This window comes from Pipra filicauda, unplaced genomic scaffold, assembly GCF_003945595.2.
Source record: "Pipra filicauda isolate LSUMZ 115617 unplaced genomic scaffold, ASM394559v2 scaffold428_size586839_pilon, whole genome shotgun sequence".
NCBI classification, from domain to species: domain Eukaryota; kingdom Metazoa; phylum Chordata; class Aves; order Passeriformes; family Pipridae; genus Pipra; species Pipra filicauda.
The window spans coordinates 140,113-208,934 of record NW_024104563.1 but is presented as its reverse complement, the minus strand read 5'-3'; the positions used below and the strand labels follow the sequence as shown (position 1 = coordinate 208,934).

Genomic DNA, 68,822 nt, shown 5'->3' with positions numbered 1-68,822 from the left:
TGGCTGTACTTCAGTGAGCCCCTACAGAAATACAGTTTCTGCAAGAACAATGCCATGCAAAGGGGAGCTAAAGAATTAGAAATTTCTCCTGCAGTGACTGATGAGATATTGAAAGAACAGCTTTCAACACAAGTCTATACTCTTTTGCCTTTACATGAGTTCAGCATATCCAATGGAATTGATTTGGTGATGATTTGGTTTCTTTTATCAAGGATCTGATGTTCTTCCTAGAGTGTAATTCCATTTTGTTGATCCACTGGGGAGAGCTGTTCGTGCAAGGAGCCAGTCTGTAAACATGTTTCATTAGAAGGTCTTGGCTGACTGTCAGTGGCGTTTGTGAGATAAAATATATAGATTTATGTCTGTAAGAAGGATTAGTCTATAAGTGGACTTAATATATGCAACCATGGAGTTACAGAACACTCAGTCGCACACACTCAAAATGCTGAGTATGCTGTCAAAATATTCCTTAGTTAGATTCATAATCACAAGTTAAATTGTTTCGTATATTAATCTGCTACGAAACAAGAAGGTGTATAAAAATAGCTCCTGCAGCATTGTAACTACCTGTTGCCCACTATGACCATGCAAACTCAGCTAAGCCTAGTTAGGGTCCTACCTTCTCGGACGATACTCATCTTTGTCCCTGGTCTTTTGGGGGTTGGTAAAATGGGGTTACTAATCCGTTTTACTTAGAGGCTATTGACATCACAGTCATGATTAGACCTGTTCATTTGTTCTCTCTTTCTCTTCTTGGGCACCTGGTATTTATTAGCAGTCTTTAAAGAGTCTAGACTATACAGTGGAGTAAACATCACAGACAGGAAGGAAGTATGTAGGGTTCTATAGGGAAGAGCAAGATGGCTAATTTTAGATATTTCTATCATTAAACATGTAAATACTATATGCAGGCAACTTGTCTGGCACTTCTTCCATAACCTACAAATCAAAAGAAGATTCTGACCTTTATTTATTTCTGTAGAAAAGTGCATAAAGGCGTGTATATGGGGCACTTTCTTTTTTTAATCTATGTTGAAATCTATTTAGTGTTGAGAATAATAGCATATGGAAAGACAAAGAGACTTGAGGTTGTTATGGTCTTAACATACCGCAGTATTCACTTCTAAAATTGTTTTTTCTTTTGCTTTTCTTTCTGATATCAACGAGAAAATTAGATGCTATGGAGTGAGCAAGATAAACAGCAAGAATTCTGATCTTCTTCCTCATTTAGAAAACTGAGATTACTTTTCTATTGGGTTGCATTTGCTGGTTTTCAAGTGTTTCTTAGAGCAAAGAAAAAGCCCTAAAAAGTAAGTATCTCTCCAAAGCACTTTCTAGCAAATTGGATGGCAGTACAAGATTTCTGCATTAAATTTAGACATAAGTATCAGAAAGAAAATGTAGCATAAAAAGATTTCTCTTTTAAGTATGTTTATATTTAGATACTGCTGGGAACTTCAGTCCAGTTAAAAAAAATTTGACACTAGGTTCTCAACTGACTTAGGCTAATGTTGATATATTGCCCTTTGTTTAAAGAAAAAATAACTGAATTGCTGGAAAGATGAATGGTGTATCTTTGCCTTGTTGTACTACAGTATAGGGGACTAAGCATTTACAGAGTACGTTTAGAGTTTAATTTTTGGAAGGATTATCTAGAACATAGCCTTTCCTGGTTTGCACCTGATTAATTCCAAGGCTGAATACTGAAATGCTTTCTTAGGCAACATTAGCACTAAATTCTGAGATAGCATCTAAGAGTTTGAAAACAGATTTGCAAAGGTATTTAGATACTTAAAGATGCAGATAGGTATCGAATAGGATTTGCGAAAAAGCTTATACGGGATCTGGGACTAGTTCCCTTTGAGAAGTAATGTATATTAGACGTCAAACAGACCTGGTGTTTTGGAAATACCATTGGGCATTTCCATGCAAAATTAGATGCCTAGGGATCTTCAGAGTTTTTATCGTTTACCTTCCATCTGAAATTATTTTAAAATCTATCTTGGATTAAGAGAGATGAAACAAATATAAGAAATTAATACGTCAAATTAAAAAAAAAAAGATGTGACAACCTGTAAACATCTGACACGTAAGTTCTGGATGTTCACATTTTAAACTACTATCTACACATATCTCATGAATTATGAGACCAGGAGGGTGTAATATATACAGAGAGTAGATTACCTGACTTTACAAGGCTGTTTATAAGAACACGTCTGATTTGACTCGGCATTTGAAATATATTTATGGCACACAAGCTCCTTTTCAATTGCAAGTCAAGTACAGCTCTGTGAACTATTACATTTTTCTCCTGCTGAAATCCAGAGAAATTAAATTGTTGCCTTGAGCCATGTTTTGAACTACTAACTATTGCCACTTGAACCAAGAAAAGCTTTAAAACTTACACTGCAAGACTTCTCCAGAAGCTACAATATCCACCTCCAAGCCACCAAGTCAGCTGCTGATGGGAACATTTTTTTTTCGGGTTGCCCCACAGGTATTTACCTTTCAAGTCAGTCACTGCTGAATTCATTGTGCGTTGATCCTACATGAGTACAACTGTAGGTCCCTAGCAAGGATTTACAAGAAATGCTAGTGTGCCTAAAATGTTAGTGTGCCATGACCATGCACATGAAACAGCCCTGAGCATAAAGACCTGACAGATGAATCTTGCTGTGTCCCTGTGCAATGAGATAAAAAAATCTTTGCCTTTCAGCTTTTTTTAATCAAGCAAAGAAAACCAAGGGACATTTCTTTTGTTCTGTAGTTGTATGTGTGTCAGTGCCATGCCTTTCCCAGTTTATTTGTTGTGATTTATATTTTCAGAAAGCGTATATTGTGCTGCATGAGGAATGTCTGTTGAATTGAATTCTCTGACTGCGGCTACTTTAGATGAGCTCAGTATCTTAATCTGATGGTGATTTCTTGTTTTTATAGAACCAATGTGTACAGTGGCTGCACTACTTAAAGTAATTAATTTTGGTCTCATCCTGCAAATTCTTCACTCTGCAGGAATTGCCAGGAAAAAAACAACTGTTGCATATAATAAACAAAAATAATACCCTACAGCAAGTTTCTATTTAAATATTGTGCCACAGGTCAAAGTCTCCTTTAGCTGTATGAGTTCAGATAAAGCACCTAGAAGTTCAAAAGAAACAGGAAGATTTTTCTAAAACTTCAGCAAGGCTTCTGTAAGCACTGGCATTAATATACCAAAAGATAACTGAATATCCAAGGTGGCTGGAAAACCACTGGTTCTATCTGCAGATCTCTCTGCTGAACCTGAAGGAAGGACATCCATAGAGGATGTGAGAAAAGGAGAATACAAGGATTAAAAGACCGGAAGTGGCCTGAGTTCCTGTGACTGGCAATCTAGCAGAGCTAGGCTCTGGCAAAATATTCTCTAACTGCAGTGTTAATACTAAATGCCAGCAGAAATTGGCCAGCAGGCAGTACTTGTGTAGCAGACAGGGGAAAAATACCTGAAACTTGTATGGCCAGATCATAACTGTAATTGTCAGCAGCATTTTGCCTTTTCTACTAGGGGACTCGTCACCTCCTGAAATTAGAAGCCTTCTCCTAAGTAACTAAACTGGATTAAGGCAATCGTAGGCAATGCGTTAGAAGCAAAATATATGCCAATAAATGCACATTATACTTTAATTTTTCTCATGGACTTCAGGAAACAGGAGATGCAGAAGAACCAACAGATCAGAGAGTCTGCTTCCCTCTGATGACATGGACTGCTCTTCACCCATCCTTCCCAGTGTTTGGTACTGGGCAGTCAGCCTTATTTTAAGCACATCAAGCAATGACACACTTAGCCTATCCCTTGCAGGTCTCCATTCCTAAACTTCCGGCTCATATGTATGCTGAAGTAATGCAGCACAGGATTTTGGGAGTATGCAATTTTTTTTCTCAAATTGGCAAAAACTACTTTTAAATTCAAAATAAATTAAAGAGAGAAGAGAAGATTTGAGAAGATTTGAGAAGATTTGAGAAGATTTGAGAAGAGAAGATTTGAGAAGATTTGAGAAGATTAGAGAAGAGAAGAGAAGAGAAGAGAAGAGAAGAGAAGAGAAGAGAAGAGAAGAGAAGAGAAGAGAAAGAGAATAGAGAAGAGAAGAGAAGTAGACGAGAAGATCCGAATAAGATAAAGAAACGACTCCAGGCAAGCAGCAAAGAATCTCCCGCCCGCCCCGGCCAAGACAAACCCGCACTCCCCAATAAAACATTACTACGGTCACCTACCCGACAAGAACCCCCCCCCCCTACCCTACTGACACCTCCCCACCCCCCGCCACCCCCGACCACTCACAGCCCTCCTACAGCCTTCCCCTTTCCAGTTTTTCCCCAGAAACCTCTTTATATGACCCAGTATGACAAGAATATCTTCTGCCTGCCCCAGGTAGAGTGTTGGAACTGGAAGCACTGCCTACCCGCACCTTTGAATGTTAAAAGGTGATGGTAATGAAGTGATCCAGTTTATGCCCTTAGCTTTTGGATCCTCATGTTGCTGAAAGTAAAGAAACTATGAACTTGGAGGTTGGAGGCACAGCCCATTCAGTTAGGTAAACTGTGTCAGATTTTTGGCTTAGTTGATGGTATCTTACTTTCATCTGAATGGCCTTCCTCAGATTGGTTGTGTGAGTGGCGTGTTGGGATTTCCTAAGTCAAAGGAGTAGAAAATGGGGCACAAAGGGATCTCCTGAGAGAAGTCTGGGAGACCATTGTCCAGACATCATGAAAGGGAGGACGAAACAGCATGTTCATAACCCTTGTCATGGAGAAGAACGGCTGATCCCGACCCAGCAAATCAGAATGCTATTGTGCTGTTGTGGCAAGTGCTGAAAATGGGGACAGAGAAGCACAGCACTGCAGCTCTGGGGGGTGAGAGGGGAGTTTCCAGTGCTGCGGGGGCCACAAGGTCCTCTCAGATATGCTTTGTGTGAAATGCTTTCTTGTTTCCCAGCAATTCACTTCTGGTTTTGTACAGTTCACCCTTCACAATCTGCACAGTCATCGATGGTCACATCAGCCAGGGAGACACGTGCTGCCTACAGATGCTCCCTCAGCACAAACACAAGGCAGTGCAAGCTAGACAGTCTTGCCATTTTCCATACAGCTACTGTTACAGGCTCACAAAACATGTGAGTTATTTACTCATTATTGGCTGCCCAGTTCCAGGCATGGTGCTTCCCAAATAACATGAAGACACTAATCTCTCCCTACAGAACACAATCCAAAATAGGAAAGATCTTGTTGGAACAGGGGTAAGGGACACCAGATACAAGCAAAGGGCTCAAGGCAATTAGCAGCAACTTTTGTTGCTGCTGTCACGACACAGCAACTTTCCATTCTCCCATTACCTTCATATAATATCACCCTTCAGTTCAGCTATTCACCCCTTCTATCTGCTGGAAATCATGACCGCAGTTTTTCCAAAGAGCTCAAACAATATTTTTATTTCTCATCCAGCTAAACACAAAAATCCTGCAGTAATAACATGTCTTTTCCAGGAAAGCTCATGTCTAATATCAACTGGATGAGAACTTCGGAACTCCTGAACAAGGAGGTAATTTTAACTGTTTATGTGCTAATAAGCTATCTAAAGGACTGAAGAGATTTCTTATTTGATTATATCTCTTACGAATAAGAAGAAAGCTTCACCTTTCTACCCATCACAGGTTACTACACAGCTATGGCATGAGCAGGTGCCATCCTACAGTAGCTGATGAGTGAACCACCGTCCATGGCTGATGTGTCAGTTCTCAGCATATTCTGAAATATTCTGGAATTTCGCTGTTTGAAATATGGCCATTTTCTCAGTAGTAGTAGAAAAATGTGCTGAAAAATATCTCAGTGAACAAATTGACCTATTCTCCTGGGCAAGATGCTGTGAAAGTGGGTTAAACACTGTGGTTTGTCAGATGTGCTAGTAGATGAGCTGTATTCTCAGCACTGATCCTAAGAAGAATACACAGAGCAAATTTCACTTTTACAGTCGCTAATTGAACACGACTGTGGCTGATAGCACTTTCCTACATCCTCTGCCTACCCTCAAAGACTATGTCCCATTTGTTTATTGGAAATATTCATGTTTCCTCAGAGATTCAGCAGCGACTGCATCTCTCTGCCAATAGGATCTTGCATGTTGAGTAATTATTCTGCATTTGTTTCTCACTCTTGCCTGATCTAGCCAGTTTAAATCATCATGTTCATGCAACCCTTTTGCCAGCAGATAAGGGAGTGCAAATCATGCCTAACTTTGCATTTGGTTATGCCACCCCTCATAGTCATCAAAGAAATATCAGGGTCATCTAGACTCAAACTGAGCAATGTCAGATAACTTTTAGCTTTACATATACTTTCAAAGTAACAAACAACCCCGGGTAAACTGTTGAGCAAGTAGCATTCACAAGGAGGCAGACAGAAAGAAGGAGACAACAAAGAAAAACAACATTGGTTGAAGTGAAACATGTTGGGAAACCATGCTTTCAGAAGGCCTGATAATATGAGATGAGGATCTCCAGCGCATTGGGTTATGACTTCCACATATTTTTGTACATGGGCTTGCCCAGACCCAAGCTCACACATCAAAACACCACTCAGCTCTCAGCACATCAGCAGCAGGCATCAGAACCACCGAAGTTAGCTCCAACAGAAGACAGGCTCAAATGTAACACTCTAATTTAAGGGCATCTCTAGAAGCAAAATGTAAAATTGTCTTCTACCTGCAGATAGCTTTTTTCCTAGACTTGTTGGAAAATGGCTGACACTGTGAGGTTTTTGTACTGCAAGTAGCCCCAGAAACACTGTATTTCAGTGAGATGTCTGCCACCAGCAATGGGTCTGTAATGCCAATGGCAATTAAAACTTTGAAAAGTAGCATGCAGTATCTCCCAGTTAATGAATAGTGATGAGTATGGTTCATGAGTATGGTTCATGAGATTGTTCATAGACCTTTGAGCTTGGCTCAAACCTCAGGTAATTTTTCATTATCTTGCAATCCTCTGCACCTTCAAAACAATCAAAGTTCTTCCATGAACTTCTAAAAAACAGGGTAAAATATCTCAGGACATGCAAAAACTCACCTGCTCCGAATACACAATAGGGAAAGCACAGCTCATGGTGTAGTACTAGCATAAAGCAACATAACCTGTATCAACCCAGATAAAATACTATTGCATGATTTATGACAAAACATTCTCAGTGCAGTTGGAAGAAGTGAATTCTGGAGGGTGAGACACAGATTAAAAGAAGCTGATTTTCTGTTAAAAAAAAAAATTAAAAATCTGTAATTCCTTTTTTTTTCCCCTTAAAAAAAAAAAGAATAAAAGTCAGCTGGGAAGGGCATCCAAAGTTTTCCTTATGCACAGGCAAAGCCAGCCATGGCCTTGCACATCATCAGGCCATATAAAGCAAACAGAGGAGTGGTAGTAGCAATGCTCTGATCCTTTTCCCCAACTGGTAGCTGAAACCTGTCTCACGAAAGAGATCAAGGTCCCTGTTACTTCTATATAGGAGTTACGTATATCCATATAGAGAGACTAACTCAATCTATATATTATTTACAGTATGTTTTGAACAGGTTGTTTTTCTGTAAATACCTATACTCAGAGGGATGGCTTCAGTCTCTGTTAAGGCTATGCTGTAGCATCAAGGGTTTAATAGCTGTGTGGTGAGACCAAGGTAGCCCAGGGCACCCAGACAGAGAGTTGTGCATCTTCTACCCCTCTTTTAGAGGATTCCTATAAGCACACCCACATCATTCTAGAAGAAATGCCACAGGGCTGCCAGAAGCAGGGAGTGTGATATCCTGGTAGCAATGAAAGAAATTCTGACTTTCCCTCATGATATTGCGTTCCTTAGTTTTCCTGCAGTCAGAGTTTTGATGGATGACTCTGATAGGTCACGACAAGGATGAAATGCCACCTGTTTCTAAAACAGCCTCCGCAGGCAGTTCAGGTAAAAGCAATAGAACAATGTAACCCCCTCAGTCCGCTGTTTGGCCTGTGGCTTGTAAATATGGTTGGCAGACTACCAGGCTGTGTGTACAGGCAGTCCTCGAGCCTCCAGACCCAGCTCGAGGTGACCATAGTGCCCGTCTCCCTCTGTGACTGTCTCTTGGCTGCCACCTCCACCTCTCTGTCCTCACTGGAACACAGCTATTTCTGCTTGCATGCCTCAGGCAATGGTTCCTTTTGTTTCTTCTGCTCCAAGGATTAGCAAATCAAGCTGGATATTAACCCAGGAGGCAACATAGTGCCCCATAAAGAGCTAACAGCGTGTGACAGTCTGCTGTGCTGTGTCCCAGCTGTGTACTCAGTGACCCCAGGTCTGGAACAACACAGAAGGCACTGAGCCCAGTGCCCCTGGCATCTGACTTGGATTCGTGTAAATGAATGATTAACAACTACTAAAAAAACCACCTGAACCATACAAACAGTTTTAGCTCCGTATTTCCGTAAAAAAAAGTTTAAAGGCTCACTTTTGTACCCTTTATTGCCAAGTCTCAGTACAGCACTTCAAGTCAGTTACGGGCAGAGATACGCTATGTAGGATCACAAAACACAGATATTTTGGGATTCAGTTTCCTTAGGTGCTATGAAATGGACGTTCTAGTGAATGTTGTGCATAGCAAGTTTTTCTTTCCTTCCACAATGTGTTTAGCTCCAGCAGCAGCAATACATACTTCAGGCTGCTGGCCAGCTGTAATAAGATGGATCCGTATCTCAGGAAGAACAACTGGTCTGTGAAAACCTCCTGTTTCTGAGACTGCCTCTGGACCTGGTAACTATTACAGCCAGTAGAACTGAAATACGGAAGACATTTGTGGTTTTCCCAGTAGGCTGTTAGATTAAGGGCTTCAGAGGAATGGTTTAACAGAGAGGAACATTTAAGTCATTGTTTGGATTTATTAAAAGAGGGAAGGTCTTGGACCAGTTCCCTTAAAAATTAACATCCCTCAGGGCCTGAGATGCTTCTCCTGCTGCTTGCAGGGACCCATTTGAGGCTGAAGCATGGATGAGAGCTACAAACGTTGCTCTGGGTCTCTGGGTAGAGGAGAAAGAAAAAGGCCATGGAGCAGTGGAAGAGAGCAAATGAGGATGACAGCTTTTTCTGCGTCTGAATTACCAGGAATTTGAGGTATTGTCAAACTCTGTCTGTCCCCTCATTCAACATCAGCCTATTACAGGCTGGACTGAGGACACCAACTTATTTCATATGACCAATACAATATAGACATCACATCTGGTTACATGAGTAATATGATGGCTATGAGTAGCCTAAAGGTAAAAGGTTTGGTGAGGTTTTATTTTCTCTCTGAGTTCCTGGAAACATAAAAAATGAAACAAGGAGGTAAATGTCTGAATGAAAGAAATCCAAGTAGTATTCACGAATTTTTTTTGCTAGGCAAATGCCATTACTAAAACAGACTCTTAAACACATGAAATACTCTTAGGGTCCTCCCTATTCCCCCAAGACTGTCCATTCCTTGGTGTAGGTCTGTGTGTGCTTTTAGTTTAATAAAACCATCCCAGCAGTGTGTTGTTGAGCTATGGAAAATGTAAATCTATGGGAAGCATTCAGCTCTGACTCATTACCTGTATCTAACCACAGGATCATGAGCTCAGAAATAGAGAGCAACTTTCACATCAACACAATTAGCCTACAGCATTCTTTTCGCCTGTAGTTTTGTCATGCAGCATACAGTTTTGTTTGATTTTTCATCCCAAACACGGTTACTGTAACACTATAAAGTAATGAATGAGTGAGAAAGCATGGACGACAGAGGCAGGTTCTTTGGCAATGTCCTTGTTAAGCTGCTGGCAAGTTGCCTTACTCAGGATGTGGAACAGCAGCTGAAAGCAACCAAACACCAAGTCTATATCACGAAGCCACAGGACTGCAGTACTGTTGCTAGGGATCCTGCTTGCAAAGTGCCATGGTTGAATAAAGTAGGTCAAGAAAATTACCATTATAATGAGATTCTCCTTGCTGTTCTCTAGCCTGTCCCCTACCTGGCCCTGCGTCACTGCAGGACCTTCCTCATTGCTTCATTTTTTCCTTTCTGCACAGTGGCCTATCTGCACAGAAATGGCAAGAAATTCCATTACAGCCTAGTGGGAAAGACTCACAGCTTTTAAAACAAAGGGAGCTGTTGTGTGGAAGCCCTCAGTCTGAGGAGAACCCGTAGTTCCCAAGTGAACTCTGCAAGCTATTGCTGTCTTCTCCCCTTTTATCAGATAGCCACTCTCTGGTACAGACTAAGTACTGAAAGGATGGATTTAAGGATGGATGTATTCAATGAGGAGACATAATTTAGATGCCCATTAAGACATACAGCTGTCTTGCCGTTTCTCCTTGGTAGACCGAGCATCTCCTTCTTCACTCCCTGGGAACAGTGGGAGTATTTTCTGAGGAGGTGCCTAGTCTTATTACACCATCCAAGAGAAAGATAGGCACATACTTCTGTGAGAATACGCTAATTTAATGAGTTAACACTAAGCATCCAGCCTAGGAGGTCCCAGATGCCTCACATCTGCCCTATTACAGCCCTACCAGTACAAGCTTGCTTTTTGAATTAGGTCAATTTGCTTAGGGGTTACATTGTGAATCAGTTCAGGGTCCAGGACAAAGATAATGTACCCAAAAAGTACCAACCAAGAAGAGATTCTGAAAGACCCTGTTAGCCTGGAATAGGGCAGTTTCTCCTCTGTTTGCCTGTGGGAGTAGTCTTGTTAGCTGGCCTGTATCATCACTGTGGTCTTATCTCAATAGCCCAGATGGTAACCAGTATTTTGGAGAGTGGTGGCCAGGTCTGATTCATTTCTGTTCTTCACATTTTGAGAACAAATATAAGTTCTCTCTGTTCCTGTACCACTGCTCAGGAAGAGTAAGATCAGGTTAGTCCATGTCACAACCCAGCACTTAACTCCACCTTTCCAGCCAGCCATGCCTGAGCACTCCTAAGAAAATGACCAAATACATGCCTTTAAGAAAGAAATTGCTCATGTCTCCATTTTGCCATCAAAATGAAAATATTAATAACTACTTACTTAATAACTATGAATTGTTTGTACAGTACTTACCCACCAAGAAGAGCTAGGAAGTGTTAAGTGTTTAAAAAAAATGCTAAATTTGAAAAATTGCATGACAATGAACTCCTATAAAAACAATAAGCTTTTTATGCTTGTACAATGACTTTTTATTCTTCAGCAGTGTTGCTGTTGTTGAGCTTCTCCATTTCCTTCATAAATGCCAACTGTCTGATGAGAAGGTTATTTACTAGGAGTGCTGGTGATACACAATCTCTATCTTCCTCTCAGAAAGAGCCTGGGGGGAGGGAGAGGCAGTTGTATGCCCTCTGATAATAGCACAGCCCAAAGTGAGGAATATAATTACACATGTATTTTTGTCATCCTTTCACCTGAGGCCATAGATAATATTTTTGAATCTAGCTCTCTTGTTTTCATGTCAAAGACAGATGATGCTAGTCAAGTACTTCCTTTGGTGCCCTCCCCTATCTACAAAGACTACAGAGGGAGTGCTATTTCCATGAAAACAGCAGGAGCAAAACAGAATCAATCACCATTTTTAGAGATCCCTAATTCTGACTTACCAAAGGGGTTTGTGCTAAATATTGCTGCTTTAATTTTCTCTGATGGAGATTCTTTCTGTTTTGTTTTTTTTTGTATCTGTTCTTTTTCTTCTCCTCACACAACCATCTTGGAGAGCAATTCCCAAAACTTTGCCTTTGCCACCTGCCTCAGGGAACACTTCTCAGACCCACAGCTCCATTGCCGCCAGGATGCCTGGTGAGCAGTTATTTCCAGGACAACTTATCATGTCATAAAGGTCTAGTTAAATGCTCCATCTGATTAGCTCAAAACCCAACTATATGGTACAGCTGTTCCCTATAAGCAGGCATATAAGTGTAACAAAAGACCTAGTTCACAGCAACTCAAAATAAACTTTCAATGTAAAAGGAGATCTCCAGGAAAGAAGAAAAAGGCTACAAGTTTCAAAGTACCAAGTTTACATCTAGAACAAGAGTCATATGGCATCTGTTGTGCTCTGAGGCTTTGTCATCTTGTTTTATTTTATTTCACAGCAGTTGCAATTGTCCTTTGATTCTGATGGGCTATTGTACTATTTCCCCATGAGTTCTCTTCGATTTATGTAAAGGATTTGATTGGACCAGATTTCTTATGTGTGTTGAAGTGTTCCTTGGTCCTGCTGTTATTTATGTATTTGTTCTCTAGTTTTTTTTTTAAGTACTCGACAAGAGGACTCCAGGTGCTGTTAACTGTCCTTTAAGATACTTTGACAAAAATGCCAGTTCCAATTAGATCAAACAACCCAACAGTGAAGTCAACATCGTACATATTCCCCATTTCGACCCTGTCCAGTGCAGCTCTCTTCGAGCACTGTGCCCTCTGCTCATCCCTTGAGGATGAGAACAATTTCTCTAAGACCTGCAGGAAAACAGCACCAGATGCCCAAACTTTCACATTTCAAACTGCTCCAGCACAGGTACTCCTGGTGGCTACCGCTGTGGCAATGGCAAGGACAACAGGAGAATACAGAGAGAGGGTGCATCTGTAATGCATGATTTCCTTTGGCACCCTGCACTTTCATGCTATTCTTTCCAAAGAATACAACACAGTCACTTTGTACAATACTGTCAAGAAATCTCTGTATTCAACAGGTGTTACCGGTCATCCATTCTGATGCAGCTGATAGCAGAAGATTTTGCGGACAGAAGAGGGTGGTCCTTTATTAATAAGGGATTTCAGTAAATATTCAATTACCAAAAGTTCAGCACTTCCTAATGCTCCGCAGCCATTGTGCTTCATCACTGCTGCCAGTGCAAAATAATCTTCAGAAATACTGGTGAAAGCAGGGAATTAAGGAGTCATATATAGTGCTTATAGCCACAGACTCTCCACAGGAGTGAAACCAGGCCATGAATGCAAGAAGAAAAAATTTTTGGGTGAATGGCTCATAAATGCAGCTCATTTTCAGTGAGACAAGACAGAGAAGGAGGAAGATGTGAAATATTTAAGAGAAGCTTCTGAACATCATCCATAAAGCTCTACCTGTGCTTTACTTATGTTACTTTTTCAGCAGACTCACATTCATTAGTCTACAGCAAGAAGACAAAATTGACATAAAGACCTGTGATCTAAACAGGTGTGAAGAAAGGTAAACAAGCCTGAGAGCTTACCCAGAAATGCTTGTGGCTTCTAATTATTCGGCCTTTTTTCCTTTCCAGGCTTTATCTGGGAGAGGAATTAAACAACAAAGAGAGAGAGAGGAGGGAGAGAAAGATGGCAAAGAGGCAAGAAAAAGGGAGAAGAGTACTACAGTTAACTTTAGCTGGTGCAGCATATGATCCATGTCCTGTGGCAGGAATAGGGTTGAATTGCTCTCCCCCAGCAGCTACGTAGTTGCTAAATATGACTCTACCAGGACTACAAGTACAAAGAATGGAGGGGTCTTTTGGGGAAAATTAAAAATACCATGGAATCAGTGAAATTTCTCCAGGAATATTGTAAGGATGAGGATGCCCTAGCTAAGTGGAAAATGTTCCGCGTTGATCGTCAAGGCCATAAACTGAAGGTATGTACACACAGCAAGTCACACTGTGGCTCAGACCTGGCACAAGCTCAAATCTTCATGGAAGCTTTCAGTGTCCTGCACCTGCCCTCCAGCACAAAGTCTTGGAAGCTCCATGTTGCCTTAGCCTTGAAGCATGAGTGGCAGCACCTTGAGAACATCTTATCCATGTCTCCTTACCACTGCTACCCTTCTCACCCACCACTGGTCTGGAGATGTCCATTCTGAGTTATACATTGGGGCAGTTCTGCTGGCAGCAGAAGCTTATGTAGCCCCACCTTTAGGTCTAGGGGTCAAAGCAGGGTGACTTTAGGAAATGCTTTCTGACTTTCCTTCTTCCCAAGGGATGGTACCAAGAATGAAATTGAGAAAAATCTCCAAACTGAGAGCAATCAGGATATATAATTATGCTACTTCATACATCCTATATTCTGATGATTTAATTTTGTAGATCCTTTTTAATATTTAATGCATAGATATTTTTAAACAGGTATTTAAGTTGTTATGGTGATCCTAAGTCAGGTTGTAAATTTTTGGCAAGTTTTTGATGGCTGAATGGGATTAGGATAGAGAATGTTCTTGATAGATTGGAGAAGCTTTCTGGAAAAACATCAAGATGGTTCTCAGCAGGGGTGAGCGCAGTGTACTGCACCCAGACAGACACAGTCAACTAAGCAAATGAGTACACACTGAGCCACACACTTACTGGACAGCAAGTTCTAGAATAATGTCTAACAATTAGAATGAATGATAATGTTTGCATGAGTCAATGCTATTGGGAAGAGAAAACATAACCCTGGATTATAAAAAGAGGAGTAAAACCTGAGAGATGCTCTACTGGTAAGATCTGAGCTGGAGTTGTATGTCCAGTTTCAGACCAAACATTTCAAGAATTATCTGGAGCAGCTGGAGAGCATGAGAAAGAACAACGTAATATTAGAAATCTAAGAAGCATCACCAATGAATAGTGATTGAAATAATTTGTGTTTATCTCAAAAGAAGCCCTAAAATGTAGACAATTGCAAAGTGGAAGGGAACAATTTGTTATTGCTTGTTTAGATATGGCATAATGGGTCCCAGTTGCAACAAAGAAGATTCTGAGGCAAAATTAGGAGCTATTCTATGTCACTAAGATAATGGGGCACAGAAATAAATATGGTGGATCATCATTGCTGGCGCCTTTGACTAGGAATTATGTAGTCTTTTGAAGTGTGGGATAAGAAGGGAAGACAAGTAAATAGGTCTGATACGCTTTTTAAGTCTCATCGGTGTATTTTATTGGGCAATAATTCTCTCTAAAAGGTTATTCATTTTGTTTCTGCACAGAAATGTGACATAGAAAAATGAAGAAACCAGAGATTCAAGAGGTTTCTCAGCTCAAGTGTAGGTTGGCGCCTCTAGGTATTATAAAAAGACAAAAGAGCAGCAATTACTACTAGCTTGGTCTTGCCACTCTAGGGAAACAGTGCAATTAGGGCAAGGAGTAAAATACCAGCATGACCCGAACAGGCTCATTATCAATGAAATCTCAAAATGGCAACATCAATTAATAAAATGCACCGTACAGCATGAAATTCTGGCATGAATTTAAGCTAGCTAGAGGGGGCAGAAATAGAAAATATGCAGGGTTTTTTTATTCACTTTATCTGAGGAGCCAATATAATCTTTTGACACGTGATGCAAAGACTACCATTTGAAAATTTTTTTACTGTCTTATGTCTGTAATACGTTTCTCAAGACAAAGGGTTGGTTCAGATAATGAAGTATTTCAACAGATGAAGTTACATTAAAGCAACTCCCTTATCAATCAGAATTAATACTTCATATCTGACATTTGCAGCTATGGTGTACAAGGGGATCAGGTGATATGGCGATGAGTAAACACACTGGCTGGAGCTAAAAATACCATAACTCACATTTGAAAGTTAGCTCTAAGATGAATAAATTACCTTTTTAATGAAGTGAGAGGCATATATTTGACTATCAAACAATACTGAGTATTTGGTACTAAAGAAAATCCAGATGTTACTAATAATATATATCTTTTTCTTTACAAACTCTAGTATCACATAGTTAGAAAGGACAAAAGTGAGTATAGTGAAAAGATTCCTACTAGCTCCAGTGCCTAAAAGTATCAAAGGCCAGATCAGTGAAACAGCACTAATTCATTCTAGATACAGCACCTGGGATCAGGACTTCAGCATGCCAAACTGAGTTTCTGGTTTAGATATCATGAATCAAGGAATGACAGTACAAGCAGTGTCTGTAACGCCTCACTGAGCTTTCCAGGGTTTACAAGTCAGCTTGATCTAGTAGAGAAAATACATCATGGCTTTATCCGCAAAAGCAAAACCATCAGTGTACGGTTCGCTGCCTTCCCAGCTACCTTAGCAAGGGAAATGAGTTGCATACATGTGCAAGGGCACATAGTGTTTCCCAACAGCATATTGTGCTAGAGCACATAGACACTGAACAACCTATTTGCTCAACATCAATTGCTCAAGACTAAACCACTGTGCTGATGGTAGAAGGGCTCAGCTGCCGTGAACAGCACCAGTGGATGGTGCACAGCACCAGAAGCCTACACAGGGCAGCATGCCCTGATTGAGGACTGAGAGCACCACGGACCAAATATTCCTGTTTCTTCAGTGACTCACTCTGTGCAGCAGCTTTAGCAAGGGAAGTCCAGGCAGCTGCAGTTCTGCCAGCTCTCATGATACATCGCACTTCTGTAATCACCGAGCTGGTGTAAATTGATTCTTGTTCCCTCTTTTTAACATAAAATGCAATTTATCTCTCAGAGGAGAAGATTTTTGGAAAAGAAGAAACAGTTCAAAAATTAACTTTGGTCACAGAAGGCAAAATTTTAATTTGCAGTTCAAAGCTACGTATTAGTGAATGGTACCCAGAGGAGGAAAAGCATGCAGCTGTCTGAAAGGAATCCAAAATTCAAATAAAATGTTTCCAGGTAATCTAGCCAAATTTATCATAATTACTCTTGGGTGAGCAGACTAAAGCCTATAATTTGTGGACAGCATCCTACAACGATTATGTGTGTAATCAGATAAATACTGTAGGCCTGGACTGAGATTCACTTCTTAATAAGTGCCGTAAATAAATACATAAATAAGGCAAAACATTACAGGGTTTTTTTCCTTTCTTTTTCTTTTTTTCTTTTTTTTTTTTTTTAGAAAACGCTTTTTTTCCCATCAGATAGATAATTTCATTGAAACTTAGACATGCAGAAGCTCTGTTATCCACAGTAGCCTTTTAGAAAACACTTGTGTGCCCTAGACACATAAAATATCCTTTCAAAAGCAATTTATGCCACTGAGAATTGGCTGTCTAAAGACTTGAGGATTTGGTGTTTAAGGCTGGATTTTTGAAGCCTTGGGTCTTTGGTCACATTTTTAAAACTCCAATACCAATCATTGAAACCATTTTAAAGTTTAAATTTCCTAAATCACTGCTGTCTCCCTAAAGAGTTGTGTAATATTGATGCTCAGATTATGGCTAGACATCCTACTTCCAGGGAAGAATTAGCTGACGTTTCCCATGCAGGGAGTGAGCCCCCAGCTCTCCTTGCAGGGGAGCTGGGAGGGGCTGTTTCACACTACAGGCAGTTGCCAAGTTCCTCTGGCCCCAGCTGCTGGAGAGGAGAATGCAGATTTGGTTCTGCAGCATGGCAGAGCCCTGGGCAGCCATGCCATGGTTCTCCCATCAGCTGTAATTCAGCCCTACCTACTGTCAGTGCATTTTTTCAGCTCCATGACCACGTTTTTAACACACAGAACTCCTCTGCTTCTCTCCCAGATGGGTTATCAGGGCTCTACAAGGACAAAATCACATGAGAAGACACAGCTGCAGCACACTAGAGAGCAGTCAGTATCTTCTCATGGGCAATTTCTGCTCCCTTGTCCTGTCATACAGACCATGAAGTGTATCAATGATGAATCCAGGGGACTGAGCATGATGAAATAAAGAAATCAACATGCTAGATGGCAGCATGGAGAGCCTTTCCCTACACTGTGTCCTTCTGGCACTGGGAACAGATTTACTGCAGCAAAGAGACCAAATCTGGACCTCTTTGATGTGCACTTACCAAAAACCCAACCAACAGAGATCTACAGTCTCTGTTGAAAATGGAATTACATTTGAAGGAGTAATATAAAGGTAGGCTACCCCCTTGGTCATGACCATGTTTTATTCATATTGTCCAATTTTGTAAGGGAGATTTATTGTATTATTTAGTATCACAGAATTTGTCCCATTTAATTTTGTTCTAAATACTAAGAAAGTGGTACGTAAAGTCCTGAGGCTGGGGATTGGGAGTTTTCATTTGCTCATCTGGCTTTGATGAACACTGAGTAGTTCCATTTACATAATGCAGTGGTAACACTTCAGCCAGCATTATATCCAGGAGAGCTGACTGGCAGGCATTTAAAATGAAGGATTATCTTGTGGTTGAGGCAGAGGAACAGGACTCTGGAGACCTGATTTCTGTTCTTTGATCAGTCACACAAATCCCACATGACACTGGGCAAGCCAATTAATAGCTCCACATCTCTGTTCTTCAGCAAAATTGAGGGGAGGAATGTTTTGTTTTAAATTTCACTTTTCTCCAAAAAGAGGGAAAACTCTGTGGATTGTTTCTTATTGATTGGTATAGTAGGAACCTCATTTCTGTTATGCCCCTCAGTGTTTCCAAAGTTCAAAACAAAAAATCCTTTTATATTTTCGGGATCTGTTTTCACATGAATACTGAACAGTGACTGAGTTCTCTTCCATCTAAATTGGTCCTAGTGATTTCTTCACTGGTTTTCATTGTTATAATTTGCTATTGCTTGCCTGGCAATGATTTCAGGCCTCAGAAAACACTTGTGGAAGTTATTTTACAAATACAATCTGTAAAAATAAACTGGGGGGGGGGGGTGTGAGAGATTGTGCTTATGTATCAAAGTAATAGTAGTACTTTTTTACCATTTTGCTGCAGCTATGATGGTCAAAGAATGTAAGCAAAACAAATTTTCTAAAGAGGTAATGTCTCTTACTAGCACAGTTAGGGTGCCAAATACACAAGCCCTAGGTCAAGTATACGTACGTACATGCAGTGCTCACATTGCGAATTCTGAAGTACCTACTGAAAATTCATAGGTCCAGGCTCCTGCTCTCCTACCCTCTTCTCCCTCCAAAGAAGGTGCAGGCATCTGTGCTGAATTACCAGCAAATGTACAGAAAACATTCTGACATTGAATCTGTGCAGATAAGATTAATATATGAATAGCCATTACAGAGGTCAGAAGAAGAGTTTGTTCTCATTTTCCCATCCCCACACTGCAGCTGACAGCTCAGCACTTGAGCTGCAGTGATGGACAGGACCGTGCCACAATTTCCTTTCAACTTTGCTTGTACAAGACTCAGATTATTTGGACAGATAAATATCAGATTGAAATAATTTACTGTTGTGCTTCTCACTGTATGGTATAAGTCTGCCTTTATTGCAGCTTACGCTACTGAAATGAACATTTAGTTTTATTTTAATTTTCTGCACACTTACAGGAGAGAATCATTGTTGCAGTTATGATTTAATAAACAACAACTTGGACCTGGACCAGGTTAATAGATGACTACCAGGAGCAACAGCAGGACAGCCATAAGAACTTCTGTTTTCAGTCTTAGAAAAAAGGTTTTCTCATAATGAAATATCCTAACTCCAGATTTGCATCTGGGATCATAGAGTTGCAGCTTTTTCTACCTGGCATCTCACACCTGGCTCCTGTTAGGAGGGAACATCACAGCCCATTTGCTCCTTTCCAACAGTATTTCAGAGGAGCAAGCCACCTACCTACAGAACGTTTTACTAATGCAAAGGAAACTGTAGTGGGTTGACCCTGGCCAGATGCCAGGTACCCACTAAAGCCATTCCCATTCCCCTCTGCAACTGGACAGAGGAGAGAAAAAAAAACAGCGAAGGAATCATGAGTTGAGATAACAGCTGGGAGAGGTCAGTTGCTGATTACCTTCACAGGCAAAACAGACTCAAAGTGGAGACATTACTTAAATTTGTTACTAACAGGATCAGAGCAAAAGAGTGAGAAGTAAAATAATCTTAAAAACACCTTCCCCCTACCCCTCCTTCCTTCCATGTTCACCCTCCTCCTCCCCCCAGTAGTGCAGGGGGATGGGAAATGGGGGTTATGATCAGTTGTTTCTGTTGCTGCTCAGGGAAAGGAGTCCTTCCACTGCTCCTGTGGGGTCCCTCCCATGGGAGACAGTCCTTGATGGACCTCTCTGGTGTGAGTACATCCCTTGGGTAGCAGTTCTTCCCAAACTGCTGTCCCGTGGGTCACTTGTCCGTGGGGTGCAGTCCTTCACGAATGAGCTGTACCACCGCAGGTCCCCCACAGGGGCCAAAAGTCCTACCTGGGATAAACCTGCTCCAGTGTGAGCTCCTTTATCCATGGGCTGCAGGTCCCCTGGCAGGACCCTGCTCCATCCTGGGCCTCTTGTGGGGTCACAGCCTCCTTCAGATATCCACCTGCTCCAGCAAGGGCTCCTCCATGGGCTGCAGGTGGGTCTCTGCACCCCGATGGTCCTCCATGGGCTGCCGGGGCACAGCTGCTCCACCATGGTCTGCATCATGGGCTGCAGAGGCCTCAGCTCTGGCCCCTGGAGCACCTCCTGCCCCTCCTTCTGCACTGACCTTGGTGTCTACGTTGTTATTCCCATGTTCTCACTCCACTCTTCCCTGGCTGGAATTATTTCTGCGCAATACCTTCTGTTCTTAAATATGTTATCACGGAGGCATTACTATCACTCCTAATTGGCTCGGCCTTGGCCAGTGGCAGGAAGTCCATCCTGGAGGCAGCTGACGTTGGCTCCACCAGACAGGGGAAGCTTCTAGCAGCTTCTAACAGAAGCCACCCCTGTAGCCCCCCTGCTACCAAAACCTAGCCACAGAAACCCACTACAGGAACCAAGCCATTACTATTTGTTGTGTACTCGTGGCCACTATTCATGGTTAGACTTCAGCCTAATTTGACAATGACCTTTTGCCTGATGTAGTTAATTTTGTTTCCTGTAGTTTTTCATTAAAGGAAGATAATGAAGATACAAGCTTCTTAGTGTAAATAATTAAAGACTGACTAGCAGTGCGATAGCTAAAAGTAGATTCTTCCTCTCCTGTTTGTTCTTGTTCATATTTTGATGTACCCTTAAAAAAATCATGAAAGTAGAAGACTCAGTAGCCTTCAAAAATAAAGAAGACTTCATAAGACACCATACTGTGTTCCATGAGAAGCCCCAGTTTTATTACCATTGGAAAACTCACAAAGAATAGTCTGTAAAAAGATTTCTTAATGAAGACAGCATGTGCAAGAAGAAACACACTGTGTGTCTGGAAGGCCCATACTGTTAACCAGGACTGAACTGCCCCAGCAGTACTGGACATACATGAGATTTTTGATCATCAGAAGATGATAGTTTTCACTACTAGCATTTTGTATCACTATTGCTGAAACAGAGGATGTTGAGGATTCGTTATTAAGGATTCATTTGTGTGCGCTCTTTAACGCATTCAAGTCTAGCCTGTTGTTCAAGCAAATGCATTTCACATTGCCTCATAAGCAATCTCTACACACCTTGGATGGGGAAATTACAATGATTTGAAAACTGAAGCAGTTTCATACTGCATTATCACTGTCAGATATGCTTTAAAGATCAGATCTTTCTTTGGCAATGCCAGAAATAGTGAGTGTTCTCACTTACATTCTTCACTTGGAAATAGTGAGTTTTATTGCAATCTCTGCTTCTCTTTTGAGCAGGACCAGCTTTTATCTATTTTCTAGACAAGGGAGTACTTTTTCTGTGCTATGTAAAGTGGTAAAGCAGCAGTAAAAGCAGTAAGGGATTTGAATTGAGTGGGCAATTTGACTAGCATAAATCTGTTGATTCTAAACTGTAATGTTTCAGCTGTCCAACTGGTTTGCTCACTCTAATTCCTCCTAAAGGTAAAAACATAAACTGAAAAAAGGTAAAAACATAAACTGAAAAAATAACCCCCCAAAAAGAGAAAATGTCAAAGCTGATTAATGTAGTTACCAGTTTACTATAAATAACTAAATAAATATTTAGTTATTTCAGACTTCTGGTTGCCTATAGCAATTGAACAAGTACCTTGGATACTGCAAGTGGGCTAATCTGAGCATACTGTAAGACATAAATGAACGAAAGTTACTTGAATAGCAACCTTAAGCTGTCCTCTTCCAACATGCTATAATTCCCATGCCAAATGTATTTGTAAATTTCTCACATCTGTAAGGCATTTTTTAGAATAATTGTAATCAAAAAATCCTTAACTATTTATAGGAAAACAACAGATCTAGAGATCATTGACACTTCCAGTTTTGCCAGTTACCTGGATATTGCCTTGAAATTTAACAAAACCACAAAAGGTTAGAAGTGGCTGAAGATCTGCAAACTGGGCATGAAGATATGCTTTGTTGTTTGAGAACTGTGTTAAATTACGAGGTGGAGTTACTATTCAAACATGCACCATAAAGCCACTTCGAGTGTGGATTGCAGAAGCATTTTGAGTGTCCTAACTACGCCCACTGCAGCAAGCAATAACAGTGACAAGCTTGGAGCCAAATTTCAGCAGTCGTTGCTGACACCCGAGGCACTCATGCTAGCTCTGGGCCTTGCTTACACTATTCCTATGGCCCATTATTGGTTTTGAGGGTTTTGATTCCTCTGTGGAAGGTCTTAAACTTCCGATACAATATTGGAGAGTGTTTTGTGGCTTCTGTTACAGGGTCACCATAGGGTATGTGTCTGTTACATGGTCATCAGTGAAGTAAGAAACTGGACCCCATGGCACTACACATATTTCCATCCCTGTTCCTAGATACCAAGGGCAATGCCAATATTTTTAAAAATTCTCTCCACAGACATTATGAACAGAAAGTAACACAGATATCTGAGACTTCCTAAATATTGTACTGGCAAAAATCTAGACGTTCCTTCCTGATCTTCACACCCAACTTAGTTAGGCGAGGCTTTTGCTGAAATTTGTGGTGGTTTTGACTGAATAAGGGCAGCAGGATTTGATCCCGCAATAATAATATAAAAATCTGAATTCCAAACAAGAAATCCCTTGTAAAAGGAGTACATAAACTTTTTTTGTAGAGGAAGAAAAACATGGCAGAGAAACAAACTGCCAGATACTTTCAGAATCAGTGTTTCCAGAACAACAAATATTCATTTTATACATTGGAGTACAAAGCTATGAATCATGTTGTTTATGAAGTGAAAAAATTCAGAAAAAGTAATGAATATAGACAGTTACTTGATGTAATCTCAACCTTCTAGCAGTTCTGTTCAGATTCACTCCCAAGTTAGTTTCTTCTTCAATAGTCTAACTTTCTATTTAGTGTACAGGGGATTTCTAGTTAAATAACATACTTCCATCATAGGTAAATTAGTTATGATTTCTTTGTTTCTATCTGACCTCAAGTATTACAGCAGTTACAAGCCATACAAAGAAAGAAAGAAGGCATTTCTCTAAATGGTCAGAGCCCAGTGCTCCACCTACTCCAATTGCCTTATGCCCAGTAACTGGTAGTTGTTGTGACAAGGAAAGGCCCAAGAAACCCTAATTACTAAAGAGCAAGAGAAAAATTTTCTCAATGTTGACAGAGACAAGGCAATAAATCTATTTTGTAGGCTGCATTGGCAATCAAGTGAAACCAAACAACAAAGGCCACAATCAAGACAGGTCAAGATGAACAACTAAAAAAAAGTAAAAAATACATCGGTTCCAGTGGGAAATGAGTGGGAATGCAGTCCAGCATCATCAAAACAGGCTTCAAAACAACAGGGTAGGCTCCAGGAAAGGAGTGGCCAGAGCAAAAGCAGGATCTTATGAGTAAAGACTGTGCATGCACTGCCATTTAATGGGTGCCTGATGGTGAGGCCTGGACCTGGGCAGAGTAACCCTCAAGTAGGTGCTGTCTGTGCGATAATTCAGCTGCTGAAAGCTCATACTTTCTCTCACCCTCTAGAGAGGCTAGTGTGTAACCAAAAGCATCATGAAACTTTCAATATTTTTTTCCCCTGTCAGCCTACTTTTTTTCTTTTTCGTTTTATCTTTTTTTTAAGTCCCATAAGTCTCCATGGCATTTTCTATAGCAAAATAGCATGCTGAATGTTTTTTCTTAAAAGGAAAATGTCTTGCTTGACATTTACAGCGAACCATCCGACCACAAGGCGTTCCTGCATCCAGACCCACAGCAGGAAGCAGAGGAGAGGAGCAGAGCAGTCCACTCCTGCAGTGCTACCAAAGCCAGGCTGATCCCACAGCAGCTCCCATAAAGGGCACCTCACATGCACTCAAAGATGTAAGAAGGCAGACTCTCCGAGAATTCCCAGATGGGTAAGACACATTAAGATCTCATGGTGGTGATAGAGACAGCAGTTTTTAAAATCAGAGTTATAATCCAAATGCAGGTTTTAGGATGAAATCTTGCTTTTCTATTGATCACAGCATTAAAACCTTTGTTGAGCATTAGATCAGGACACCAGTGGTATTCCTGAGACTGTTGAAATCTTTGCAGGGGATCGGCTACACAGGAGGTGCCAAATCAGGATTGTAGTTTTAATCTTTAATTACCAAGGAAAGATAAATATGATAATAAATTTGTCTTCTTTGGGAATTGGTGTGCACATATAGACATTTCCCTTCCCGTTAGTAAATATCACACCCTGACTTTTGGCTATCATTTGCCATAAGATGTGTGAGAACATTTTGTTGCTCTCTTTAAGGATTTATTCCTATTTGGAAGAAAATGGAGGTTAGTTGCTAGCAGTGCAGCACTGCTGACAAATCTGCAAAGCCAAGAGCTTTGTTCCTCATGAACAAGTAAGATGAAGTAAGCTGTGCAGAGGGGCTGCTGCAGGCTGAGGCCCTGAATAGATGATTCTTAAGAATATTCATTTGAGCTTTCAGAGGCATTTCTACCAGGGGCTGCCCCTGTGATTCATTACTTCTCTTCTAATCTCTCCCGCCTGCAAGTCACCAATCCATCTGGCTGGTGGCAAACTGAAGCATAAATCTTGTAAGTAGCCCAGCTTTTGCATTTCTATTTTGAAGGATTTTGACACCGGTGGGCAGGTTTTCTTACTGCCCGTTAGTAGCTCACCTTAGGTGGTGTCCAAGGCTCTGTACAAGAACCACAGTGTCTGCGGATTTCATGAGTTTCCCTCAGCTATGTGGTAAATCTGCGTTGCTCAAGAGCTGCCTCGTTTAGAAGCAATGTTTGCTTTAGAGCAGATTCACAGGTCTCTTATGTGCTTCTGCCACAGATGAACAGCACAGGACTCCTGCAGATACCCATCCCATTCCACCCAGAAACTACCAGGGGAAAATGGGTTCTTCAGCAGTTCGTGTTTGACTGTTTCCAAAACCACAGCTTTTGCATGTCAGGACATTGTTCAGATCAGGGACTCGGTGATTCAGTCAGGTCAGCTGGTGAAAAGAAACATTTTCTGGTCTGCAGGCAAACTTACCTCACCTAAAGGGAGCCCATCTGTATATACTGACCATCCTGAAACAGAAGCCTGATAGAACATAGATAGATTCTTCTGGTGAAGAATCTCAGTATTTCAGTTTGTGAAATGTTACACAACAAAGTAATAATCATGGCCTTCCTTGAAGGACAGTTAGGTAACATTCATTAAAGCCTAGTTGAAGGAGCCTGTCAGAGATCAAAGACTTCATCTGGAGCACTCAATGATTCTTGCAAAAGTGACTTTCAAGGCCTCTGGATATTTTTAAATATCACGTTTACTACTTTTCCTCACAGCAAAGGAAGAAAATGTACGCAAGAGTATACATTACTCTTTCACTACATCTCCTATTCAGTGATCCTAAGTTAAAAATGCAAATATTCATACAAAAAATATATGAAGCTATGTACACAGATTTAACAAGCAGAAAAAATTATAAACAACCATACTAAAGTGTGCAGCCAACACCTGACACCACAACAAGGATTTCCTGTAAAATTCAAAGGCCTGTGAGATTGCACACCTCAGCCCTTTTCTGAGGAACCTAATGTCATTAGATACTGACTTCACTGATCTTCTTCCTATGGCTTTCATCTACCCCTGCCTGAGTAGTAGCAAAAGAACTTATTTTTTCTCCCAAAATAGCTCATTTTCTGCTGAAATTTAAAAGACTGCATAAGGTATGGGATTGATAATGCCCATTCAGCAGTGAATCCATTTCTACTGCTGGCAGTGCTGTGGGAATACTTCATAGAGAGGACAAATGTAACTTATCGATAGGGATATCCACTTGTCATAGGAAAGAGGTGTGAACATATGTGAAAAACAGTTTTGCAGGCCAGTTCAGCTCTTCCTGTGTCACATAGCCAGGGCAGTACCAAGGGGTGTGCAGGGCAAGAGGCACCCACCCATCCAACTGCCCGTTCTCACTTCTCTTTCTAACCAGTCAGACAATGAAGACAAAAAGATCTGGTTAACATTTTCTGTCTTTCTCATATTCTGGGGGACAGAGAATCAACAGTAAAAGGACAGCCTCTTCCCAGCTTGCCAAGGACTGTGGGTGCAGGAGCTATTCTAGGTTATCATTTGTCAGCCCTTTCTACCTGCTAACAGTAGGATTTGTAAATGAAACCTTTGCACAAGAAACCCAGAAGGACAGAAAACAAAGAGATTCTTTTAAAATAAAATGGTCTTTTTATGACATGGCACCAAACACAGATAGCACAAGGGGACCCAATAGTTAGCAGTCTAATGAGCTCCTTGATATTTTTTTGGACTGGTTAGGTTGTCAGGGACAAGAGTGTCCTGGTAGCTCCCTCAGTGCCAGTCACACTGGGGAAGGGAACAGAGCAGAAAAAATGAATGGGATTAAGAGAGAACATAACCAGGGGCTTAGAAAAAAACCTTTAACAACATGGTCATTATATTAGAAATCTAGAAGTTGCTTAAGGCAGCACTTGAACAACTCATCATAGAAAAAAAAAAGTAATATAAAAGAAAGATAAAGCCTTTTGAACAACACAAGTCTTTTCTTTCCATTCCTGGAATAGACAAAATAATGTCTATAGTGGTTTTCCTGTTAGCTGGAGTCATATCCTTTCCTTGTAATATGTATAGTTTATTGCTGTTCAATTTTTCCCAGAAACTACAACAGATCAACATCCCATTATTCTAGGTGCAGTAAAAACACAAATAAAACAAATATTGTTGCCCCACAGTGTTAAGAATCTGAAGAAATAAGATAAAGGATGAGAGAAAAGAATTATGATTTATGAGAGAGAAAAGAGGGAGAGGCATGGGTCTAGCTGAAATTGTGACTGCAGGCAGTAAGTTGTACACTACTCTGCCTGCTTCTACCTGGAGAGAAAGAGAGCAGTGAATCCATACCTTTGATTAGCTCATCTTAACAGATACAAGATGCTGAAAAAAAACCAAAGCTTTCCTGAAATCACACGTGCAAGACTGGAGTTTATCTTCCACAGAAATACTGAAAGTAAAATGAAATTCCTTGGAGCACACAGTACCAGTTTGGAAAAAAAAAAAAAAAATCACATGCACACACAAATGGAATCTGAGAGTTAATCTGGAAATTATTTTTCCTCTGCAGACTTTTTTTTTCACTGGAAGACACTTAGCAGGTTTTTTTAAAATCTGTTTTAGCTACACAGAAAACATTTAACAAACCAGAGGACTAATTTTTCATCTCCTGCCCTGGGGACACTTACCTCAAAAAACCCCAAAATTCACAACCAATTTATCTTCACAGGTGCCTGAAAACATAACGTGCCTTAGCACTTTGATGCCTGCTGGGTTTTCCAGCAATGTGAGAGTTATTGAAGGGAAGAATGTTGTTTGTCATAAATAACACTCCAAGGAATATGTTTGTTCATTTTTCTCTCGGGTAATGCCAGTACTTCCTCCGAGGTTCTATCATTTACAGAATAGCTTGAGAGGAGCCCGCATTGCAGAAATCACAACCACTACCCTCCAACAATACTGGTCAAAAAGCCTTAACTGTTCTGTTGCTCCTATATCCCAGAACCTAACACAATAGCACCACAAAGCCAAAAACACCACAGGCACTGCCATCATTGCATTGCAACACTTAGTACTTGTCTCTCTAAAGCCATCCCTACAGGACATTTCATCATCAGTACTGCTTTAAAGTACTGGAGGGAAAATCATATGGCACGTTCTTCAGGGCCTTCAGGATTTTTTCAGAATAAAATTAAGTTTAAATATTCCTGTTCCTCTTGCATGCAAATACTCCTGTTAGAGTAATGCAGTAGTTCGCATTGCAGCATGCAATATGTGCCTGTATATCTGGTGAACAAGAGTAGGAAGAGTCTAAAGAGAGTAGGAAGAATTGAAAGACAGAGAATAATATAGAACAATAAAAGCTCTCGCGGAAAGTGGGAACAGAAATCCTGGATGAGAAGTTCCAATAGTGAAAACAGGACAAAGAAATGGCCCCATCATATTTAAGTTGCCAAATATCCATTCAGTGTTAGCAGAATTCAGCCTCAGGCTGCACACTAGGAATAAGGACAAAGAAAGGTATGTTACAGATCATTTCCTGCATATATTCCATATACATTCTTTTTTTCTAAAGACAGAGTTTTTCAGTAGTTTCTTCCCATCTAACTTTAGACATTTGTTTAAATATTCTCTGTTGAAAATATATTTGGTCCTAGTTTCCTTCATAGTCAAAGGAAAGACATTGGCTTGCACAGAGTAAGGTTAAGCTCTGTAGATACCTATAAGGTTTATCAGGGAAACCTGAGCTGGCTATGGCTGCATATCATAGACAAATGGAGACAGTGGGCAGAGCATGACATGCCTGGTAAGCCTCACTATCCTGATAAGAAGACCTGTTTGCTGGCTTCCTACCCCTGTATAAATACGCCAGGGCACAGGGAAAGAGAGGGTGCTGCACACCTGGGTCTTGCCTGAACAAACAGGGATGCAGCCTGGTTGTTCCCTGACCCACAGACACATCCTACACACCTAACCTGAATCTAGGGTAAGCACCAAAGCTTAGGAAGTCAAAACTGAGCCTTTACATCTAACCTGTATTTAAAGTGGCAATGCACCACTCCTACTGACACCTATTTCACCTGCCTTAGGTGAGGATCTGTACCTACACCCACGTAAAAAGGCAAGGACTGGAAGGATTATATGCGTACACAGTGTAAAAAACACATTAAAATATGTAAATAAAGAACATTGCCTTTCAAAATCTATTTTAAAACCTGTGTGGGTTTTCTCTGATCTTCTCTCCCCCTCACCTTTTTCCCCCGTTAGCAGAATTGAATGAAGAATAGAAAAACACAACCAAAAATTTCAAACATGTCATTTTAGCTGCCTGAAGCACTTTTAACTTACTGCATTTACGGTACAGCTAAAACAGAATTTGATAATGCCATGCAGTCTATCGTTGTGGGCTGCACTAAAGGATTAATTGAAGGTTTATGCTGCAGAATGCTATGCTATTCTTATAAACAAAACCCTGTTACCTCAGTTACTGAGGCTGTAAGTTTTTGAGTTCAGTGATTTGCATATTTCATACACTTTTAGTGACTAAGAAGGGGGGTTGGAGCAAGCTTTAGGGGACTGTTATGCTGGAATCACTTATTTTACATTTCATGGTAGATTATTTATAACCTTCTTAAATTAAAAAAAAACCCCAACAGGTATAGTAAGAACAGAGGCCAAAAGAGTGTCAATACTGTGTTTGTTTTATTCTCCTCCATCTCCACTCCTTCATCCTACATTCACCTCCTGGCAGCCTTTATTATCTGGATTCGTATAATAGACTCCCTCTTATCACTTTCAGTTTTTGCTTTAAGACTTGTTTTACGTGCAGTGTCCACTGTATGTTAATCAACAAAACTGATGGGAGAGAATATCTCTCATTGCAGCTTTCATGCTTCTTCATGCAGAGCCTTAGTGTTTTCTCTTTCAGCTGATGAACGTGGGATGGTCTTATTCTAAGATCTTACACCAGGCTGAAAATGCCACCATTACTGAACAGATCCTATTTATGGAGGTTATCAGTGAATGCTAGGCAGAAAACACCTGAAATCATGTTGAAATGTAATTCTACATCCATTGTCATCAGGCAACAACTTCAGAAAAGTCTAACCTTTTACTGTTGCTTTTGCTGCTCCTTATTTTATTGCATATACAACCCAAAGAATGGAGAATAGGTCCGATAGGATATTTCAGTTTTTCCCTATGATAGAGACCCAGACTACAGAAAGTCCAATAAAAATTTTTTTATGTGAAAAATTGCAAATCAGTGTTATTGCATGCATTCGAAAACATAAATTCTGTTTCATAAATTTTGATTTAGGACAAATTTGTCAACTTTTGAGTAAATATAATTTGATGCACACTTCAGGACATGGAAGGAAAAATGTACAAAGCTCTCTGGATTTTGTAGTATTTTGGCCTCAACCCCTACACCATTCTCATTTTATGCCTGGTTTGGGATAGTGATAGTTGGAGTAACACAGTTTAATACAGAAATCTTAGCATATGCCTGTGTTTTCAAGAATTGAGAGTGTAACCTACTGGATTCTGTAATAACCTGACGAAGTCCTGATGTGGGGAGACTTAAACAGCAGCTCATGGGATAGGAGTGTGTGATCTGCTGCCAGGCTGGCTGGAGTGTCCTGGGAAAGCTGAGTCAGCTCAAGCCAGGCTTGACACAAGGAACAAGACTCTGCCTTCCTCCAAGCCCAAGTTTGCATGCAGAAGGGCCCACCAGCCTCAGGAATTCAGCAATGGATACCAGATTAATTTTATGGATGCAGCTGGAGAGGTGCAAAGACACTGCAGCAGTGCTTGACACTGGGGCAGCTGCACTTGTGAAGAACCTTAACTTATACCCTGACTTTCACAGAACTTTACACTTCACCTCTACTTCTGCATGCAGCAGAAGCAAGTTGTGGGACCAACCTTCAGCTGGTAAAAATCAGCATCATTTCATTCATTTTGTGAGAGGAGTACCAAGTCCCAGAATACAGTCCTCCTCTTGCCAGTCTGTCACTAGCAATCACCTTGCTAAGGAAAATATAATTTTATATTGTTCAGGGTTTTCTAAATAAAAGAAATGTTATTCTGCTAAAGGAAATTACATCAGTGACTAAATAAAACCTGAACTGCATAGTTATAATCTTGTCACTACTGTATAGAAAAATGGAGCACAAGTGCCTGCCAGAAGGTTATTGTATAACTTCAGTGCAGTGGGGATTTCCTAACCATTTAGTGTACCACGGAGGCAGTTTCCTGGATACATAGCAATACTTCATGGGAAAGGCCTGCTCCTTGGACACAATGACACCTGATAGATATGTTTGAGAATTTGCTAATAAAGCCTGAGTTTAGGACTGCCACCTACCCAATGTGCTGTATTAGTGATGATGGTGCTGGCAATGCTAGTCATAATTTTTGCGTCTTTTCTTCTGAATAATTGATATTCAGAGAAAGGGAAAGAAGAACAATGTGAGTTTCTGGGAATTTGGGAATTACTTTCAGAGCACCACAACAAAATTAATGAAAAACACTTTCTTGGACATCCGTGGCAAATATACCACTGGCTCACTTAATTGTGAGGATTATCGTCAGATCTTAGAAAGTTTGTATATGGAAAAATAAAAACTAGTTATAAAATCGCATGGGATGGGTAAATGTGACAAAGAAGCTGATTTGACTGCTACAGCATGCTGGGATTAAATATTGTTCACTAGCCCTGGCTAATGTGAGGAAGGAAAATGAAAATTTTAATTTTAAAATAATGCTAGGCCAGGAGTGATGTAAATAAAAAGAATGAACACTGAACAGTAAATAGAAGTGGGTAAAAGCTGAACTCAAAATTCACTGGTCAGACTAATAGAACTGTGTGGGTAAGCAAGTCAGGCAATTAAATACATCAAAATAATTATATAAGGAAAGACTATGAAATAAGCTGAATTTTTTTAAAATTTTTTTAAATTCTTTTTTAAGAGACATTGTGATAACTGTTGTTTTTTTTAATCTAGCATTAGCCAGGACTAACTATTGCCATTAAGAGCAACATGAATATCAGCAAAAAAATCAGATTTTATATAAGTGCAGTCCGTGAGTACATTTTAGTACTCTAATGCAAAGGAAATTATTCCAACACAATGGAATAAAAATTAATTTCAATCACTATCTATATTTCTGGTTGTTTATACTGCAAAAAGAAACATGTGGAAAATATAGAACTAGAACTGAGAAAACGGAAGGATTTGAAATTGCTAACTACTTAAAAAATGCTATAATACCAAGGAGAACAGAGGTGGATGTAGAGGATATTAATGACAAAGGCACGTAGTTCTGTTTTGTACTTCCAAGATTTTCATCTTTTTAAATTAATACAAAGGATGCTAACACAAGATATTACTGATACAAAGCAGTTAAGTGGAAAGAAGCTGACGTGAAACACACAGTACTTCTTAGAAAAGCAATATATAGATAACAAGTTACAGCACTCCATATGAGGACACAACACCATGGAGCTACTCAAAGACAAGATGAGGAAAGTCTTGTGTTAATACCATTCCCAGGAGAAGGAAACAGACAAGCAGGAGCTGTTAGATACTGGAAAGTAAAGGGGGAACTTCCTAACCAAAATCAGGGCAGATTACCATAATGCCTCCTGTCTGCTAATTCACTCAGTAAGATCTGATGAACAAAATAAATAGGAAAACCCCACCTGTTTGTGCTATCCATTCTCAGACTGAAAGCAATTGAAAGGGGTAAGAATTAATATGAAATATGATTAATTTTCCATCTAATATAGTGTTTTCTTCAGCTTTGAATTTACTAATAACAAAAGTAAAAGCAATAGTAAATAATTAATATTCTGAATAACCATGGAAATCGTATTTTCAGTTAGAGGATCATCTAGTACCAAAATAATTTTTAATGTATTCTGCAATTGTATTATAAAGGTTGAAGACTAATGAAGTTAATTGAGCAATTCTGTGATGCTTAAATTTGAAGACTCTTTCCAGCATCCCATTATTATTTTCAGGTCAAAACGACATGTCAATCAATGTGTAAGAAACAAGACTGAAGTCATCTGTCAAGCTGGCTAATTCCAGTATAATGCCATAGTTTATGTTCAGAGCAGTATTATGGAATAGACAATAGTTACTGTAAAGCTATTTGAGCTTTATTGAGCCAATTCAAAAAACCCTTGCTGAATACATATAAAAACCTCTTTCATAAATCTTCAATAAGATTATGTTGGAGTGACTTTTGCCCAAATATGAGTTTGAAAACAGAAAAAGAAGTCATAAGTTTAGGGTATAAGAATTAGACAGAGAAAATAGAGGTATAAAGCATGAAAGCCCATCAAAGCCACCTTGAATTCAAGTGTTGTCTCATGCTACAGTGTCAGATTAAAGAATGGTAGGATTAAAGAGAAACCAAATACTCTTTTCCCTCAGAAGATCCTAAAGCTGATATACCAGGTATGCAGATTTGTCTAGGCAGCGGACTTGTAAAATGTTAAATGAAAAAAGTCTCTATCCTTTTATGCAACTTCTTTGTAATAGAAAATTCAGACATCTTATGGTTCTCACAATTTCAAATGTCCAGAGGTGTCATCTGAAGAAGTGTAGGAGAAGACCAACAGAGTTATCTTTATCCTCTGGTCACACCTGAATCATATATATGTAGTGGCTTTGCACAAGTTCTCTGTTCTGCTTCAAATTTCTCCCATAAATTACACAAAGCATTATTCTGAAGTAACTCCTCTCTCTGCTTTTCCACTACCTTACAAAAGCTTCAACAGGATGAAACATTCGCATATTTAACCCAACCTAATTTATCCATTGCTTAAAAAGACTGTATCTTACCTCTTTTTGTGGTCTGAAAATCTATACAAAATTAATATCTGGTTCTTCTCCTTTAGAAGATGGATCATCATCATACATTTTCTGCGCTTATATATGTTTTTCTCAAGATGGCATGTAAATCTTGAGGGCATAAGCAGTGGAGTCACACCATCTTAGTCATATCTGCTGATTATAATTCATCCTTATCTCGACTGCTGTAGCACCCGTGCAATTAGCTGAGTGTGATTCTTCTTTCTGCAAGCCAGTCCCTGTCCCAGAAGAGTTTACAGTCTAAATGATCAAGGCAAAGAGAAGCAGATAAAAATATGCCTTATACACAGAATGAATAATCCGGAAGTGGCAAATATAATTTGACTCCATGCTATTTTTCTGGTTTTGCTCATATGAATCAACATGATAGTATCGGGATGCCTTGTTCAGGAAGAGGGTAGAAGATCAAGCATGAAGGTTTGAGGAGAAGCTGGGGCAAAGAGCCCCTGGACACAGGTGGTGTAGTGTTGAGGGTCACTCATGGCTAGGCTTTGCGAACGAAGATTTGGGAAGGACTCTACCCGCGTTTGTTGCAAGTGCGTTGAGTGTTGAGGGTAATTAGTTCAGAAAAAACCCAAGCAATGTCATTGCTGATACTGTGTCATATCTCATTGACTTCTTCTTGCAGCTTCTGCATGCAAAAAAAAAAAAAAAAGACTGCTAAAATAATAACAGAAAGTATGGAGTTTGCAGTTTGAATTTATTCAGCCCTTCACAACTCCAGCAGAAAAGAGGCGAATAACTGCTGAAAATGGAAGGCAAGAGCCCATTCTTCAGTCTATCAACAAAACATCTGCGTGTCTGTAGTAGGGCTTTAGTGCTCTTCAGTATGACAAAGTGAGAGATGGCAGTTTGCAGAGTCTGTCCCCAGAGGGAAGGTTTCCTCTACAGTGATGCTGTAGAAGTAGTTTCTCTCATTGTAACACAGTATAGAGGGCATGCCCCACTCCCACAAAGGCTGTGCGTCGTTCTAACCTCTTGGGAATTCTTTTCTGAAGAGGACAAGCAAGTAAATTTTTCATAGTATATTACTTTGTCGCAATTTGCAAGAAGTACTGGTAATCACAACTAAGGCAACAGTGACTAAACTCTTCCTATAAAATAAAAAGGGAACAAATGAAAAACCGTGACCCATCATGGTCTTTCAGGGTGTTTGCATGAAATTTCAATCTTCAGTCTGAATGTGGAGCTGGTTATCCTCTCTGCTGTGCTTTACTCTTCTATAGAACCTGAGCACCATAGAAGAGGATGAGAACCATATTTTTGCATAGCACAAGACAAGCTAAAATGTAGAACTCCAGTGATCATCTCTTAGATAGAGTATTTACCTGATGGTAAATCAGGATCTCAGTGGGAGCATCAAGGCTATTGATAACTGAGCAGCGTACTACACAGTGGGGATGCCTATCATCTGAAGAGACTAACTTGATGAGAATTCAGTAAGGAACAGTGCTGAAAAGTTACCCAGGAAACACAGCTGGCCTAAAACTGGGTATAAAGCTTTCCTTTTTAACTCTGGGGCAGGCAAGGAAAGGACTTCTCCAAAGGAAGAAGAAAAAATTCACCTTTTGGGAAAGAATTTATTTGCAGGAGGGGACTTGGGTATAGCTGGTGTCTCCACTGCTGAGACCAGGATCCTGACCTAGCTCCAAGAATTGTGAGAAAAAAATGGCAACAGTGAAAGAAAATGATCTCTGCTATCTCACTTTGAAATACACAGCGTGGCAGGTTACTGAATTACTCCTGAAACTGAAACAATGGACTTCCATTAGACACTCTTGTAAAATCAGACTCTTCCTGGTAATAGCAAATAAAACAGATCTAATCCTCAGACTGTAGTGTCTGAGGCCAAATATCTCTTTTTATCTTCTTGATTCTCCTGAGAATCAATTCTTTCTCTCTTCCTCACAGAACAGTTAAGGCTTTCCTGCCTCATCAACTCCCACTCTTCCAAAATACTTTTTCCCATCATAAAGCAAGTTGTGATTTTTTTAAAACCTAACTTCTAATAGTAGAACAACTACAAAGAGCATAATAGCAGAAAATGGTGAAGATAAGCCTATCATTTCTGAAATCCTCAGGACTTAGAAAGGGAACAGCTTTCTTTGCTCATGAAAAACATTTGAAACTGCTGAAATAAGACAGCAGAAAAAATGTCCATCTGAGATAACTAAAAACTACATCTACCCCCAAAACACCATGTACCTATTGCTATCTGAGTGACATAATCACCCCTTTAACCATAAGTGACTGTAATTTATGCACATGAAAAGCTCTTGACAAGTTTAGAACCAGCAAACTAAGAAGTTACAAAAAGTAGGATTAATACAGAAAGCATCCTGGACACTCCTTGTGACTTCATTTAGTTTGAGGCCTCCTCAGACTTGCTGAGTAATATCCATATTTTTAGTACAACCTTTATACTTCTAAGCACCTGAACAAATGAACACATATGCTCTTTCTCCCTGAACCACTACAGTACACTGAGGAGCAGCTGTTTACCCAGTATAGAAGTGTGGGTGCCACTTCTGTGCATCACTATTTGTTATAGAGGTATTCAAAGGGCCAAAGGACCCAGCCTTCTAAATCAAACAAGACATAACAAATTGTTCATCCTCTACAGCAAAAAAACCTGTCCCAGTCTCTCATGCTCTGGGCCTTCTTTCCTCAGCATCCTCCTCTCTCACCACTCCTGCCCTGCAGGTGTGAGAGGGAGAGAGTCCTTCCGTGAACTGGAGTGTTGGTCCATGATCCAACCCCTTGTTCAGTCCACCCTTCTTCCATGCAATTAATGCCAGTCCTCCAACCGCAGAAAACTAATATAGGATTTCTGCCCTTGGTGGAACCTGACAGACTTTGCAGTAGGTGCCAATGGCATGAATGCCCATGCTGCTGCAGGTCAGATTTCTTCTGGGATCAGAAAAGTTCTTTCACAGCCACTTTTAGTGCCCTGGGATGGATGGAGAAAGGGGAGGGATATCTATCACTCCAGTCCCAGATCCCCATCAGTCATGTATTTTAGCATATCTCTTCCTGCCTCAGTGTACCTGAATGTTGGCAGTACAACATAACTACGATGAAGTAAGAATGTGACAACAAATGCCAGACTCACTCCAGCCTGGCCTTTACAGCCAGACTCTCAGACCCAGCATGGTCCCAGCATTTGAACTCTGACCCTGGAAGAGATAAATCCATCTAGGAACCATTCATGTTCGTCGTGTCCCCTATGTGAATGTTGTTTCCACTACCTTCCACTAGTGAAGCAATCACTGAAAATGGCAGAGGATGAGGACATGGTCTGTGGGACAGAGGGAGCACAGTCAGTGCCCATGAGCCCTTTGGATATCAACTACAATACTGATACTAAAGAGACAGAGATCTCTCTGCTCTTATTCTACAGGTGAGTAAACTGAGCAGGCAGAGATTCACTCTGACATCATTTTGTACAGGGTTCCTCTATGTGTAGCCCTCTTTCTGCCTGTCATGAGCAGGAATTAAAATCCAGGTCAAAGTGCTTTTACTGAGAATAAAAGGCTTCCAAGGGGATGTGAAAAGACTAAAGATCTCAGTTCATGAGGCTTTCTTATTTTAATTAAATTAACTAAACTTAAATTTTAAAAAATAATATTTTTATTATTAATAAGAATATTAGTTAAAATAAATTAACTACAATTTTGAGCCAAAGAAAAGAACAAAACTAAGTTCCAGGAATGAGATACAACATCAACACTTCTCATGGTCACTGCAATGCTCAGGAACAGAGATTTATCTTAGGAAATTTAAAATGGTATTCTTATTTCCTAAACCATTCTTTGCTTATTGAGGATCAATTTGTTTCCACCAGGGCTGACAAACTGCTGACATCCAAGCTCTTCGGAAGTTTTCAGAAGAGCCATAAGTCAAAGGATGCATGTAATCTCAGTGACTCCTGCCAACAGCTTTAAAATTTGAAAAAGATAAGAAGATGTTTTAGAATACAGAAAAAGAGAAAAAACCCCAACATTTCTGGTATCCAACACAAATCATTTGTTTCTGTGTAAATTATCAGGGTGTTTGGTTTCTTAATACCACATATATTTTTGTCCCAGTACTAGGGAATAGTACCCGGACCTCTTAGATGTTAGTGAAGTAAAACATAGTCCGTAGGATTAAAAATAATGTTACCTTGCATTTAACAACATATTTTTGAAAATATGCATCGAAAAGCATAGAAATAAGATCTTTCTAAGCAACCAGTGCAGGAATAACTACAGACATAAAAATTAACTGCAGAAAAAAAATAAAAATAAAAAAGAGAAAACACTACAAGAAATAATTGTAGATCTTAAATAAGAATGGATAGAAGGGCACATACTGAGGTAGTCATAACACTTTACTGCCTCAGACTTTTACTCAATGAGCCTTGACAAGTACAAAGCTATGAAAAGTAAAGTCTTATGAAGTAAGTTTTAAGTGAAAGAAAATACTCATTTTCACTGCACTTTAAAGAAAATATTGATGACATCACAGGCCTCTGTGGGAAGGTCATCCCATATTTTTGTAACTATTCCGGAAAAAAAATAAGCTCCAGATGCTTTTGTTCTCTGTTTCTATAAGAACAAGTACTTCCCAGTAACTTCACTTTAATGATTTATGATGGGAAACTTGAGCAAATAATTTCTGTGAATTTCTGTAGATTTCAGCCTCCAAGGCATTACATGCAATAGAATAAGAGAATGCCAAAAAATAGTAAACAGTAAGAAATTATGTTAAATATGAGCAGAAAAAAAATAAATAAATGGAAGAACAAAGGACAGCTGAGCTGAAACCTCCTACCAGGTTCCAGACTATCCTGTCTTTCTTATTTAGTCTGACTACAAAGTGCAGCCCTCTTCAAAATGGAGAATTCGAGTTGAGTTTAAGTCCGTGGTATTCAACAAATAGTTTGGCTTACCTGTCTTCAGAAGGTTTGTATTCAAATAATATTCCCATTGCTGCATATCTATCCCACTATAGGTTAGTTTTTTAAGTTAACTGATGAGGCATGCTACATAAAAGGCAGGTGTTACCATCAGGCTTCGTACACACAAAGCTGGTTAAAATACCTAAAAATAATATTTTAAACATTTAGTTGCCTTCGCTTTTAAGCATTTCAATATTGTACTTGCTTCACAAGTCAGATTTTCTTCTGCGCAGTCATGAGAGCTGAACATTATTTTTCTTTTTGAACTGACAGTTAATGTTCTAATGTAGATCAGCTTACTGCTGCTTGGGCTTTCAGTCTGAAAGCCTACCAAAAGGCAAAAATCTCATGACAGAAGCATGGGAGTCATCAGTATCTTATAAAACAGGAAGATCAATTCTGCACAGTGGGCTTGTCTAGCCAGTCCCAGGCAATACCTTCGTACTCAGATGAGAAAGTCAGACAAATACACTTAAAGCGGAATATTGAGAAAGACATTCCCAGGAAGTAATCTCTAAGACACAGGAGGATATACTAACAGTCTAGACTTATCTTTTGCCACAAAGAAACAGCACTTTATGTTGTTGAAATGGTGTATGCAGAAACCACAAAGAGGAATTGAACATTTAATTAAAGCAGAAATGTCAATGTGAAGAAAGAGAAAAAAGTGGCATCAGGAATGAGGAGATCAAAACACACCCCTGTTTTTCATCCACAGCTTTCAGTGCTTAATGAATCCAATAAACACTTTAGAAAACGAGCGATTGTTAACTAGCTCAGCAGGCTTGTTGGAGATCAGGAGACCTCATTCCTCATGTCTACTAACAGAAATCTAAGGCACAGCAGGATTTTGGACTAGGTCCTTCTTATTGCAGGATAGCTGTAATAAAACGGTTAGTCCACAGCACTGTCTAGTCCCCACTATTCCAGATTCCGTGTATTCACATAGATAGCTAGCCCATGTCTTAAATTGCCTATTCTCTAAACAGATTTGCTAAAGACATTAATGTTATTAATCAATTTCACAGATAAGGAATTTAAGCAGATGAGGAATTTCAGCAAGGAAATTAAAGGCCGAGTGGCAAAACCCATGATCAACCCCAAATGTGTTGAATCAGGGTCCTTTAATGCGGACTCATTCTTTGTGTCCTTATGTTGGTAAGGACTCTGCTGCCAGTAGATAGTTAATTTTGCTCCATATAGAGCAAATAACCGTTTCTTTTCAGTGCTGTAGACAGAAAGAAAAAACATAGAGAAAGAAAGAAAAAATACTCTTCTCTGTAGAGGGATCACAATCATACTCATTCCGATACGCTGTCCTAAACTAAATCCTGGCAATTTTTTAAGTCTCTTTGGCACAGAGACAAGAATAATCAACAATCAAAGATGTTATAAACAGTAATTGTATTTCCTATAATCACACCCCTACATGCACTGCTGCTATGCTGTTACATATGCACATGTTCTTTGTGAATCCCAAAGGAGTGAGCAGAGTATTTTTGAAGGTTAATAGAAGAATTATGTTTCTCTTACGAACAGGCTGCCTCTTGAGCACTTACATCATATGCACATTAATCATGTATTTCTATTAATTTAGATTTATTTCAAAATGTTAGTACCCACCCTTCCAAATAGCTATAGGCACCCTCATATTATGAGCAATCTGTAGTGTTATAACAGTAGAAACACAATAAGAAAAGTCTACATATTTTATTAAAATGCGTTTTTCATTAAGAAAAATGAACGTTCAATATTGTATAGATCTCCAGGCCCAGGAATATCAAGTATTCAACCCTAAAAATGCTTGCAGGGAAAATCTTACCATACACTTCCCATTTAAAACAGAGGTCTTTGTGTAAAATGGCTAAGGTGTGTGGGAAAGACAGACTGGCTTTAGTAGATTATTTTAAATACTATGGGTTAAAAGAGAGAACTCTGACTGCAAAACAAGGAGCAGCCTAGTCTGACCATATCCTGAAGATGAAACCCTACCTTTGGAAATCACTCTCTGCGGTTTCATCACTCTGAACTGTAAAGAGTATCAAAGAATCACCCACTGCAATGACATCACTAATGAGCCAGTCTTCAAAGCTAGCTAAGACACAAATTTTGAATAAAATGACTGTGTATTCCTTCTAGATACATTTTAAAAGATATACTTTTAGCTCAAGTAACTTCATAGTTCTCTAACAGTAATTCAGATTCTCTCTTTGAGAGAATTTTGTTTGAATAGTCTGTAAGCAGAAACTTTTTAAAATGTAAAAAGACAGATCTTGTCTGGAAATTCTCAGGTATAAAAAAATGTCTTATGTTCTAAAGAAATATTGCTTCTAATTGTATCACAATATCCCTAAATGGGACATCTGACGACCATGGTAGCTACCAATATCTCTTTCTCAAACTGCATTTGCCCTTTTCTGCTTCAGGAAAAAATAACTATCCATGCTGAAGCCTCCCCAGCCACCTAGCTTATATTCCTACCGTCATGTATGGGCGATCATTCATCGGTTTTTAAAGTGTCAGAGCACTTGTTCTCTAGAATTTTTGCATCATTATGCAATCATTTCTGTTTATTCTTCAGAGCTGTAATTGCATCTCCTGGAGACATGCTCAGTCTTGCTTTAAGTTAAACCAAGTGTGTCTTAACAGTCCAGTGAGAAGCCTGTGTTGCACAATGAGATTCATGCAGCTGAAAGTACTCTGTTATTTGGTACCACAACCTGTCGACAGAAAGCTGGCTTGGATACATTAGAAAACCTACAGACACATCTCTGAGCCTGGATGCCTCCCAGTACCACAGAGCAACCCAGTCTCTTACTAGTCTAAATTTTATCTCTACTGATTCAACAGGATTTATTAGACAGGCATACTTGGGAACGCTCTGTCCTGCCATGACAATGCCACGAGCTTGTATCCTGGTATGCTGCACCACAAGCGTGTTAGTAGAGAGACAGCTCAGGGGAGCAGAGTTTGTGTCCTTAGAATCATAGAATAGAATTATAGAATAGAATCAACAGAATCATCAAGGTTGGAAAAGACCTCTAAGATCACCGAGTCCAACCTTTGAACACTACTGTGCCAAGTAAGCCATAGCACTAAGTGCCACATACAGTTGTTTCCTGAACACTTTCAGGGATGGTGACACCAGCACCTCCCTGGACAGCCCATTCCAATCTTTAACCACCACTTTTGTGAAAAAATTGTGTCCAACCTGAACCTCCCCTGGCACAGCTGGAGGCCCTGTCCTCTCGTCCTGCTGCTATTTGCCTGTGAGAAGGACCTGACCCCCACCTGGCTACAACCTCCTTTCAGGTAGTTGTAGAGAGCAGCAAGGTCTCAGCTGAGCCTCCTCTTTTCCAGACTAAACAATCCCAGCTCCCTCGGCTGTTCCTCAAAAGACTTGGGCTCAAAGGGCCCTTCACCAGCTCCATGGCCCTTCTCTGGACATGCTCCAGTACATCTATGTCTTTCTTGTAGAGAGAGGCCCAGAACTGAGGACAGGACTCAAGCTGCAGCCTCATCAGTGCCAAGTATAAAGGGACAATCACTTCCTAGTCCTGCTGGCCATACTATTTTTGATAAAAGCCAGGATGTCGTAGGTCTTCTTGGCCACATGGGCACACTGCTGACCAACATCAACACCAACATCCCCAGGTCCTTTTCCAGTGAGTAACTTTCTAGCCACTTCAACTGCCTTCCTATATCCAAGCACAGACCATTTCAGCCCTTTTACTGTCTCTGTTTCAGCAGCCTTGTAGGTCAGCACAGCCTTTTGGGCAGTCACAGAAGAGACAGAAAAGGTTCCTGACTCCTAAATACAGTGCGCTTGTTTTCTGTTATTCAAGCTATGACCCTTGAATAGGTGGCCCTATGAACACTAAAGTCGGATGGATACCGTAAGCTCAAATCCAGCTGTTTTACATGCTTATGTCACCACAAAAAACTGCTTTAAACTATATTTTTGGTTATCTTACAAAAATTTTTGTTCATAGCAAATGGAGGGTACCCCCATGCTTACACTCTATTAGCATCAGGAAGTCTAACACAGTCCCTATAATTTCTGAATTTTTAGTGTTACCATGAAAAGAAGACAGAGAAACATTGTATTAGAAAAATATAATCCTGAAAAACCCTGCTGTGTTTTATTTAACTTTCAATTGTTTAAACAGCTCTCCAACAGTTCTCCATAAAATGGAGTTCTGTGTCCAACATGATGCCCATGAAAGAAATCTTGCCCCAAAGAGGCTCTTATCCAGCTGAAGGCTTCTTTTAGGGCTGACATATAGAGTTGATGTTGGAGTCAAGCTGTAGCCTTGGCACAGCCTTTTGTTGATTCTTAACCTCAGTTTTTCTACTCCAAGAGAAATATAGAAGCAGCATTATCCTGAATGTTTACTTTGAATTACACTAATTCAGCCTCTCTGAAATGACTGTGCACTCAACTTGTTTGCCATTTCCTGCTTCTTGTCCTTATTTACTGTCGTCTTAGTTATTTAAACTGTTTATTGGAACCACTAACACACATCAAACTCCTACTCTATCACATTGCTATTTTTGTTAAATTTATAATTCTTGTTTCTGTGTTATTTATTTAGGACTCCTTTAAGTCTTTTTAATCTTTGACTTTGTCCAAAAATGGTTAATCTACACAGCCTGCTAAGTATTTCCCATCCTTTACTCAACCGGATAATTTAACCCTCACTCACAGATTTAGCTGCTATCTTTCTTTTAAGAAGTATGCTTCCTTCTGGGTTGTGAAAATTACTGTATAGACTCCTTATTATCTGAAGAAAAAAAACAGACCTGAAATCACAGATTTAGGAAGAACTGCAACAAAAGAAGAGTGATAGAAATACCGGGCAGCACCTTTTCTGTTCCAAATACTTTTTAATTTAACTGTTACTACAGCCACAATTTTATTCCCTTTTCTTTAAAGAGAAAATGAATGTGAATAAAAGTCAGAATAAGACGTTTCTAGCATCTGATATCAATCATTTCCTTTCTGTGGGTAAACATGGTAGCACTAAAACTGCCTAGCCTGTTGTCCCAACAAAACCAATCTGTTACTCTCCTTGCCACCAGCTTGTCACCAGCTGCCTCTTACAGGCCAAATACCAAACAGGTCCCCCACCATCCACTTTGTTGGTGCTCGTAATATTTCTTCTTCCAAATGGTAATTTATCTGGTGGTCGTGTATATAATTGTCTCATTTTCCTGTGCACATATGGCCTTGTACACGTAAATAGGAACGAACAATTTTGACAAAACAAAATCAGAAAGAACTCTGAAGAATGATCACTAGTAGTTCAAACTCTTTCCTCCAGAGATGCAACCTCACGTGGTCTAGAATCATTGTCAGTGCCTCTGTCAGGAAGAAAGCAGATATCTCCATCCTACCAAGGCTAGTATTCAAAATAGAAGTATGAAGGTATTTAGTAAGCACTTTAGTGAATGTACCAATTCTCCTCTCTAAAGTAGCTTTATTCTCCCTAATTCTGCAATAATACAGCCATCTTAATGTACTGCCTTTTCTTGGCAGAAAAGAATACAATGAATTTCAGAATTCTTCATCTCCCGTATTTTGAAGCCTTGCAATAGGAAAACAGCCTGGAATAATAATATATATGATAGATAGATGCTACCGCAAATCCTTGATATTCTAGGATAGAATTCATTGTCTGACTTAATGCAAAGAAAGGAAAATTGAACTATGGCCTCAACCAGGCCCTGAAAATCTCAGGTCTAGGATTAAAACTATATCTGAGACATAAATAACTCTTGACGCTGTTGGTAGGACCCAAGTGCTTAGTACCATCTTAGACACACAGAGGAATGGTACCAACCCTCAAGATGCCACTCTGACCCCAGGCAGGTGCCCAAAGATGTCTGAGACCTGTGAGCAGGCAGCTGAATTCTATGCTTAGAAATAGAAAATTCAAATACCAGTGGAATATGGGATTCTGTGACTGCTCCTTAACTGTTCTTCAAGAGGACAAGCTGGCAGTGGTTATCATTCAAGTTACTTTGAAAATGCAGCCCTAGGATGTCCAGAGTATCCAGGCATCACACTCCCTCAAACTGCACACAGATTCCTTGTTCCTACTTTTCTGTTGCTGCAGTAGAGCTTGAAGGGACTGGGGCAAGGATGAGCTGAAAAACTGATACTCAGATTGAGGTACAGTACTGGAAACATACAAACAAGGAAATCTATGTAGAAAGGAAAGACAGGTTGGGTATTTTCCCTTTGAAGGATGGAGTACTTTGAGTACTTGTCACCCAAGGTACTGTTTTCAGTGAAATCAACAAAGGTTATATGCAAACGCGTGACTCACTACAGACCAGAGTAGAAATATTACTAAAAAAACCCACAAAAGTCTAATGTAGTATGAAAATAAATTTTCCTTTTAGGACACTACCAATACTTAGCTGAGGCAGAAATTATTACAGTAAGCAATTATCAACATTATTTAACACAAAATACAAAAGAAATTCTTCCATTTCACTGATTTTATTCACTTCAAGAAGAATTTGAGGTAGTATTGGAGAAGGATATTCTCCATCAAGTACAACTTCCTACTATTTATAGTATTGCAGTTTTACATTTCAGTTTGATCAGAAACACCTTTCCCAGACACTGCTGGAGGCTAAGAAATGACTCAAAGGAAATTTTTGAAGCTGATCCTCTGCAGACTGTCAGTGTACACTGTAGTGTTTTGAAAAGTGCATGTGTGAGCACAAATGGACATGTGGTTATCGGTGTGGATATCATTTCTTGCAATGGCTGTCTCTTCTTCCAAAGCTATCTGACAAAAGACAGACACTTTTAATAATAACTCTTGTTACCAACATCGTTTTACACCTCTTCTATTTCAGGGTATGCACGACGTGTTGCTATTATGCTGCTTGATGGATTTCAGAATGGTTCCACTTTGGAAAAGAGGTAAAAGAAACAAAACCACTTTACTACTTTCACTTGGCTGCCAGAGGATATTTTGAGACATTTTGTAAACAGATAGTCTGAGAGGTTTCAATAAGGGCAAGAAAGAAAATAGATCTTCAATGAAATGTAAGGATAGAAATATCATTCAGGGTACTTCATACATCGACTGAGCTCATGTGCACGCATGACTGAAAAAGTCATTAAAAAGATGGGTCTCAACTGCTGTATGAAGTCAATATTTTTTTTTCCTGTCCATATGTTTTTGAAGATAATAACTGAATTTTCACTGTGGTTTCAATTCTCTCCAGCTGGGTAATTTGTGTGACACACTTTCAAGGCACCCACCAGATAAAATAGCTAAATAACTTGTGGGTTTTAATGCATCTCAGAACACAACTGCATCCATCACAGTTCATGTGCTAGAAAGTAGGAGAAAAATATTTTCATTTGACAAATTAGGCACTGCCTCCTCAAAACAATCTAATATTTATAGACATTCTGACAGACTAATGAATAGATAGATACATTTGCATAGAAGGACAAGTACTAGTTTCTAGATGAAAGAACAGAGCAACGTGATAAAATGTTAAAAGACAGACAAATATGTCATGTAGGTTCTGATTATGCCATCTGACTGTCAGGAGAAGAAGCAGTAACTTGCTAGCCACATCTCAAGCAGATAATTCAGCAATCAAAAAGGCTTTGAACATTTCACCACAGCTTGAAGAATTTGGATTTTTGGACTCTGTTGATACTAACTATATTTTGTTGTTGCTATTGGAATGCTACCTTTGAAATTATCTCTGAAAACTATCAATATATCTCCAGGAAATGCATACCTTAATTTTAAAGAGTAGCAAAGAAGGATATATAACATCTTACCTTTGCTATGATATTATTATGTAGAAGAAATCTGACCTTATTTTTTGTTCGGCAGGCTCATTATTCCGCCTCATATCATGCACAATTTTAAGTCATCATCAACAGGAAACTGGTATAATGGAAACCGTAAGAAGAGATAATTTAGTTTAAAAAATCCATCATCTAATCAATAGTAAATAAATAATGGAATATTTAAAAGTCTGGTAGGGTATCGTTAGAATTAAGAGATCACTATGTTTATGTGAGGTGAGCTAGAGCAACTTTTTTACTGGTAGATCTTCTTATGAGCTCTAACAAAATACAACAAAGTAAAAATAACTTCATAAAGAATATGTCTATAAGATGCCTTTGAGACCCTGGCTGTGAATAAATAGACTTGCTAGGAAGTATATAGAGACAGAGGCTTAGGTATTTGGTCTGTAGGGACCCCAAAGGGTTTTGATTAGCACCATAAATAGGAGTTTCTGTTGTAGATGTTATTAAGCTGTTTGAGAATCTTAAGGAACCTTGTTTATCAAAGACAGAAATCACAGCTTTATAGATATGACTAGCTAATCTTAGGACAGAGATAAAAATATAACATTAAAGAGTCTTTGAAGACTATTCTGCAACCCTCACTTGCACTGAGTTGCACTTAGCCTTTCAAGGAGGTCACAGTGGAACAAACTTAATATGAGAACAGTTGCAGAAATATGCTTAATAACACAATAAAATAGAACAGGTGCTTCCCTCGTGGCTTAGGGCAACCAGCTGGAGTTGCCAACAAAGTGAATGAACTAGGAGGATAACTAACCTGCAGTGGAAGGGAGATATATCTGGCCCAGTCAGGTCTCAGAGTAAGGCAACACTTTAAAACAGTCCCTATAGCAGCCTTGTACTTCCAAGAATAGAAAGCAATTCTATCTTGATGGCAAGATAAGGCATTGCTTGCATAATACAGAGAATCACAAAAAAATAATGTATTTGCTATAAATTACCAAGAGACATACCGCACAGGCAATGCTTTCCCCATGAGTATCTTGGCCAGAAGAGTGTGGGACAACCCTAGGAGAGATGCAGGAGCTAGTGCCAGACTGCCTTCCACAAGTCTATAGAACAAGTGTTACACTTTGACCTGTGCTTTCTACTTTCTTTTGCATGAAAATCATACCAGCTCTTAAAGTATCCCAGAGACTGAGTGTCACTGGACTTCCTTTTAGTGAAGTCCTCACTTTCCTGCAGTGGTGACTAAAGAATTTTCCTGGTTCTTATCATGGGCTCACCACATGAACAGCCCCAGCACAACTTCTGAGTTACTGAACTAATTAATTCTCTTTCTTACTCCGTTCCCCATAGTGTACTTTACAGAAAATAGTATAAACATTTCATCAATTATTTGTATACTAATAGCCCATCTTACATTATCTATCTAGTTATTTTATCCATACTTTATTTTCTCTTCCTGGTTAATCTAATTCTTATCTTCCTAAAATATCCCTGAGACCTTCTGCCTCTCTGATAGGGCACAGGCCCTATCACCAGAGTCCTTTTAATTAGGCGTTATCTGTTAATTCAGATAGGACTTATGGTTGAATATTCTTGAGCAGCTCAAACATCCATAGATCACTGAGATGCATTACTGGCTTCCTCTTCCATCGGCTCTTCAGTAGAATCATCTTTTGAATTGAATTTCCAGGACAAGTGAAGCTGGAGATGAGCACCTTTGAGATGCTAGCAATTTAAAACACCAGCAAAAGAGAAGAGGATAAAAAGAAGGTTTTGGAATGCTGAAAAGTTGTAACCTTATCCAGGTGCAGCACTCCAGCCCAGAGGTACAAGTTTCCAGGAATAGAAACTATAAGCATCTTCCTGACTCACTAGGTCTTTGCAGAAAATTTGTATATGACATCCAAGAACAGAATAACTCCATCTCTTAAATTTTGATTTTTCCAACTTTGCTGCTGTTGACATAAATTTGTAACAAACAGACTTCAGATTCATGTGTAAATATTGTACTGGATAAGTTATGGGATGTCTGGATTCATTTTCCAGGTTGTATGCTTGCTTTCAACCCCTATAGGAGCCAAAGTAATATGACAGATGGAATTGGTGGTGAAAAAAGTAAGGATTCACAGACAATCAGTCAGATAAAAGATATGTCAAGAGAAAGTCAGTCCATCATTATAGCAGAAAGCAGGTGACACAAAAAAAAAGAGGAAGGAAGGTTCATGACAGGGCTGTGAATGGGAAATTTGGTGGAGCGTAACAGGTAACTACGTTGGTTTCTTCTCTAGGAACTCAAAAAATAACTTTCAGAGTTATTTCTTGATGCTATAAATGCTTTAAAGGTAGCTGTACATACAATTAATAAGAATCCAACCCAGAATGCAGACAGTTCAGCCAAGCTGACTGCATACAGACTCTGGTTAGCTTGCATAGAGCTGCATGTTGAAAAGGAAAGTCAAAGCTAGCCAAACGCAGGTCTGTTTCAGCATGACAGTCACAAAAACTGAAAATATAAACCCTCTGCATCTTGCTAGCTCTCTGCAGCTCTTAAAAGGAATTTTAAAGTGCTCTGAAAGTCCTCTTTTAGTTCCAAAGAAGAAAAATAAAGTGACTTTTGGTATGTATGAAAATGTCAGTGGAAACAGCAGAAACACGATGCCCATCACTGACTCCACATGTTACGTACCATGCATTGGATAGATGATGGCAGACATGTTGGATGACAAAAAACTTCCAATTCCTAAACATTTTTCATTCCTCAAAATGATATATTGCTCTTTGCTTATAATCCATAGTGGCCTCATACAAACATACACTGCTTGTTTTCCATCTACTTTCCAATCCCCTGCATTCCAGCTAACAACATTGACAGGCCAATGGATTTAGTCAACGGCACTGCATTTGCGAAGCATACTTTTATTTTGTTTTCCTTTTTTCTTTTTCTCTCACTCTCTTTTTTTCCACCTCCCTCAGGAGACAGATACAAGAGCCCGCATTTTTAAATTCTAAGTGAAAAAATTTCTGCGCTTAAACCATTTTTCATGCTGAAGTTCTATATTCACTTCAGTAGTTACGCTAAGTATAAAATAGAAGATCAAAATGAAAGGGTCAGCAGACCAAGGTGCAACAATAAGTCTGAGTTCACTTTACAGAGATGGCACTACATGACTCTGACCAACCCACACATAAAAGCAGAGTTTAGCTGCCCTATGATCACGACATTAGAGTGAAACATTTTAGCAGACCCCCGAGAATATCTAGAAGACGTGCAACTGAGTAAGAGTGCACTGATGGGAGCCAAAATATACATTGGAAAACATGGATGGTCAGACATTCCCACCTTGAATTGGCTTCATAGAGATTTGCTTTCTAAAAATATGAGACTATATTTCTCCAAACCAACAATTAATAGAAAAAGGAAACAGAAAATAAAATGTGAAGCAAGGTGATTTTGTGCCTTCTCTTACCCCAAGGCAAGATCACCTTTACCCATGTCACCTTGGCTAGTAGAATGGAGACAGGAATGCTAGACAGGCTTTTATGAAGCATTTCATGAGAATAATGCAAATAATTGTGAATATTGAAAGAATAATTTTGCGTGCACAATTATTTTCTCATTTCAAAAGTAAAAAGTCATGCAGTTTCTCATTGAATGTATCCAGCTTCAAAAACACAAGGATTACCAGTGACTTTTTCCTGATGAATAAAAGAGAAGTCTGCAGTTTGTTATCAATTATTTTTACCTTATTTTGGACAAATCAAGAGACTGAGGCCTCTCTAATCTCCCACAATATGATTTGCCTAAAGGACAAGCATTCTTGTAGCTCTTTTTCCAACATCTTTTTTTAATGAGGCCACAGCTTTCCTACGTCATGCTCTATACCCACTCTAAATGTTCAGTCTCATCCAAGTCACCACCTCCCTGCTCTTGCTGGCATATCTTGGGATAACAGAACATAGACTAAGATACTTTATAGCCACAACTTTACCAGAGGAATAGATTTTCTGTCACTGTCTTTTCTTAGGACACCACCTGTAAATCAAGCTCCCTCTACATATGTTATGGTTCCAGGAAAAATAAGCGATGAAGAAATTAGCTGAGAGGGGTGCATTAGCTGATGTTAGTCAGATCAGGTTGACCTTTCCTGAAGAGGAATGATGCTGAAGTTGATGCTGAAGTTGAGGCCAGCCCCTGAGAAAGTACTGTAGCCATGTCACCTGGTAGAATACTGCTGCAGAAAAATCTTCCTTTATGAAGTCCATGACTCAGTCATTTAGCCTCCCTTCCTCTCACTGCTATCACTTGTACAGATTAAAGCTCACTTGCAAAGCAGCACAGTTCCCCATATGTGTTGTGAGTGTTTTACCAAGTGACCCGGTGACACAGAGAAATTGTGAAGCACTGTGAGCAGAGCAACCAGAGCAAGTCTGGGAAAGGGCAGAAGACAGGATGAGCGCCAAATTCTCCATCTATCCCTGGGGCACAGTTTAGTGAAGCAGTGAAGCCTCCACTTCTCTGGCCCTAGTAATATTCTAGGTATAAGTGGTATTAATTCCCTTTCAAGTTTTGTGTCTACCAACTTTGCACTTGAAACATTTCTGGTCAGGGTCATCCTTTGCCTCCTGGCTCAGGTGTTACAGTGGTTCTCTGTGAGGCAGCACTGAAGGACTCCTGGGATCAAACGGAGGAGAGGGGAAGCAGAAAATGACATCTAACCTTTTTCCCTCTTTCCTTTCTCTCCAATTCTTTTTATCCTGCTTTACCTTCTTGTGCTCACAGTGCCCTTCATTTCACTTCCCAGTTGGATATTTCCCTTCCCCACTGCCTGACATGAATTCAGTCTGTTGGCCTCCAAAGTAGAAACAAAATTAACTGATCAAAATTCTAAGGATTACCTTGGAGCTCCTGGGACTGTAGAAAATATCCTTTTCCAAAACAGTGCTTTCAATGAGACCCTCAGCTCTCTACCAGGAATAGTAAATGTGTTAAAGTCTGGATATGGTGTTCACTGTAAGAGGTAATTAAATCTGACTCTCAACTAAATTCTCTCCATGGACCTGGAAATGAATAAATGTAGCACCAAAATGAAATATTTGTTGTGTCTGTTCATCCTTTGTACCACTTCTGTAAAGTAGTAGAAAGAGCCTGGTCACAGGATACGAGTAAGAACATGACATTAACTTTCACCAAAAGGCACAAACTGCAGGGGGTTTTCAGGTCTTGCTAATGTTGAAGTTACTGGTAAATGCTACACTCATATGCAAAAGGCATATGAAGGCCCCATCACTGAGCCTGAAATTAAATCCAGGCTATTGAGCGGATTCTCTCTACTCAAACTCTATGCTACTCCTCTCAACCTCAGACAAGAGATGGAGCGAAAAGAGGTTTGCAGAACAACTCTTCTGGCTTCAAAAAACTAATTAAGACCCTACTGCAAAATGGTCTTATTTGCTAGGACTTATTTCTTGTGGGCGATGCCAAGTGTACTGTATGGCTGCTTTCCTTTATAGCTGCAGTGCTGGTGCACCAAAGGAGGGGTGGATATTTTGTGCTACAAAATGAAGGAGTGGGTTATACCCTGATTTCTTTCCTTACACTGCAGATTTCAAAAGTTAAGGTTTTTATTTCCTGGAGAAACTTGGAGAATGAGAATAACACCTAGTTTATTAAAAAAAAAAGTAATTTTGTGTCTTGCTTTAATCATATTGGGCCAGTACATGAACATTTTAATATACGGCTGAAATTTTTCCATCTTTTTTTTTCAGCTGCTTTCCCTTCATATGTCTACACAGTTACACACAATAGAAGCACCATTCAGTGAATTTTACATCCTTTTAGGAATGCAAAGCATGTAAACAAATTGCATGTTCAGATTCTTTTTCTTTAAAACGTATTTTTGTGGAGCGAGTATCTTCAGGATAAAATTAATCTCTAAGCAGATCCTAACAGAAACCATAGATAGAACTTTAATTGTCTTTCTATATTTAGTCAGTGCTGCAATACATTCATGTGGCAACCAGCTTTATCATTATTCACAGAGTCATGTACGTAACTCCATGAATCCAGTTCACCGAGGATTAAAATCTAATATTAAATCATTATAGCCGTACTTCAGTCTATGCCTTCAGCTGGTATCACTTCTGTGTGATACCAGTAGTTCCCCAGCCTGAACTCCATGAACTATGGAGTGATAACCACAGCAAGCAGTGGAGAGTGGTGCCAAGGCTCCCACGCTGGTGCCAGCAGGGCTCCTTCAGGGTGTGGAATAGGTAATGCAAGTGCACGGCTTTGGGGACCTGCACTAGCCTTGTTTCATGACGTCACACTGTGCCACACTGACACTGCTGACTGCTTGGAGGCAGCCTGGGGATTTCTATCACAGTGCTGCACTGCTTCATGGAGTCATGATTCTACTGTGTACTATGACTCAAAAAAGCCAGGAGAGAATATCTGGGATGAAATATCTGGCTGTATATATTGTATATGTATATGTAAAACATCAACAAGCCACCTTAAACTTGGTCATTTAAATGTGAAAAGCAAAACCAAGGAAATTAAAAACGTCAACAACACCAACTCCTGACACAAACATGCTTTCTTAATTAGAAGTGTATATATTTGCAAATTGTTATTCTTTTCAGCTCTGAGAAAAAGCACAAATATGTCAGCATCTGCCTCAATTTTAAGTGGGCTTTCTGGAGAGGTTTTGCATTCATAGCTTAATAAGAGCAGCTCTGATTTATGCACTGATAACAGAGTAGACTTATCAGTTCTATCAGAGATGACCTAGTTATGAATTAGTGGACTCCACACTGGTTATTTACAGTTGCAGCATGAAGAAGGTGACCTTTCCCTTACCTGGGAAATGCTCTGTTCTTTTGAGAAGTGCATAAAGAGCTGCACTCTTCAACAAATCTAACCACACTTATGGACAAAAGAATCATCCACAGAAGATAATTTATCACCTTCTGTACTTTCTTTGACTCACAAATCTACCATGACTTGATAAAGGCATGCAATAAATATGTATTTCTCTCAGATGTTAGACATACTTAATCTATACTTTCAATTAAAATCAAATTAATACCTTACCATTCAGTGTTACTTCTATTCCCCCATACTTAGATTTAAATCTGTGGAATCAAATTGCCTTTGTCCTAGGGAGGTAGAATTCATCCCTTCCAATTGAGAGTGTAAGCATCTAATACAGCCTAATCATCGAGTTGCTTTGCTCCCTCTATATTCAAAGGCCACTGATGGAGCCAAGCCCTTCAGAAGGCAAACCATCTGAGCTGCTCATCTTATAACAGAATGACTTCCCTTTGGGAGGATGCAGGATGACTGGTTAAAACAAATTGCTTAAACTCGGGGAAGATTAATCCTACCCAAATGGTTCAGAAACACCATGGAACCATTGATGTGTCTTAAGCTGTTATTGACATCAAGTCAAGAATATCCCATACTCCATAACTGCAGGTTTATGTTGTTTAATGTTCATCTTGAGAGGCACTCAAAAGCTAAATTGCTCAGGAAAAACCAATACTGGTCAGCAAAAATGCCCCAGAAAAAGTAACATCTTTGCAACTGTAATGGGTTTCTGTGGCTAGGTTCTGGTAGCAGGGGAGGACTACAGGGGTGGCTTCTGTTAGAAGCTGCTAGAAGCTTCCCCTGTCTGGTGGAGCCAATGCCAGCTGCCTCCAGGACGGACTTCCCACTGCTGGCCAAGGCCAAGTCAATCAGGAGTGACAGTAATGCCTCTGTGATAACATATTTAAGATCAGAAAGTTATTGCACAGTGAAAAATTCCAACCAGGGAAGAGTGGAGGGAAAACATGGGAACAACAACATAGACACCAAGGTCAGTGCAGAAGGAGGGACAGGAGGTACTCCAGGCGCCGGAGCTGAGGCCCCTGAGGCCCATGGTGCAGACCGTGGTGGAGCAGCTGTGCCCCTGCAGCCCATGGAGGACCATCGGGGTGCAGAGACCCACCTGCAGCCCATACTGGAGCAGGTGGATGCATGAAGGAGGCTGTGACCCCATGGGAGGCCCAGGATGGAGCAGGGTCCTGCCAGGGACCTGCAGCCCATGCACAGGGAAGCCCACACTGGAGTAGGTTTTACCCAGGTAGGACTTGTGGCCCCTGTGGGGGACTCACATCGGTACAGCTCATTTGTGAAGGACTGCACCCCATGGAGGAGTGACCCACAGGACAGCAGTTTTGTGGAGAACTGTCGCCTGTGGGATGGACTCATCCCATCTCATACCAGAGAGGTCCGTGAAGGAATGTCTCCCATGGGAGGGACCCCACGGGAGCAGGGGAAGGACTCCTCTCCCTGAGCAGCAGCAGAAACAACAACCGACCATAACCCCCATTCCCCATCCCCCTGCACCGCTGGAGAGGAGGAGGTAGAGTTTGGAAGGAAGGAGGGGTGGGGGGAAGGTGTTTTTAAGACTATTTTACTTCTCACTCTTTTGCTCTGATCCTATTAGTAATATATTTAAGTAATATCCCCACTTTGAGTCTGTTTTGCCCATGATAATGAAGAGTAAGTGACCTCTCCCAGCTGTTGTCTCAACTCATGATTCCTTTGCTGGTTTTTTTTCTCTCCTCTATCCAGTTGCAGAGCGGAGAAAGAGAGCAGCTTCAGTGGGTACCTGACATCCAGCCAGGGTCAACCCACCACAGCAACCATGAGGGCAAGCAGACATTAACACCAGACCCTCTTTGGCACCTGTCCAGGTGTGGAGCATACTTGCCATGATGACAGATAAAAATCCACAAGTATTACAGGGCCCTTGACCACACTTGCAGGTTGAACTGCAATAGCTATTGCTTTTCCTTTCAGTAAGTTAGCTTCTCAACAGTGTCCTGGCAGACAATCAAATCACTGTGCATATGATGCTTTAAGGGAGAGATCTGAAGCATCCAGGAGTTTATGGAAGTTAAAAAAAAAAAACAACAAAGAAATTTGTTCTTCAATGGGCAAGGGAGGAACCACCTTCTGCTCATCCGTATAGCCACCATGCTTCTTTATATAGAAAAATTCTTTTTATATCAAGTCACACCCAGGATGTTACAGCTATGGATAGCAGAAGACATCCTGTATTTGATCCTATTTTTCATAGCTCTTGTCTTTCATAAGACAAGTGTTTATGGGATAAGATTTCTTACAATTAGTTTTGGCCTTCAGGCTACTTGTAGTTGGGCTGCTGTTTTTAAGTTTGAGGTAAACAGTGCAAAATATTTTGTTGCCTAGATATTATTTTCCTTCCGAGCAGGAGCCAAATATAACAGTATGGACTCTGCATATCAACTAACATTTGGAATCAATTAACAGGAATTCTCTTTAGTAATAAATTCTGATGGCTAATAGCAATGATTTGGGCTGGCTGACCAAGAGTTTCTCCGTGTTTCTTCCCGCAAGTTAAAAGAAATGTAGAATCCAGCAATATATGTAAGCAGTTCCAGTTATTTTTCCAGCAAAATTGTTTTTCCAGACTTACTTTCACTTGTTATAACCTGTATTTTCACACAACTGTTGAGATCTGCTTGGTAAAAGAGAACAAAAATCCAACAAGTAAACAAACAACAAAAAAAGGCGAGGGAATGAGAATATCCCAGTGAGGGAATTTTATTAGCTGTATAGTTTTCAACAGAAGCTGGCCAAAATTTAAAATTTAGGGAGGGATTAGCCATTTGCACATTCAACTTCATTATTTCTCTGAATTCTTCATGGTTAAGGTGTAGCTTATCATTATGCCTGGTCTCCCTTGTGGGCCTGTTTTCCAAATCATAACTGTTTATAAGTGAGTTTCACTCAAATTTCCTCCCCCAATTTGCACTCTTAATTTGATCTAAAAATATTTTTAGTTGAAAGTGCTCTATAAAAGTCTCAGTCATAGAGAGTGTTGTGATTTAACCCCAGCTGACAACTAAGCACCTCACAGCCACTCACCCCCACACACCCCCAACAGGATGAGAAGAAGGAAAGTGAGAAAACTGAGGGTTTGAGATAAAGACAGTTTAATGGGACAGAAAAGAAAGAAAATAATAATAATGATGAAAGAGAATGTATAAAACAAGTGATGCACAATGCAATTCCTCATCACTCGACAACTGGTGCCCAACCAGTTCCCAAGCATTGGCCCCCAGTTAACTTTCTCCCCAGTTTATACATTAAGCATGATGTCATAGAGCAAAGAATATCCCTTTGGCCTGTTTGGGTCTGCTGTCCAGGCTGTGTCCCTTCCCAACTTCTTGTGCCCCTTCAGCATTCTCACTGGTAGTGCATGAGAAGCTGAGAAGTCCTTGTCTTAGAATAAACACTGCCTAGCAACAACTAAAACATCAGTGTGCTATCAACACTATTCTCATACTGAATCCAAAACACAGCACTGTACCAGCTACTAGGAAGAAAATTAACTCTATCCCAGCTGAAACCAGGACAGAGTGACCAGTATTCTCTTTCATACATGTAAGATTGGGCTGTTTGAAATATCCTGACACAAATCTCATTGTTTCCCTTTTGAAAGAGAGCAGAAACTGAATCTGTGGGAAATCCACCTTCCAAGTTGTTTTGGATTCATAACATTTAGAAACCTAGACTGCTGCAGTTCTGGATAGGCAAGCACAATGAAATTTCATTAGAATGTCATCAGATTACATTGTCTCCAATTAACATTTTAAGTCTGAAAAATCGGAAATTCCTTCTTTAAAAAAAATAACCCTCCATCTCCCCTACTCACTGTCAGCTCTAGCAATTTTCTTGGGGCTTTATATACTAGCTACAGAACTTCAGTGATGTTGGAAACCAGCCATTTATTCAAACAATTTTGCACATCAGAATTTTTCTGGTGCCTCATACAAATTTAGTTCTCATTCTATCACTGCTTGATTTTCTTAATGCCTCTTATGATGGATATGCCAATGAAATTAAAGTCAAGAACTTCAGAGCAACTTTTGTTACTATTTTTCTAAAAGACTCAAGAACATTTGTAGATCCTGTGATGTAGTAAAATGTACAACTCGTTTGTTATTGAAATCAGCAGCAAAAGAAATATAAACACAGTGATTTTCTGATAGTTTGACTTTTCATTAGAATTTTGTAATCTAGATATCTGACTTAAATCCTAGTCCTTGTTATGGTCTCCCATACACCAAGCACAGAACCCAAAGAGGCAGTACCTAAACACAGAACAATGGGTATATGAAGAGGATAATACGCACCTGAAACCTTCTGTCCCCAGTTTTGGGACGCCAATGGCATGAGAGGAGGACATGAGCCCAAACTCATCAAATTAAGTGGGGCTACTTATATTCTGTCTATCCTCTTATGCCATCCCTTTAATAAACTCAAACTTCAACCATTTTGGAGCCAGATAATGGCTTCAGAGGAAGCTGAACTGACCAAGATGAACTCTGTGTGCACGTTTGCTACAGCCATACCCTTTGACTGTGGGAATAGCCTGGGAGGGACTTGCTGTACAGGCCAACCATGATTTCCTAACATCCAGCAGCTCTTTTGATCCAGCAAGCAAATGAAAGGGATAGTAGAGGGGCTGAGGCACTTCAGGCTTCAGTGAAAGAAATCTCCTTTGAACAGAAAATACCTTCTGCAGTTATCTATGGTCTGGAAGAAAAACCTCCTGCTTGTGTCAGAAGAGCTCAAATATGTTGGTGAATTGTTTTATCACAGATGTATCTCTTGACCTTTGAAATTACAAATAACTGAATCTTGCAATTAGTGAAGACAGTATCACCTCACCTACAAGTGAGTGTTTTATAGCCCACATCAGCTAAAAGTATTTTTAGATCAAATTGGAAGTGCAGTGAGAGCCTGAAGCTGATCAGAATCATAATGCAATGGAAAACCTTACACAGACACCTGTTTCAAAGTGATTCCTCGTTCAGTTGGGAGATCAAAGTGTCAGCTACTACTGATGAACTCAGATAAGCCTCTGGAATTATGTATGCTTTACAGATCCCAAATCTCTTAACATGAGAGATTTGCTTATTACAGTTTCTTTGGGGTCTCCTGAAATTAACTGACAAAATTCCATGGTGCATAAAAGAGTATAGCTTAGGAATGACTACTGCATTCCTTTTTCCTCAGACCAGCATGCTCCCCCTCACAGATTCATCTTCCAAGTGCTCAGTGAAGTAAATTAAAGAATAAATTGAACGGTGGTTCTTATTTTTATTTCCCCAAGAATTAGTGGAACAACAGCTAGAATACACACACAGATGGCTAGAATGAGTATAATTTTTCTGTGAAATAATTTTTCTCTCTCCTCTCTCTCTCCTTGTCTGTCACATATGTGTACGCTATTTCCTTTTCTGATGACAAGACTGACCAGGGTGCTCATCAGCCGCATCGCCGATATTGACAATGACAAATCCCTTCCGCAGCTCAGGAGAACCTTAAATAAATTCTCCCAAGACACTAGCAGGCGTTCTCCTCCTTACCCTGTCACTCATGGTGAAGACTGAAAGGTTGATTAGAAATAATGCAGGGGCATTCTGGAATGGAAAAAATCTCCTTGATGGGGAATAAGTCGAGACTATAAAGTGTATTTAATTCCTTCTCTTTCCTCCTTCAGTTTTAATTAGGATTAAAATGTCTCTGCTAGATATTTTGGGATTACTTTCATTTTCTTACACCATGTATGAGATCATCTGCTTCACAGTAGCCTGAAAAATACTGGAGAATTAACAACTGTTGGAAGGCAAACACATTCCAGAAAAATCCATAGCTCCCTTCACTTCCCCAGCTTCTCCAGAGCACATGCACATCAAAAGTTTGTGGCAAATGACAAGCAAAATTGTTGGCAAGAAATAGAAGCTTGGCTGGTCAAGGCCTGTCAGGGGTTTATTCAGCACTTCAAAGATATAGGTGCGTTGTCTCTCAATAACATCTCATGTTTTGTAAATACAACAGAAAAAATAAAACAAAAATCAGGTCACCACAAAGAACCAAGTCCAACCTCGACTCAAAGCTCACAGAGTTTTTCCTTGCACAGCCATTCAGATAACTCCTTTCTCCCTGCTACCCTCACATTTTCTGTTCCTCTCCTAACAGATTCTGCTCAGGCATTGGTTCTCTTCACTTATGTAGATCCAGGACATCGTTTGAGACCCAAAACTTTGAGCCATGGCCTTGTAATAGCAAGCAGCATTATTGAACTATAGCAACAAACAGGACAAAGCCTAGAGGGGCTGTGGTGTCAGCCATCAGCAGCCACAAGCACATCACACAGCAGGTGTGCTACAGCACTAGAGCTACAATGAAACAGAAGTGTTCCCCTTCAAAAAGGGAAAGGAGTAAGGAATAACTTGGAGGCAACAGTCTATGGTTGCGTAAAAGAAAGGAGGATTTTATTATGAATCTGTAGGAATGACATTTCGGTTTCGACAGCCTCTTGGGTGTAACTGCCCAATGCTGACAGCACCTTCAATTAACTCTGGGAGACTACAAGACTGCATGACACTAATATTTACCTTTAGGAGTTTTTAATCTGCTACAATTATACAAATGTCCACAGTAGGATCTGTTGCCATGAGGGACTCTGTAAAGGTTGGGACTGTGACTCCAACCAGCCTTGTACAATGCATGGATTGGATGCCTGACTGTGCAGCATCCCCTCCAAAGCACGGGCGATTCCATATGTCCCAGTCAGCCAAGACATGCATATCTTGTCCTGTCTGAAGGGACATATGTTCAGCAGGCAGGACTCAATCAACAGGTGGAAGTTACATTACGGGAAGCGTTGCTGGTGGATTTCAGCAGGATGAATGCCTGGAGGCAGTCAGTATAATGATGGCTATGAAGCAGCATAGACAGACACAATTCCTTAGTCCTCTCAAAGAGAGAGGGCTCCAAAGCTATTTGAGACACCTTCACACTTGAGGGTATTCAATAAACTTGTTTAATGAGATGAGGCCAGGCACAACAGGTTTATAGTATTTGATTATATGCTTTGATGCAAGATACTAAACCAAATGGAGAAATGATCCTACTCCAATATGACAGGTTACATGTTCCTCTAGATTTATCATTTTAATAAGAAAGATTAACTTTTCAAAGCACTTCGTTTAGAATTTGTCATGATAACGGATGATGCTTCTGTTGATTTCATAACAAATTTTGCATTTAAAAAGCATTTGATAATCTCTTGTGCCAACTCTGGAGCTATACATCTACCTATCTAAGCTAATTTTTGGGCAGATGCAGCCCCAAGAACACCCATACAGTTATTCTGAAAATATATCCCCACATCTCTGGGCACACTGGATCTGCTGGTTAGACTGTCTCCCTTCTTGTGAAGCTCAGGTTGGTCCAATTCTTTCTGTGAGGAACATCTCAGAACCAGCAGAAGGAAGGGGGGGAGGGAATATTCAGTGTTTACCTTTTCAAGTAAAGAGTAGTAAGTTTTTTAATTGATAAAACCTCCATTACAAGAACACGCAGTATATGTTATTACTGTCAGATTTTAAAATCCAACTTGCTTTTATTCAGGAGGATTTTGCTCCTTGACAAAAAATCACTGTCCACCTTTTTTTTTTTCCCCAGTAAGCAAACATTAAAATTGCTTGCAAGTGCACAATTTTTTTAACTATTGCACAAGACTCAAAACTTGGAGACTGAAGACAGAAAAAGAGGTTATGAGACAGTAAAAGAAGGTATCTTGAGTTAGGAGAGAGTATAATCTAGCCTCTACTAGTATTACTAGTAATTAATATTTATACAACAGAGGTGGATTCCCTTGTACATTTTCCTAATTGTAAATGAACCTGTTAAGCAGAAATATAGATTCTGCACTGTTGATCCCATTTGGCCTGAAAAATCCCAGTACAGCTACATAACAAGTCTTTGATTGTTTGCTCTAGCTGATATTGGCAAATGCTCAAGCACTGAAAAACCCAAAGATGCTTTTTGATCTCTCAACACATGTGTTTGCCACAGGTGTCTATCTCTGATGTGTTCCCCGTAAAAAACTCACTAGCCTTAATGCTAGCAGGGGGAGTCGGTTTGGAAGCTTCCGGCACATTGGCTGTTCTCAGGATGGAAAATTTTCAGTTGCAAACTTGTGCCAGTACTTCTTAAAAATACCCAAGTGGTCACGGATATCTGTGTCCCATGTTGAGCTCTGTTGTCCCTAGGTCTTCCTCCTAGCTAAGAGCATCATTAACGAGAAATATACTGTGGAATTCAAACACAGACCTGGAGGAAAGCAACTTGCCAAAAGGTTGCTGAATAGAGCTGTTGAATGAACAAAACCTCTCAAGAAATATCTGCTCTCATATCATTGCTCCACAGTGGCAGATCACTGCTACAGCTGTTTACATCCTGTGTTTCTGCAAGGCCAGATGCAGGAAAGTTATATCAATTTGACCTGAAGCTCTTCTTTAGAAGGATCATACTTTACTCACCTTATAATGAAAGAAGCTAGTAATTATGTGTTAGGATGTTTTTAATCCCTTGTTCTTTGTATATTTTAACAAAAGTGTGAAGCTATTCTCTATGAGTAGAGAACAAACCATAATTCAGAGAAGTCAAGACTTAAATGCCCAGTGGTTCCAGGGTTTTTAGTGCCTGGTGAAAGATGCTTACAGTTCAGCCTTCAGAGGTTTGAACAGCTGGTACTTAGGGCATATCCAGGGAAGCACAGTCAGGCTTCCTAACCCCAAAACATCTTTCTAGTTACTCAGTCACATTGTCTCAAAAATTAGGTATTATTTTTTCCTCTGCTGGCAGTCCTGCTTTACAAACACATTATTCACTCCAATTTCCCTTGGAAAGTCATGATGGGATTGACTTTTTCCTCTCATTAGCACAGAAAAATTAAGGTAAAGCACGGACTCCCTGAAATTCTTAATAGATTATTGAAGTCAGCAGGCGTGCCATGGAAATTCTCAGAATACTTAGCCTCTTTTGTAAACCAAAGGCTAATATATGACCCAAACAATTATAGTCTGTGAACTTTCACAGACAGCCTGAAGGCAGCTGTAGAAGGTAAGACAGAGCAACAATTTGGAAAGAACAGCAGGCAGCGAACCACCGTCTGTCAGGATAAAGCTTCTCTTAGTTCATTAGGATCAAGAGGGAATCAGATAATTGGAATGTGCTTTCACATGTATAAAGCTTTTGAAAACACATTTGAGCCAGAGTGTTTTCTCTGAGGCATGGTGTCACACTGCTAAAATTAATAATTTCTTAGTTCTTGTTCCTAGCAAGGTAGGAAAGAAAGAGGAGGAGGAAAGTTATCCCTGTTAAACATCAGCCCACCTGAACCAAGAACAGTCCTAAGGACTGTGAATGAGAAGTGCCTGGGTTTGCATTTAACTCCGCACAGCATTTTCAAAATAAGGGGAAAAAATAAAAATAAATTAAAAGCAAAAGTGGCTAGGGAAGAACAAAGCAAGCAAATTGTGACTGGAACATAGAAGAGGGTGGGAAAAATCACTGCAAACTTCAGTAAGAGTTTCTGATGCAGCATTACAGCTTATTTAAATCAAAGCCTTTGAAGGGCTTTCCAGCAAATACACCATGTCATTTCTGTAACAGTGAAATAAAAGTTACTTAAAAAAAAAAAAAAAAAAAAAAAAAAAAAAAAAAAAAAAAAAAAAAAAAAAAAAAAAAAAAAGAAAAAAAGCAGCCTTTATGGTCACATGAAGCCAGACCTGAATAAACAAGTAGAACAATAGTGTGATTCTTTCCAAAGAAAATTAAATGTCTCTTTTTTATCTTCTCTGTGCTGTTTTGCTGAGGCTTAGGAAAAACAGAAATTTGAAAGCAAGCTGATCTGCTGGTCTGGTTACAGCAGAAATCTGCAGGACAAAGAATGGGTTTCTGAACTTATCCTAGGAGTGAGGGGAGGGGGAAAAAAAAGAACAGCTAAGCAGGATCTACCCCAGACAGCTAACAAGGGTGAGATAGATCCAAACAAAAACCAGTGTCATGAGAGAGTACCTGCTAATTCATTTTAAATCTGGTGCTGACAGACAGCACCCACGTTGATACACACAAAACCAAGTGAGCGAAACAGAGGAAGACGCTGTGGGGAAAGTAAAAAAAATAAACAAATAGATTAATAAATACATTTCTTAAATCTTAAAATAATATATATATACAGTGATAATTTAATCAAATTGTTTATTTACATACTAAAAATAAATAATGTATTGTTGTTTTCCCATTGGGTCACTTCTCTTCCATGCTTATTCTCATCTGAGGCAGGATTCTATGTTTCTAAAATAGGATTATCCCAATGAAAGATCAGCACATAGCTGAGTCTGGAGATGCAGTTAATCATCCAGACAACTTCCTCAGTTAGTCTACAATCCCAGACTGAAAATCCGTTTCACTAGAAATAGTTTTACTGAATTAAACTGAACTTCTAAAAAGTCAAAGGAGATTTTATTTTTATAAACATATATGTGTATGTATACACACACACATATACACACAGCAGATGGTTTCATCTCACTGCCTCCTGTCTCTGGTGGGGTATTTTATGGTAAGCAATCCACACATCTTCCTCAGAATATAATATCACTGACAGACTGTGATTCACACTCCCAGAACATTCACCACAGAGTATTCACTGAAACTTATCTTCCACTAATTTCCCACACAACTGGCACAATAGTTACAGACAATAAATAAATAATTACCATATGCTCCTTTGACATTAATGAGCTAAAATAATATTTTCTGACCTATATGGTCTCTAACACAGGAGTACCCAGGCCCTCCAGTAGCATTAACCAACAAAATAATGACAAGTTCTTCACATTTACACAATATAAATTTTTACCATCCTCTTCCATGTATTTCTGGATAAATAGGTCCAGAAAAATCAAGATAGTGCAATATCATTGCATAGAAATGCCCACTTATAGCACATAAAACTGTGAATTTACATGATAAGTTTAGGATATTGCTACAAAAAGGGAGCCATGGGACACATCCTGCTATCAACTACAATGTTTTAAACCTGCAATGAACCTGAATGGAGCTTCTCCAGATTCACACAGGATTCACATAGGCAGTGTATTGCTCATTTTCTCAATATAATTTTCATGTGGTGAAACTCATATAGACAAAAAGTTTAGGTAAATGTCATACATAATAAATTGCACTTTTTATTTCTTTCACCAAGAGAGATGCTATAAAGAAAAGAGTACTTTTTACATACTGTACAGCCTGGATGAAATTAATAATTTAACTGAAGAGCAATTGTATAAAATAACAAAAAGGTATAGATGTATGCTCAGGCAGCAGTTTCAAAGGGATCTAATAACACAGTCTATGGAGACAACTTGCTCTTACAGCCCATATGTCCCACAGAACTGGAGAATGACTTCTGAGGGTTGTTTTTCTTAGCTTTTGTACACACCTGTTGCTGGTAACCTTCAGCTAGATACATAGGGATTCCCACAATGCCTAAAAAGAATTTAATATCTGGAGCATAAACACTGTGAAATGGGAATCACCAGGAGCTGTGCGATCTTTGTCAAGTCACTTCTGTTTCTGCTTCCCCTTCCATCTCAGCCATCAAGACGGTTGAGAAAATGGGTCCTTGTCCCTGTGGGTCCTAGTCCTGTTGGCACTCATGGTCATTCATTAGGTAGTTGAAGCTTCCAGAGCTCAATCTGCAGCTTACACTGCATCTTGCACGCTGAGCTACCTGCACTAAATATATTCCTCAACACTTAACCTGGGTGACAGAGCGCAGGGCCAATAGGAATCAGCAGTGAATAAGAATTTATGAAGATGCTCACATTTGGGAAAGCTAGGTGTTCATGAGGAGTATAACCAGCTAGAAATCTATATAGCTGCATTTTATTGTGCAGTTAGTACAGGGAGAGGTGTGAGAAAAATTTACTCAGTGGAAGAGAGTGGTATACTAGGCACCACAACTCTTTCAAATTCCTCATTTTTTAATGCAATAACCTAAGCTTCTTAATTTGCACCCATGCAAATTAAGTATCTTTTGCAACAGACTGTTTTCTGTAAGGGAACACTAGCTATCTCTACCTTTCAGGTTTCCTTTTCTTTGAGTATGATCATAGCCATCCGCAAACACACCCCACTGATTTACCTCCTTATTGATTGCCTTTCCTCCAAAAGGCAGCACATACAGATCTACCTTAATGTCTTTGTACTAGACACAGGTTAAAACACAACCTTTTTACTGCTTCAGGTGGATTTCAAAAATTTAAGGACTTCTTAAACTGGATATGCTAGGTTGATTGTTAAAGGTTGCTTTGCAATGTCACCTAGATTACACACACTTACAGAACATACCCAGGAGTAACACTGCAGTTGTGTATGATGGCAACATCATACACTGTGCTAGATCACGCACTGTATCAACAGGCAACCCTAAGGAGTTCAATCCTGAACTCACTTAACTGGGCATGGACTGCCCCTGTTGGAAAATACCATCACTGGCCGATTTCTAGCATCACTCAATAGCTCCAACTGTCCTGGGTAGTAACTATGACAGATGTCTGGAGCCTGAAAGGATGAGTGGTTTAGTTTTCAGCCTTTGGATAGTTTTGATGCAGCAGTATGAAAAGTGCTGTAACACAGGCTTTGATTGCAATTCTTCTACTGTGGAGATCTGCCTACTGCCTTATTAAGAATATCATGAGTTTTCTTTAAAGTCTAGATCAGCCTCAAGATGAAAGGCTTAAAAAGAGAAAGCTGTTTTCTGGTTATAGTTTCAATCTAATTTAGTTAATTAAAAGTGCCGAGTAGCTAATCCTGAATTCTTTTGCACAGTTTGAGGAAGGAAAGAAGTGGTAAATTTATTATTTAAACTCAAGACAACAAATCAGTGCAGGTGAAAAGTTAGGAAGAATTTTCACAAACAAGGAATGGGGGTTTTTTTGTCAAGAAAGGTCTAAAGTGTACATTGTGGAAAAAAAAAATCCCTAGGAAAGACTAGAGCTGAGCAATTTTCATATGTTTTAGCTTTTTGTAGGCATTGAACAAGATAATCAAAGCCAAATGTATATAAAGTTATTTTTATTCCTGCACCTGGCTCTCCTGAAATATCAAGACTATATTTCTCTTGTATTACATCTTTGATTCAACACAGTGCCTTTTGGTGAAGTTATTCTCTCATGGGGTGTCTATAACTGCTTTTCTTCTGCAGTGATCATCATGATTGTTCTCTTGTTTGCCTTTGTTCTATTACTCCTGGCAAAACTTAAACCAAACAATTTTTCTTGCTTTAGAAAAAGAAAAAATAGTATGAATAATTTTTGAAATATTTGTATGCAACTATTTTATATTTAATTTTTCTGTATTGGTAATTTACAGTGTATTATATTTGCCCTTATATAGTTTTTAAAAATATATACTTTACTTTTCTTGTCTTCACATAATTTGTTCAAAAAGACAGACAAAGACATTTCTAGTTCCAGGGCAAGTCAATTGAAGTATACACCTCTTAGCACATTTTAAGGAATGTAGATAACAATAACAGTATTTCTACATTGGCAAGTAGATTTAGCTAATGCTATTATGACTTCAGATTAATAAAATAGGATTAAACCCAACTATCATAAATTAAAACAGGTATGTCTTTCTTTTTAGCTACTGTGGGATGACTTATTTTAGTCAACATGTGTAGTTCTCAATGTCTCCTGAACCAAAACGCTCAGGAAGACCCAGTTTGCCCAAAGCAGAACAACAGTTGCACCTCTTATTCTGCTGTTGGCTCTTCTGGCAACAGATCCTCACCAAGGAACCTGGACCTGGCTGAAATTTCAAAAAGCATCCCCAATCTGTGCAAGTGGCACTGCTGGACCTGGTGAGGGATGACCATCCACAAGGAACCTCACATTCCCTTTAAGGTTGCTGGAATGGAGTGAAAATAGAGGGTAGATGGATTTTAATATCCAAGTAAATTTCCATTTTGCTTATTGGTGGGGGAAAAGCATTTACAGTAGGGGGGGATTGTAAGCAGGTTCACTTGAATTATGAAAAGATATACATTTGTTGTACAGATTTACTATTATCTTTACTATTAATGCTTCAGGGCAAACTCCATATAAATATGTTTATCAACCATTCATTAATACAGATCATTACTATAAAACAATGTACTTGTGCTCTGTTAAACCATTACTTAATATTTCATAAACATTCTCTTACATGTGTTTTAAATCAAGTTGTTGAAAATAGTTGTAATAAATTCCTAAACCACCAGCAATCATAAAATTGTTTACACACACAGAGTCTATTTTACTGTGTCTGGTCCTCTAAATCATCAGGCTATATTTCTTGAACCCTAGAAAAAATATTGTTAGTACTAAAGCCTAAAGTACTAAAGGATACATGTCATTTCAGCTTTAAAATACTCTAATCTGTTATGATAGCAACATATATTTTATTTCTAATAGGCTGAAAGAGAATCTTAAAATTATTTAATTAGAGGTATTTGAATTAAAACACCAGAAGTGTAGTAAGAGACTGAAAGTGCCTGTGCCTCACATAAACCCTGGATAACAATATGGAAAAACTCCTTTGAGGTTTGAATAGATAATAAGAACAATATGGAAGCTTTCCTGGTATGTTTTCAAGCTGTTGCTGAAAGTGTTTCCCAATTAGGATAAAAAGCCAAACTTAATTAAAATTCAATCTAAATGTCCTGTTTACTTTTAGCTATAAGGGTTTTGCACTATTAAGACAAATACAGTCTACCATTACCGAAAACAACTGCTGTAAAATTTATAAATGGAAGGTGAGAATAGGTAGACGTACTCAGAACACTGTGTTTCCAATATATTGCTCTATTTTAAGGCTATAAAAGAATGATCTGGCATTCAAGCTCTCCAAGAGGTAATTTGCAATTCAGTACATTGTATTTTAATCAATAAATAATCATGAACAGAGAAGGACATGATTTCTCATGTTACTAGCCACTGCTGGGTTCCAGGGAACAGCTTCCCCTCATGGATGCTGAATACTAAAAAAAACCTAAAACACCAAGAGCTTTCCAGCATGAATGTATTATCCTACCATTTTGAGATGAGGATTTGAATTACGGGGGAAAAAAGAAGAAAAAAAATGAAAAAAACCCCAAACCAAAACAAAATAAAAAAAAATTTAAAAAAAAAGAGAGAAAAAAACTTTTAATCTTTTCTGATAAATTTTATCGTAAACTGTTATAATAGAATCATAGAATATCCTGAGTTGGAGGGGTCCCACAAGGATTATCGAGTCCATCTCCTGGTCCTGCATAGGACCATCCCCAAGAGTTACATCATGTTCCTGAAAGCATTGTCCAAATGTTTCTTGATCTCTGTCAGGCTTGGTGCTGTGACCACTTCTATGAGGAGCCTGTTCCAGTGCCCAAACACCCTCTGGGTAAAGAAACTTTTTCTAATATCCAACCTAAACCTCCCTCACACACCACAGAGAAGAGACCAGTGTCTGTCA

The 68,822-nt window shown here is 39.5% G+C and overlaps 1 long non-coding RNA gene across 1 annotated transcript; it reads left to right on the top strand.

Moving 5' to 3' along the window:
- The first annotated feature begins 19,883 nt into the window (after positions 1-19,883).
- Positions 19,884-48,311, top strand: LOC120324123. The gene is made up of 4 exons (XR_005565133.1): positions 19,884-19,922; positions 23,874-24,058; positions 45,430-45,496; positions 48,054-48,311. It is a non-coding gene; the product is annotated as an uncharacterized LOC120324123 (long non-coding RNA).
- The last annotated feature ends 20,511 nt before the right edge of the window (positions 48,312-68,822 follow it).